General features: G+C 34.5%; 4 protein-coding genes across 4 annotated transcripts; 2 read left to right on the top strand and 2 right to left on the bottom strand.

Moving 5' to 3' along the window:
- Positions 1-16549: 16549 nt before the first annotated feature.
- Positions 16550-20314, bottom strand: LOC123270082. The gene is made up of 2 exons (XM_044736017.1): positions 20093-20314; positions 16550-19879 (listed from the first exon to the last, which is right to left on the bottom strand). Exons 1-2 carry the CDS (start codon positions 20312-20314, stop codon positions 16550-16552), a joined length of 3552 nt encoding a protein of 1183 aa, XP_044591952.1.
- An 11189-nt stretch (positions 20315-31503) lies between these two features.
- On the top strand, positions 31504-35909 carry LOC123270083. The gene is made up of 3 exons (XM_044736018.1): positions 31504-32795; positions 32870-34540; positions 35899-35909. Exons 1-3 carry the CDS (start codon positions 32126-32128, stop codon positions 35907-35909), a joined length of 2352 nt encoding a protein of 783 aa, XP_044591953.1. The 5' UTR covers positions 31504-32125.
- Positions 35910-36635: 726 nt separating this feature from the next.
- Positions 36636-37814, bottom strand: LOC123270084 (ABC transporter G family member 7-like). The gene is made up of 2 exons (XM_044736019.1): positions 37732-37814; positions 36636-37357 (listed from the first exon to the last, which is right to left on the bottom strand). Exon 2 carries the CDS (start codon positions 37341-37343, stop codon positions 36636-36638), a length of 708 nt encoding a protein of 235 aa, XP_044591954.1. The 5' UTR covers positions 37344-37357; positions 37732-37814.
- A 28428-nt stretch (positions 37815-66242) lies between these two features.
- On the top strand, positions 66243-67046 carry LOC123270086. The gene has a single exon (XM_044736020.1). It carries the CDS (start codon positions 66243-66245, stop codon positions 67044-67046), a length of 804 nt encoding a protein of 267 aa, XP_044591955.1.
- The last annotated feature ends 5043 nt before the right edge of the window (positions 67047-72089 follow it).

Consider the following 72089-nt stretch of genomic DNA (forward strand, 5'->3'; position numbering starts at 1 on the left):
ATTTGGTTTTAGTGTTTCCTTTAATGTTTTTAAAAACTTAGCTTGTTCTTTTGCAATGAATGAGTGAGGTAGAAGAACTTTCAATTCACTACAAAGGTTTTCAATAAATTCTTCTGTAGGCTGTATAAAAGTTTCTAAACTGCACCTTGGTTTTGATACCCAACGCTTGTACGTGACATTCTCGATTTCCTGATTCTCAAAACATGTCAGTAAAATGTTACTCAACTCATCTACCCCTGGACACTTGTTACATCCACCCAAATAACATTTTTCTGTTGCAGTCTCACATATTATCATGTCCAAGCAATCATTATAGTGTTTCAACGACTTTTCTGTATTCTTCGTTAGAGAATGAACATTTGCACCTGAAATAAAAGTGATTGAGTAAACTGAAAATCTAGGCACGTATGATTATTAATAAATTGGATAATTACCAAACATCATCAACTTAAAGTTTTGATGGATAGTATATACACAGATAGTATGCGTTCCACTTGCTCCTGCTAACACACAATGTTTCGGCCGTAACGAAGCAAATTTCGAAAATCCAACTTTCTCTGCAGAGTTTATTTCACGGAAACATTGGTAAAGTTCTTTTAAATTAGACAGAACAAGCCGTTTTTGGACGTGTACCCGATTACCATCATCATTTCGAACTGAAACAAAGTCTTTCATGCCGGGCATCAAAGCACTATACTCATCATCGTTGTAAAAATTCGCAATTTTCAATAATATTTGATCAGTAATTGTCATCCCTATAAAAAAAATGTTAAGTGAATCAATCTTCAGATGTATTAGAGCCATTGATTTTACGCTATACCTACCTAATTTTGTTTCAGGTGTTGAAAGTATACCTTTTCCTTCAACCAACTTTTTTGCTACTCTTGATAAATGTCTTGATGTATTCATAGTTTTACAAATACGTCTTTCACCCCATTTTTTAGGTAACAAGGTTAAGATTTGTATCTTTAAAGACTTTTCTGTTTCTTTATCATTGAATTTATCGTGCAGCTTTTCAATTAATGAATGAAAATTTTCACCATCGTCATCAATTGATCCTTCGTCAGCAGTTGAGAGCAAAATTTTTTTCAAGCTGTCAGACGTCTGATTTATTTTATTACTCAAAAATTGATAATCATTCAATTTTTTTGAAGGAATTGGCGATTGATTTAATAGTCGCAATGCATCGTTTATACTGGGTAATTGAGTTGCAGCACTAACTTGGGATGCCGAGCTTGATTGTGAATCTTTGGGTTCACTATTAAACGACAAGGAACCTTAAAAAAAAACAATGAATCGTATAGCTGCTAAAAATGCATTCAAGTAATGTATAAATAATTTTAAAAAAAACTTACGGAATGATGAGGACAACGGGAGATCTGTGGCAGTTGTGTTACTATCACTGTCAGCACCATCACTGTTCTCATTGTTATCACTAGAATCATCTTCATGATCACTTGCATCAACGGTAGTATCATTACTAGTATTTGTTTGTTCCTTTACCAATTTTAAAGCTTTGTTTCGACACGAACTGCATAATTAATAATTATCACTTAATCCCAACGTGACTGTCATGATGTCAGTCGCTGGACGTAAACTTTTTTTTTTAAAATGTGATTCTAAATCAAATGGATTACAACAACGATCGAAAAATATTTTTGATGCCATTCTGTCTCGATGAAATTATTCCAATCACTGTAGATGAGTAGAAGTAAGATAATTATCTTTTCAAACAAGGTCAAATCAACTATAACAATAATTCTCTTATTTAAAAAATAGAATGACAAAAATCTCTCACTACATCACACAAAAGGTTAACAGGTTATATTTGGATATGAGCGTGACAGCCTTACTTATGAATCGAAACATACTAGCGTATAGTTTTTTAGTATACTGACTATAGATAAGTCCATAATTGTCATACCCTAGATTATCGATATTACTGATATGTTCAAATTTGAATCTTAGTATTTACTATCGTTTTATAAGCTTATAAATTAAGGATATTATACCACAAAACATTTTAATTACATTTATTTTATTATAGAAATAACTTAGAAAAAAAAAATTTTTTTCCATTTTTCAAAATTTGACAATTTTTTTTCAATTGAATAAAAAAAATTAAAAAAAAATCCGAGCCACTCCGAGATGGACGGGAAAAGTTGTCATATTAATTGAAGTTTTTTTTGAGAAAAAAAAAAAAAAAAAAAACTGTCGAAATTCCAAAAAATAACGGTTTTGGTCAAAAAAAGTCGATTATTTTGAAGAATTGATGATATTTAATTTTCTGATATATTTTTTCAAAAAGTTCATTTAAAAACAAAAATTTTAAAAAAAAAAAAGGTCCCCAAAAGTAGATGCCTAAAAAAGTTATGGCTATTTGAAAATAAAAAAGCCGTTTTTTTGAAAAATTCATAACTTTTTTTGGGTTGGCCAAAAAAATTTGAAAAAATTCTCAAAAGTGTTTTTCGAAGGGTAGAAAAGAATGGAAATGTTTCAGCAAAATTTAAAGGGGTCGAGTTCATAAGTGGTCGATTTGGCATGGAATACCCCATTATATATATTAATGGGGTATTCCATGCCAAATCGACAGCTCGACTGGCTTGACTTCAGCACAAGCCAACAAAAGTTATGAATTTTCAACTGGCTTTCAAATAACCAGGCATCACCTTTTTTAAAAATTTTGTTTTTAATATCAAAGTATCATCAATTCTTCAAATAATCGGCGACCACACGGAAGTTCGGCTGGTTTTTTTTCTCAAGCTCCGTCCAGATATTCAGTGGCAGAAAAATGGAAAAAAGTATAATAAAAAAATGTTTTGTGCTATAAAGCATATTAAATAAGCAATCAATTAATATTGTTAATTTTTAATGATTTTTACAAAAACATTATAATAATTTAATCATTAACGTTACATACCCCATATATATATATATATATATATATATACATATATATATATATATATATATATATATATATATATATATATATATATATATATATATATATATATATATATATATTTAGGGTGTCCCAAAAGTAACGGACGCCATTGTAGCATCTGATGAAAAAAATTATTCTGAGACGAAAAGTCCTTAGTTATTTTTTAATTAACCGCATAGATAATTAATTATTAACTAAAAATAACGTCTCCTTATTTGTTAGAGAGAGAGCACCAGTATCCAGTAAAGTATGTGCCAAACAAAGACACATCGAATTGTATGGCTAACTAGCTTCTATAGCGAACGTAGTCACATACATTTACTTACACATTCACACGTGCAAGCTTCTTCGTTTGGAACGCACTTGACTGGAATTTTCATCTCAGAATTGTTTCGTTTATCAGATGCTACAATGGCGTCCGTTACTTCTGGGACACTCTGTATATATATTAGAGTGTGCCAAAAAAATCGCATATTTTTAACTTCCCGCTAAGAAAATCGAAGATTTTCAAAAATCGGGAAGTTATTGTTTCACCCCGTTTTGCAAAAATCGAGTTTTCATCAGATCTCGACGTTTGAAGGTCACAGGAAGCTTTCCTGACTATCCCCGTGAGGTTGTCACGGTGTCTGTATGTGTGTGTGTGTGTGTGTGTGTGTGTGTGTGTGTGTGTGTGTTTTTTTATCTTAGGGGGGGGAATCCTTCTTACGGATTCCAGGCATAGCTGTTCGGCCTGGATATGTGGCGACTCGACGCAGCGTCATACTAAAACTCGACGCTAACGCCCCTACCCACTAAACCCTAAACCCCTTTTCTTCTTTCCTCTAATCCCTCATGGAAACCGCCGTCAGGCATTACTTCGTGAGGGGAGGATCTAGCTACTGCTATTCCTTCTGGTGGCTAAGGTGTTATTTTTCCTTCCTTCTAGTTTCTGTCATTTGCCCTTTTTCTTTCAATGGAACGCAGCTCTGTAAGCACTTCGGTGGTAAACGTGCTTGTGGCGTTCCAGGCAGCTTCGGATGACAGCATTTCTTCTACTATTGACTCTGGTGTCAAATTTTCTTGTTCAGGATCTTCTCTAACTCATCACGCTGTGGGTTAAAACGAGGGCACTCAAAGAAAACGTGCTCCGCATTTTCAGCAACTCTTGGGCAAGACGGACACTCTGGGCAATCATCGTGCTTAAAGCGATAAAGGTACTCCCGGAAACAGCCGTGTCCTGACAACATCTGGGTCAGATAGTAGTTGGCCTCGCCGTGATTCCGGTTAAGCCAAACGTCAATCCTTGGTATGAGACGGTGTGTCCATCTCCCTGTTGTCGCGGCGTCCCACTGCGATTGCCATCGCGCGATGCTGTTCTGCCGTTCTTTAGCTCTGAGTTCCTCGGCACTTTGTGCGGTTGTCCTCTTTCGTTGGTAAAGGTTACGTCTTTCCTCAGCTAGGACTCTGAGCGGCAAAGTTCCGGAAATGACACACACTGCTTCCTCTGATATTGTTCGAAAGGCGCTGGCTACTCTTAGCGCGCTCAGTCGGTAAACTGGACATGCTTTCCTCCATGATTCTTGGATCTCAAGTGCGTCGGCCCAAATGGATATACCATATGTGAGGACCGATGTAACTACTGATGATAGCAATGACCTCCTTGTCTGCTTCGGACCACCGATGTTGGGCATCAATCGTACTAGGTTGGCTACTACTGCTGATGCTTTGGTGGTCACGTGTTCAACTTGTTGTTTAAAGTTAAGTCGGGCATCGAGCATCACTCCCAGATATCGAATGAATGGTTGGGATGTGATTTCTTGGTCTCCGACGTTTAGATTGATCGTTTCCACCACTTTTCTGCTAGTGATAAGTACAGCCTCGGTCTTCTGTTTAGCCAGTTGTAAATTTACTGTGTCCATCCACTGGTTAATTCGCTCAAAGGTGATAGCGAACATATGTTTTATCTCATCAAGATGCTTGGCGACTATTACTACGGCTACGTCGTCCGCGTACGCTACCAGTTTGACGTTTCTTGGTAGTTTCAGTCTCAGCAATCCGTTGTACATGACATTCCAGAGAAGTGGACCGAGAACAGAACCCTGCGGTACACCTCCAGTAACATCATACTCCTTTGGACCATTCTTCGTGTCATATCTCAGGACTCTATCTGTGAAGTAGCTAGCGACTATCCTTCGTAGGTATCCTGATACGTTCATCTCTTGAAGGGCTTGCATGATGCAATCCCAGTTGGCGGAGTTAAAGGCATTTTTTATGTCTAAAGTTGCCACCAGGCAATATTTCTTCGTTCCCCTCTTCCATCTGGTACCGGCGATTGCGTCTTTAGCTATACCGACAACCAGGTTGATCGCGTCCAGGGTTGATCGTCCTTTCCGAAATCCGTACTGATTGTCTGCCAAGAGTGGATCGACAACTGCTTCTATCCTTTGGTGGATTATACGTTCTAGTATCTTACCGGCTGTATCCAGCATGCAGAGTGGACGATAAGATGACGGTTCTTCTGGTGGCTTTTTCCCTTTAGGAAGTAGTACCAGCCGTTGTTGTTTCCACTTCCGAGGAAAAATCCCTTCCTTCAAGCAGATGTTGTAGACGTCGAGGAATAATGCTGGCGCTGCTTTAATAGATGTTTTCAAGGCAATATTAGGGATTCCGTCCAATCCCGGTGCTTTATTATTCCCGACGCGGTTACAAGCTTCCATCAGTTCTTCTTTCGTGACAGGTGGAATATCATTCAGTTCGTCCTGTGTCAACAGATAGTTGAAAACGCGCTGTCGTGGAAACAGCGCAGTCACGATCTTCTGTAAGAGTTGAGGACACGTAGGAGACGGCATTGGCTGATATTTCAGGTGTGCCATGACTACCTTGTAAGGTCTACCCCACAAGTCTTTGTCCACCTCGTTGATTAGCTCGTTCCAGCAGTTCTTCTTGCTATCCTTGATGGCTTTGTTTAAATGTCGACGAGCTTTCTTGTATTCTGCGACTAGTTCCGCTGAGTCAGGCCGCCGATAACCACGCTGAGATATTCTTCTTTTCTTGAGACACTCTTTCCGTAGGAAGCTGATGTGTTCGTTCCACCAGTGCACCGAAGGTCTTTGGTTCATGCCCCGTTTACGGGGCATGCAGGTGTCGCAAGCCTGGGTCACTCTCTTCATCAAGTCCTTGGTCATTTCTTCTGCAGATCCAGTAGTAAGCGGTTCACTATTTAGGGCAGCTACTAGAGCACCTGTGTCAAAGGATTTCACCTTCCACCCATCGATGTCAAGTTCTTAGCCGGTCTTCTAGGATTCTGGTCCTTTGATACTTCCCAGAGATCGCATTGTGATCGCTGGCCGTGTAGATCTCCATCACCTTCCAGTCGTAGTTTCCTCTGATGAGGCTGCTGCTGACAAAAGTAAGATCCACAATAGAACTTGCGTCTCCTTTAGTGTACGTCGGCGCATCGCCGCTGTTTAACAATACTACATCTAACGTAGAAAAAGCTTCCAGTAGTTCTTTACCTCGAGCGTTGGTGTGTTTGCTGCCCCATTCCACTGCCCAGGCGTTGAAGTCTCCAGCTATTGCCACTGGGTAGTACTGCTTCGCGTCCTCCGTCAGTCGATCCAGAAAGTCCATGAATTCAACAATAGTGAGGCTAGGTGGTGTGTAGCAGCTGTAAAAGCGGATGCCATCTACCGATGCTGCTACAAAGCCGGCGCTGCCATTGTTAACGACACTCTGGAAGGGGAGCTTGCGACAGGACCATATGACAGCTTTTTTGGTGCAGTCAGTTTCCCACGGTTGGCCGCCGAGGTGTTTATACGGTTCCGATATAAGCACAAGGTCAAGCTTCTGTTCACGTACTGTCTGCATGAGCAAATCATGTGCCGCTTCACAGTGATTGATGTTTAGCTGCAGTATTCTCATTTTCGTTTATCAGTTATCTTCTTGAGTGCCTCTTGGTATACTGGGCATCTGCTTGTGCCGGCATGATGGGCGTTATTCTCTGTACCGGATTGATCCGCACACAGTGCGCATTTAGCAGGCTTATTACATTCGGCGATTTTGTGTCCCTCTTCTCCACATTTATTGCAAAGTTTGGAGCGGTCGACTTTACTTGTGCACTGAACCGCACGGTGTCCAAAATGCCAGCATTTATAACATCGGACTGGTCTTAGTACTGTTCTAATACGACAATTGGTCCAGCCGATCCTAATCTTACCGTGTTCTCCTACCACTTTCTGCGCTACTGTTATACCACAATCGTTTCCAGCTGCCTCTTGTAAAGCTGTTAGAATGTCATCTTTAGTTGTAGTATCGTCAATATCGCGAATTTCCAGGTCTTCTTCAGGTCCTGTACTAATATTTGCGTCCTCCTTAAGAATTCCCGCGATAGTCTTCTGCAGGTCTTTACCTCTATCACTACTGCCTTTCGACAGCGTGATGAGAATGTTCCCTGTCGCGGTCCTGCGTATCTTCTCGACTGTGTTGCGGACCTGATCTGGGCGAACGTCCGCCTTGATCCGTGTAAGTATTTCAGAATACTTATCTTTGTTTGCTGGACGGATAATAAGTGCCTCCGGTCTCGTTGCTGTTCTTCTTGGCTTCTGGTTCGGCTTCGGTGGAGGCACCAGAGGTTTTTCTGGGGGCAGTTTCTTGCGCTCCTTCTTCTTGTCCTTTCTGGACTGCACCTTTTCCCAGCCTGGCTTCTTGTTCTGTTCACAAGAGTTTTGTGGAAGATCCTTAACCACTTCCTGCTTCTTGATGGGATGACCAGGTCCAACGTCTTTCAGCTTCTTGGGAGTATGAAAAGCTCCGCCTTCGGGAGAACGGATTTTTCTTTTCAACTTCCTCAGGATGCGGCCGTCTTGGTCAAAGGATTCAGTCTCTGCCGTTGTGATAGTTTCACTTTCTTCTTCAGCGACTGATTCTCCGTCACCTTCGGCTCCAGTGTCGATCGCTTCAACAACCACTTGACTGTTTCTCTCCGATGTAGCACAAGGGGTGCGGTGTAATGATGAGCACCATTCTTCGTCCAGTTTCTTGAATCTTCCAAGAGCATTGACTACACCGGTTGTCTTGGTCTTTATCTCCTTGTGGATATTGACCTTAGTTTGGACAAACTCTTGCAGCTCAATGGTCAGCTTCTCAAGGCGCTCCAACGCTTGAGTTCTCTTCATGTCAGCGCTTGCTTCAATCGCTGCTTGTTGAGCATGAAGCCCGTTTCTATTCATGTTTGTTTCCTGTAACGTACTCATACTTTTTTGATTTACCAGCGCATCGTACGGAGTGGAGCGGGTTGCCATAACTAGGAACGGGTGTACCCTCGGAGATAAAACTCCTACCCCAGTTCCCTGAGGCCTAGCCGACACTTAGCCAGTCCCGGAATACACGGACGGACTAGACTCGCTCGGAGCGGTGAAGATTCCGATCTCTAACACTCACTGCGTACTTCCTGATCAAGGCCCGAAGTGGCTGGCTCCTGATCCACTGCTGCAACTTTCACCTCGGCAGAGCAAGCTCACATCAGCCGTGGCCTGCATCGTCGGAAACTACGATACAGGTTCCGGACACTCCCAGTGAGTTACAGCAGGAACCAATCGTCTTGCTAGGTCAGTTTGTGTGACCAACCCATTAAAGGGGAGTTTTGTCCACGGGAGCTTATTTTGTTTGGTTATTTTGCTTGGCTCCTACCCGCTGTACCTCATCAACTAAGAGATTAAGTGTCATCCAAGGACAGCGAGCGTTCTCCCATCCGCTCGGGGAGACGCGCCCGGTAGCAGTATCTCTTCTGCCCCGAGTGTGTGTGTGTGTGTGAAAGTATGTGTGTGTGTGTGTGTGAAAGTATGTGTGTGTGTGTGTGTGTGTGTGTGTGTGTGTGTGTGTGTGTGTGTGTGTGTGTGTGTGTGTGTGTGTGTGTGTGTGTGTGTGTGTGTGTGTGAAAGTATGTGAACCGCTTATAACTTTTGAACGGCTTGACCGATTTCATCGCGGTTGATGCTATTCGAAAGGGCTTGACTGAACTGAGATTTTGAAAACATATTATTTGGACCGATTCAGATCAATAGCTTTTGAGAAATCTTAAAAAAACTGAAAAAAAAATTTTTTTCAAATGTGGTTTTTTTGGAATAACTTTTAAACGGCTCAAAGGTTCAATTCCAAAAATTAATCAGCTCTTAATCTCAAAAAACCACGTCGATCGCCACCAGTCTGGTCAAAATCGGTTGATTTGTTCGAGAGATATCGTGAACGAAAGAAAACCGAAAAAAGTGTTTTTTCGGAATAACTCCAAAATTCCTAGCGCGATCAATTCAAAATTTGAGATTCTTTGTGAGGCTTAAAAAACTGCGTCAAATGCTTTTAACCGCGTAATCGGTTTATTCATTCAAAAGTTATTGCGGTTTAAAAATTCGAAAAATAGTGTCATCAAATTTCTATCAGACTTTTGAGCTCGAAGAGCTTTAAAGCCTAAGAAAGCAATCTCTTTGAGCTCGGAGAGCTCAAAATAACCCGTAAATTGTATTTTTGAGCTCGAAGAGCTCAAAAACGTCATTGGTGCAATTTTAAGCGCCTAAGTATGGAATTAGCGGGAAGTTGCAGGGATGGCCTTCAGGGTCAACCGTTTTCCTATTTTTTTTTTTCCACTTTCCGCTCAAAATATCGTAGAAGATGTCGAAACAAAAGGCTTGTCTAAAGGAGAGTTCTTAATTTTAATTTTAAGAGGTTTTCCATCGATTCCGAAGTTTTTCCCATTTAAATAACACGGGAAAAATTTTTGTTTTTATTTTTACTGCCGCAACGTCTGAAGATTTCATTTTTTTTTTAAATAAACTATTAGACCACATTTGGGATTAAATTTTGAACAAAAAATTTCCTTGGGTCATATTGCTACCATCGAAGCCTGACCTTTTATATAGCTTTACAGTATCAATTTTCCCCAAATTTCGTGTTTTTCGTAATTTTTAGCTAAACTATCCAAGATAGAACAAAAAGTCGAATGACAATTTTGTAGTCCATTTGACGCACTACAAAAAACCATTTTTTGTATCATCAATATTTTCAAAGTTACAGACCAACAAAATCCTATTTTTCTAATTTTTAGCTTTGTTCAAGGGAACTATCGATAAAAATACAAAAAATTTATTTTTTATTTTTTAGTACATCAAATTTGCTACAAAATTGTATAAGAAAGATTCGTTGTCTCCGCAATAACTCAGAGTAACAAGCCTGATAAGTCATATTTTCATAATTTTTCAACTATATTTTCTAAATTGTTGACGATAAATGACAAATTTCAATTAAAAATTTAAAGTATATTTAATTCTCTAAAAAGTTAGTCTAGATTAATTTTTTCCATTATATCAGATGTCTAATATGTGCTGGTAGCCATCTTACTAAAATGTGTATAAGCCAATCTAAAAAGTGCATAAACTGTGTTTTCTACAATGATAAATTCAAGAAAGATAGAGCTACTGATCACTGCGCTACTGATACGTGCTGCGAATATCTCAAATACAAATTGAACAAGATTATCAATAAAACTGATTATCCCATCAAATCTTTTTTACCAAATTCAATTGGTAATATAGGAAATGGATTGATAAATCAAAATCAATAGTTTCTTATCAATGGAGAATAATAATACTTCTATTGAAGAAAACTTTAGTGATCTTTGCAGCTTAAATAAATTTCTATGTCATGATAACTTACTGGTATTGCATCTTAATGTCAGAAGTCTAAATTCTAACTTTGAAAATCTTGAAATATTTATTCGTAACTTAAGTGTCAAACCTGAACTCATAATATGTTCGGAGACTTGACAACTACCCTGTTTTACTTTTTTTCACCTTGATGAATACAGTTGTTATTATAATTATAGTAATGTCAATAGAGCCGATGGAGTTGTTATGTATATTAAGAAAACTCTACAATCTAACACATCAATTGAAGAGTCGGGACAAATAAAGTTTGTGTCTACTAAAATTAAACTGAATGATGGTAGTGTTTTTAAATTATCTGGTATGTACCGATGTCATGATGTGAGCAAGGAAGACTTTGTTAAAGCAACTTACGAATACATTAATTTAAATAGTCATGACAAAAATCATGCTATAGTTGGTGATTTTAACATAAATTTGTTGTCAACAGATCATTTAGCAAACGACTTTTTATCAAATTATCTAGACAGAGGTTATCTATCGTATTTCAATGGTGTTACCAGACCTAATGACTCTCGTGGAACTTGTATTGATAACTTATTTATCAAATCTAACTTATGTAATTTAAAGTCCTTTACTTATACTAATACTTTTACTGATCACTTTCCGATCTTTGTCAGTTTTGATCATCTTAAAAGCAATAATAGTAATATTAGTAATAATTGTAACAATGGTATCACTCCTATAAATTACAATCATCTTGCTATTCTTAGTAGTGAATTCAAATGGTCGACATTACTTGAAATACAAGACCCTGAAAAATTTTTCAATGTACTCACTGATAGTATTAAGTCTTTAGTTAATGATGCTAAGTTTAAAATCAGAAATAAAAAAAAATAAAAATAGGCCACGTAGTCAATGGATAACTCAGGGCATTATGGTTTCATGTAAGATTAAAGAGCAACTATATAATATTTGGAATTTAGACAGGAATAATGAGGAACTTGAATGTCATTATAGTACATACTGTAAAATTCTTAACAAAACAATTAAATTAGCCAAAAGTAATTTTGAATCTAAAAAAGTCAGAAATTATTGTAATGATAGTAAAAAACTGTGGAACTATGTAAATAGCAAGCTTGGAAAAAATAATCAAGCTAAAGACATTGATTATATTATTAGTGATGATGAAATTGTTTCCGATAAAAAATTAATTGCTGATAATTTTGTTGACTTTTTTACTAATGTTGGTGAAAATCTTGCGAGTAAGCTAGGTAACAATGAAGAAATTAATTTTGAAAAAACTGTTGAATATAATTGTAATAGTATATTTTTATTACCTACTAGTAAATTTGAAAAAGACAAAGTTATCCATGAAATGAAAGACAAAGCTGGTGGCGTTGACAATATTCATAGCAAGATACTAAAATGTATAGCCAAAGATATTAGCCTGCCTTTAGAATATATCTTTAATAACTACATAAGCAGAGCCATCTGGCCCACTGCTTTGAAGAAAGCTGATATTATTCCAGTTTACAAATCTGGTAATGCCCATCTGGCTTCCAACTACAGACCTATCTCTTTGATATATAACTTGGCTAAAATCTTTGAAAAAATCATTTATATAAGATTATATAATTTTTGTATTTGTAATAATTTGATCGCAAACAATTAATATGGTTTCATGAAGAATAGAGGTACTGATGATGCCTTAGCTTTTACCTCTAACTTTATTTACAATAATTTGGATAAAAACCTAGCTACCGTGTTAGTTTTCTTGGATCTTGCCAAAGCTTTTGACACAGTGAACCATAAAATTCTTCTAAATAAACTGTGGCGTAAAGGAATAAGAGGTCTTCCTCATAAATTGATTGAAAATTATTTATCGAATAGAGAGCAGTGTGTCAAAATAAATAATTGTACTAGTGATTTTAGATCTGTGAAAATTGGGGTTCCTCAAGGGACTATTTTGGGACCACTTCTTTTCATTTTGTATATTGATGATATATTTAATATTGTACCAATGAATACACTAGTTTCTTATGCAGATGATACTGCAGTCCTGTGCAGTGGAAGTAGTTGGCAAGAAGTTCTTAAATGTCTGACTGAATGGTTAAAAAAATTAGATATGTGGTTAAAAGGCAATCAGCTTACGCTTAATGTTGATAAGTCTACATACATTACTTTCAGAAGTTACATTGATAGTGTTCCCACTAATTTTCATGTTTATTAAAGATAGAAAACTGAAGAGAGTAGAAAGCTGTAAATATTTAGGGGTAATGTATGACTATGAAATGGAACAAGCATGTAACAGAGCTGATTAAAAAAGTAAAGTATTTCACTTTTTTATTCTATAAATTAAGTAATTGGCTACAGCCATCTATACTGAAAACAATATATCATGGTCTTTTCGAAAGTGTTATAAACTATGGAATCATTGCTTGGGGTGGTGCATATGATAATACGTTGAAACCTATTGTAAATTTACAGAATAAATTGATAAATAAAATGAAAATAGAAAATGAAATGTTAGTACCGTTAAAAATCAACCAGTTTTTTGTTGTGAATGCGCTTACATTATTTTACAGATTGTAAATTAATACACTTTGGGAAGTTTATGAATACACGTAAGAGACAGATAACTTTACCAAAAATTAATAAAACTTTAAGTACCGAAAATGCGTTTTTTGTGGTAATAAAATATTTCAATCTACTCCCCAATAATCTAAAAGCTCTTGAATGCAAAAAGAACTTATTAAGCAAAAATTTTGGGAGGTGGATTAGATATATTGAATTATAAATTAAGATAGTATATTAGTTAGCAAAATATTGTATAATTAGTTGTGAGAAAACTTATACTTTGTACATTGCATTAGCTAATGAATTTCTTAATTCGATTTATATATAATTAAATATTATTGTATTTTTCTGGTGTCTATGCACAGGTGTCATGCACCTCTATAGAATGTATATCAGAAGTAAAAATAAAATATTAGAAAAGTAATTAAAATTACTAAAAAAACTTGCTTAATAAGTCAACAAATATTACTGTTATTTATTTCGTTTTTGGTCTATTGAGGTTATTTAACCAATTCTCAAGACAACCCTGATTAAGTAAACATATTGAAAATGATTTGACACATTCCACTCCCACAAGATATATTATTAAAAATAAGAAAATTGAATGATTAACAAGTATTCGATATAATCAAATATCAAATTCTTTCTTGTACTTTGTAATCCTTTTCTGTTTCAAACGATCTTCTATTTTTCGAAATGAAAAACATGGTAAATTCTATATTGAGTTAGAAAAGCGTTTTAATGTTCCAATAATAAAATTTTTGAAGGGTTTTAATCATAATCTACAGCAGAAAGTTTTAAGGATAGTCTGCAGGATCAACTGAATTTTCGGATAAATGGTTAAGGATTAAATACACAGTATAATAAATAATAGTTTAAAAAAACTAAAAACACGCTTTTTATAGAAAACCAAACTAAAAAATAGGAAGTAAATTTAAATTAAGAATAGTGTTAAAAATTTCAATAAATATAAATTAATAATAGTGTAAATAAAAAAAATGTATTTTATTTTAAAAAAAGCGTGAGGTGCATGGTGTCAATAGTTATAAATATTTTATTGACAGATATGAGTAGAGTGATTATCATTTTGATAATATCTTAAAAAGCACCCCACGCTTTTTTTAAAATAAAATACATTTTTTTTATTGACACTATTATTAATTTATATTTATTGAAATTTTTAACACTATTCTTAATTTAAATTTATTTTCTATTTTTTAGTTTGGTTTTCTATAAAAAGCGTGTTTTTAGTTTTTTTAAACTATTATTTATTTTTTACTTTTTAGTTTGGTTTATTTATAAAAGCGTGATTTTTTAGTTTTTTTAAACTATTATTTGTTGATTATCAAAAATATTCAGGCGCGCAAATTACCCACGGAGAGTTACATACTGACATACTGACATACAAGTGAAGCTAATAAAAAATAATTATTTATAAATATTATAAATACGGGGAATCAGAGTTCGATTTCGGAGAGCGAGCCTGAGAAACGGCTACCAGAACCAAGGAAGGCCGCAGGCGCGCAGATTACCCACGGAGAGTTACTGACATACTGACAAACTGACAAACAAACAAACTGACATACAAGTGAAGCTAATATAAAGCGTGTAAAAAACCTACGGAGGAAAACACCTGGTTTTGAAATATAACTTCGGGATGGTCATCAGAGGATTCCGGGTTGATGTACGGGTTTATCTGTGCCATTCCCGATGAAAACCTACGGAGGAAAACACCTGGTTTCGAGATATAACTTCGGGATAGTCATCAGAGGATTCCGGGTTGATGTACGGGTTTATCTGTGCCATTCCTGATGAAAACCTACGGAGGAAAACACCTGGTTTTGAAATATAACTTCGGGATAGTCATCAGAGGATTCCGGGTTGATGTACGGGTTTATCTGTGCCATTCCCGATGAAAACCTACGGAGGAAAACACCTGGTTTCGAAATATAACTTCGGGATGGTCATCAGAGGATTCCGGGTTGATGTACGGGTTTATCTGTGCCATTCCCGATGAAAACCTACGGAGGAAAACACCTGGTTTCGAGATATAACTTCGGGATGGTCATCAGAGGATTCCGGGTTGATGTACGGGTTTATCTGTGCCATTCCCGATGAAAACCTACGGAAGAAAACACCTGGTTTCGAGATGTAACTTCGGGATGGTCATCAGAGGATTCCGGGTTGATGTACGGGTTTATCTGTGCCATTCCCGATGAAAACCTACAGAGGAGAACACCTGGTTTCGAGATATAACTTCGGGATGGTCATCGGAGGATTCCGGGTTAATGTACGGGTTTATCTGTGCCATTCCCGATGAAAACCTACGGAGGAAAACACCTGGTTTCGAGATATAACTTCGGGATGGTCATCAGAGGATGACTAGGAAGGTCATCACCTGGGTTCTAGGTTGATAATAATCAAAATTTAAATAATATCATTATGGTAGTCTCTTTATGCGAAGGAGAGTTACATACTGACAAACTGACAAACTGACATACAAGTGAAGCTAATAAAAAGCGTGTAAAAAACAAATTCGAGGGACAACTAGTTTCAACAGAATGCATAAGAATAAGAAAAGGTATTTTTGAAAAATTGAGCCATTGTTGAAGTAATTTACTACAAGTAAATAATTGTTAATTATAAAACTATATTTAGATTCACACTAATAAATCAGATAATGCCAGCATAAATTACAAGTTTTCTATATAAAAACCAGATCTATTATATTTACAGACATTTAAACGTATTTGGTTTGTGAATAATTACTGAAAAAGCGGAAAAGCGGGGATCAGGTTTAGGTCTGGATATCTCAATTAAAACGCGTAAATTATTATCAAAAATAACACTAGGAATTTATTTACATTAAATACACTCAATATTTAATATATTTAATAGCGGATTGTTAAGATAAAAGCGGATTTATAAATTACAGCGTGGTTTGCAAAAGCGAAGCCGGTTGACACGTGGTTGAACACTCTGCCGGCACTGTAAAAGCGGTGAAATAAATGCACAAATAACACAAATTATCTATAACAAACTAAAGCGAATTATTAACAATTAATTTAAGCAAATTAAATTATTAAATAAGCGAAATGCGGTTTATTAACGAAAAGCGAAAGTAAAGAAATACTAATGGCGACTTGATGCAGCGAAAGCGTAGAAGCGAAAGATAATAATAATAATGCGTCTTCTTCCTCGTCGACTTGGGGAAGAAGGCTGATTGCGCATGTCAGCGGAGCGATCAGCCAATCACACCACCGAGACATGGCGTGATCAGTCAAGCTAAGCATTCATAGGCGGTTAGTTTTTGCGAGAACTAGCGGTCGACAGGTGCGGCTCGTGAAATTGGGAGTCCCCCAGGGGTGAGTTAATCGCTACTGGGCCTTGTTCACCGAACATTCTCCCCCGGGTTGGCGGCTGCGTCGACAAGATCATCTTCTTCATGCGTTAGCGGCAGGACACAGAGCTTTGTAATTGGACGTACCAGCTCTGTGTTAACTGTCTTAACAGTTACCACGCGGATTTGTCCATCTTCACCTGGATGGACAGCAATTACTTTGGCTAATGGCCACTTGGTTGGCGGGAGATCCTCAGTGGTGATCAGTACAACTGAACCCACCTTGATCTGGTTGCGTCGATGATGCCACTTTGAAATAGCCTGGTAGCGGTGGATGCAGTCCTGGTAGTAGCGTCTCCAGAAATGTTGAACCATTTGCTTGACTTGTTCCCAGTGCGAGAGCCGAGCAGGTTGTGAATCTGTCAGCGATGGCTCTGGGATAGCGGTCAGTGACTGTCCGATTAAGAGGTGACCTGGCGTCAGTACAGCCAGGTCAGCAGGATCTTCATTCAGTGGTGTGAGCGGTCTGGAATTCAATATGGCTTCAATTTGAGCCAGTAGCGTTGAATATTGTTCAAGCGTCAACAGCGAGTCTCCGATTGTTCTTCGAAGGTGAAATTTGATAGATTTCACAGCGACTTCCCATTTTCCTCCAAAATGTGGAGCTCCAGGCGGATTGAATTTCCAGTTCGTGCCATCTTGAGCGATCAAGGTTGATAATTCTCGTAATGTGCGAGATCCTGCAGCGAATAGTCGTTTCAGCTCTTTATCTGCTCCTACAAAATTGGTTCCACAGTCTGAATATAGCGTGTGGCAGATACCTCGGCGACTAGTGAAGCGGCGATAAGCGGCGATGAAAACGGCAGCGGTGTAGTCAGTTACTAGCTCTAAATGTACAGCTGAACTGAATATGCATACAAAGACTGCAATCCAGCCTTTGTATGTTCTTGCTCCACATCCTTGAAACGTTTTCAGCGTGATAGGTCGAGCGTAGTCGAGTCCTGTATGCAAGAAGGCTCGAGTTGACTGTACTCGTGCGGCGGGTAGTTGACCCATCAACTGTTGAGCGCGTTCTCCACGGTGTCTCGTGCAGATAACGCAGCGCAAAATAAATGATCTGACTGGAACACGGCCTCCAATGATCCAGACACTCTTGCGTAAATCAGCGAGCGTAAGCTGAGTACCTCTGTGAAGCGTTTTGCGGTGCGAATCATCAATCAAAATTGATGTAAGCGGTGATTGTCGCGGTAGAATCGCTGGATGCCTCTCTTCTGGGTCCAGCAATACGTTTTTCAAGCGGCCACCGACTCTCAGGACCCCCTGATGGTCGATGAACGGAGTCAGCTTAGTGATGCTGTTATTTTTAGGCAGACCATCACCATCTTGTAGCGTGTGAATCTCTCTAGCGAAGTATTGTCCTTGAGTGAACTTTATCAAGGTCAATTTAGCGCACTTCAGGTCTGATGGAGTAAGCGGGTAGGCCAGCGAAGATTGTGGAACTCTTTTAAAGCGGTTGATGGCACGATGCCAGATGCTAAGCTTCCGTAGCCGTGGAAACAGCTGCGTGTAATGCGACAATAATTGTTGGAGCAGACAATTTTCTGCTTTCCAAGTTACTAGTGTCAGACCTTGGCGTTCTTCTTGATGCGTTGCGTTGTCGGTTGGAGGCTCCAGAGTGGGCCAAGAGGATTCTGGTTCATGAAGCCAAGTTGGTCCATGCCACCAGAGAGCGTGTTGTTTCAGTTTTAGCGTAGGTATACCTCTTGAAGCGCAGTCAGCGGGGTTTTGTTTTCCTGGAATAAATTTCCAGGAGACATCTCGAAGCGTTTTTTGGATTTTTCCCACTCTATTGCGGACGAATGTCTTCCAGCGGATTGCTGGACTTTTAATCCATGCGAGAGTCACGGCGGAGTCAGTCCAGAGATTGATCCTGACATTTTCAAGCGACTGAACTTCTTTAACATGAAGTATCAGTTGTGTTAGCAACCATGCGGCAGATAATTCCAAGAGTGGGACTGTCATGGTCTTCAGCGGTGCTACTTGCGTTTTTGAACACAGAAGTGAGACCTTTGTGTTCCCATCAGCGTCAGTGACTCTCAAATAAACAGCGGCAGCCATAGCGTTTTGCGAAGCGTCTGAGAACCCGTGCAATTCCATAGTTGCTCCAGGTGCTATATTATTCCAGCGTGGAATGCGGATGGATTCGATGTTTCGAAGATCCTCGCGGTATCCAGTCCATTTGTGAATGAGTGATGGTGACAATTGTTCATCCCATGACACTCTATCTAGCCACAGATTTTGCATAAAGATCTTGGCTTTGACGACTATTGGTGCGAGAAGTCCTAGCGGATCATACAGCTTAGCGATTTCAGACAAAATAGCTCTTTTTGTCTTGGGCGTCTCTGGCGGTAGCGTGTACTTGAACTGGAGAGCGTCAGTGCGTGAATTCCAGTACATGCCCAGGACTTTGACTGGTGCATCACTGATTTCTTTAAGCGGTGTATCCAGCTGCTTTTCTGGAGTGACTTCAGCGAGTAACCGTGGGCTATTGCTAGCCCATTTGGCAAGCGGGAAGCAGCCTGCTGCACACAGAGCTTTTGTTTGTACTGCAGCCTTGATAGCGTCTTCTTCGTTGTCTGCTCCACCGTAGATGTCATCTACGTAGCGTGTTTTCAACATTGGAGCAACAGCTAGCGGAAAGCGGTGTCCTTTATCCTTTAAAAGTTGGATAAGCACACGTACTGCGTCAAAAGGTGCACTAGCGGTTCCGTATGTGACTGTCTTGAGACAGTAAGCGTCTATGAAGTCATTCTCATCTATCCAGAGAATGCACTGAAGCGGCCAATCAAGCGAGTCGACCTCAATCTGTCTGAACATCTTGGTGATGTCAGTAGCGAATAGAATCCTGCTGCAACGGATTCTCAACATCACATCAAAAATGTCAATATGCGTTTTGGGTCCTGCGTGGAGAATGTCGTTCAATGAAATTCCTGTAGATGTTGCACAGAAACCATTGAACACTGTGCGGAGCTTCGTAGTGGCACTATCAAGCTTCAATACCCCATGGTGAGGCAAGAAGTAAGCGTTTGCGGGCAATTCGTTGACTGGTACTCGTACCATGTGTCCTAGTTGAATGTATTCTGCCATGAATGCACGATACATGTCAGAATATTCTCTTTCTCGCGACAAGCGAGTTATTAATCTGCGGAGTGACCCCATAGCTGCGTTGATAGAGTCGCCAAGTTGACTCTCAAGGGCCTTAAGCGGTAATCTCACTACGTAGCGTCCATCAGGCTGTCGATAATGCGTTTGACGAAAGTGAATTTCACATTCGTCTTCTTCAGCGGTGTTGAGCAGTAAATTTCTTGATGGAACTTCTTCCTGTTCTTAAAACTTAGCGATAGCGTCTTGTAATTCAGTATCTACTGACGCATGTAGTGCTGCGTGTGATGTTGAAGCGTGTTTAGCGGTGACAGCTCCATAGACAATCCAACCAAGCGTGGTGGATTGTGCAATAGGAGCATTGCGAGGTCCTCGTTAAATCTCTGCGTTCATGATCTGTGCGGCTGGTCATGCATCTAGAATAATATCTACAGGGCGTGGCTGTAGATACTGCGGGTCAGCGAGCTTGAGATTCTCAAGATGCGGCCATTTCGGATCAGTGATCACGAACGATGGAAGATCTACCGTCAGTGTTGGTAGAATATGCATGCTGACATGCATTGATGCGGTCGTACACAGCGAACGAAGCTCAATTGTGCTCACTTCTAGTGAGCTTCCTGCGGAGACATTGCCAATGCCCTTGAGCATGACCATGTTTCGCTGTAGCGGTTGTCCAAGCTTCTTGAAGAGCGACTGTCTCATAAATGAGAGCTCTGAACCTTGATCAATCAACACTCTGGCGGTGATTGGATTACCATGATGCGGGCGTACCTGGACTAAGGCGGTAGCTAGCAATACTTAAGCGGAAAGCGGATCTGAAATAATTAACAGTTAATTTCAAGTTGTAAACGGTCTAAAGGGAACGATTAGTTGCCTGTGCGGAAGATGTAGACTGCGGTGAAGCTGGTTTCGTTGGTGCATCCAAAATGGATGGACATGTGGTGACGTTGACCACATTTTTGGCAATCTTGAGCGGTCTTGCAATCTGCGGCGCGGTGCGGAACACGAAAGTTGAAGCACAAATTGCATTTTTCAACTATCTTGTGTAATTCTCCATAACGAGGTTATTTAAGGCCCGAAGTCGAGTTTTCAGTCTTAATAAACGGAAAGTTCAGCGTACCGGTGTACGAATGACTATCAGGAGCAGCACCCGAAGTGCTCTGCGATGCTCCTGACACTCGACCTTTCCTAGCGGTATTACACTTCACTTAACACAGCACAATTTTCAAGCGGAATAATAAATTAATTTAATTGAGATAGAGCCAGCCTGATCTGGCTCGAGGGACCAATGAATAATTACTGAAAGAGCGGAAAAGCGGGGATCAGGTTTAGGTCTGGATATCTCAATTAAAACGCGTAAATTATTATCAAAAATAACACTAGGAATTTATTTACATTAAATACACTCAATATTTAATATATTTAATAGCGGATTGTTAAGATAAAAGCGGATTTATAAATTACAGCGTGGTTTGCAAAAGCGAAGCCGGTTGACACGTGGTTGAACACTCTGCCGGCACTGTAAAAGCGGTGAAATGAATGCACAATTAACACAAATTATCTATAACAAACTAAAGCGAATTATTAACAATTAATTTAAGCAAATTAAATTATTAAATAAGCGAAATGCGGTTTATTAACGAAAAGCGAAACTAAAGAAATACTAATGGCGACTTGATGCAGCGAAAGCGTAGAAGCGAAAGATAATAATAATAATGCGTCTTCTTCTTCGTCGACTTGGGGAAGAAGGCTGATTGCGCATGTCAGCGGAGCGATCAGCCAATCACACCACCGAGACATGGCGTGATCAGTCAAGCTAAGCATTCATAGGCGGTTAGTTTTTGCGAGAACTAGCGGTCGACAGGTGCGGCTCGTGAAATTGGGAGTCCCCCAGGGGCGAGTTAATCGCTACTGGGCCTTGTTCACCGAACAGTTTGTAACTTAGTAATGTAGCAACTCTCAGTAACGTTAGGAAATTTTTTCCTATGCTCTTCAACAACTTGCAATAAATATTGCCTTTGTTCTTCACTCCTGGTCAAACAGTTGTTGTACTCCTGAATTAATGCTACGCCTCGTTCAGCGAGATCATTAATCACTTGTAAGTCAAACAGCACTGATTTACAGCGTAAATAACTTTGATCAGATGCCCAGAAATCTGGATCCTTGTCCATGAATTGATGCGGTAATTCAAACTGTTGAAATAAAAGCAATGATTGCTTGCTAGTAAAATCACAGAGATTTTTCGATAATAACAAGCTAATATCTTTGGCAATAAACTTTTTCGAGTTTGCAGCATTACTGTTTCGCACTTTCATTGCAGCTACGGTTTGCTTTTTAATTTGTAAGGGTACACTGTTATCAAATAACGCTAAACCGACTAACTCTTCGGATAAGTACCACAAATTTCTTAATAATGTCGAGCTTGCTGCGTCAGCAATTTTTTTATGAACAGAACAGTATTGATATAAATTTTTAACCATATTCAAATCTTGATTAGGTGACTTTATCGCAGAAGGTGCTTGAAATCATGAAATGACATAAAATTCGACGAGGAATAAGCAGACATATCTTAGTCCATTTATCTCAGTGGAATTCATTTGAAACTGTTTTCGAAACATAAACAGTTTCAAAGCGTATAGAGCTTTTGACATCCATCTGGCATGGTGGTTGGGTCCTGGAGCTTTAAAGCTTATTCCATTTTTTTGAGAACTGCCTAAAAATATCAACACCAATTCTTAAAACTCTTTATAAATAATGACATCGTTTGGTGGAATGATCCACATATTTTTTCGGGAACAGGTGAATATTGTTTACTAAATCATTTACCTGTATTTGTCGCACATGTGTCAAAGCACATAGCTTTAATCCGATCTGAAATATTCCACTCATTTATGGTTTCCTTGATGGCGATTGCTTGATTTAAACCAGTTCCACGGTCAAGTTTTGGTACTCCCAATAACTGCTGAGTATTGACACCCGATAAGATTATTGGAAGTCTTTCGACTTTATCCCGACCAGTAATATCAGGCAGCAACTTTTCATTCCAGTGGATGACAACGTATTGAGCAACTCGTAGATCAGTTTTCAAATCTTCGGCAATTTTTTTTCTTATCTCGATCCGATTTCGATGGATCGTACGGTGGCTTACAGAAACATCATTTAAATTGATTCCTAAAACTGATGCAAATGCGCAAAAAGATGCGTGGCTTGTCTACTACTCACATTCGCTCTATCCATTGCCAAAACAACTTCTGGTGTCATAAGTTTTAATTTTTTTAGTTTTGCTTCAACAGCTAGCTCATCGAAAAAATCAGAAGTAGTAGAATGATTTGATTGAATTGATATAGTAGAAGTGGTAGAATGTTGTGAAAGAGGTAACAAAGAGACTATAAATAGAAATTATAGAAAAATAATCATTAAAAAAAAAGAAGAAAAAAATTGAATGTTATTAGCTCATAAAAAAGATCTTTTGAATTGCGAGAACTTCATAAACATTAAGCTCACACTCATTTGAAAATGTAAACAACTTTCAGGTCTATTGTAAATGATGATAGAATATTACTTTTATCTTAAATAGCCGAAAACTCATATATTTGGTTTCTAGTGAAATTGCTCGTATATTTTCAGTAATGTACAGTATTACATAAAGCATTAGTAAAGTGTGAGCAAATTGCCTATCAAGTAAGTGAAGAATATAAAAATTATGACGTTAGTATAGACTATTCACAGTACATTTACTCAGTAAAAAATTTTTTGTCATTGCGTAAAGTATAAAAATTTTTGTGTAGAATATTACACTCTAGTGTGTAGAATTTCACATTCTCATGTGTTGATTTAACACACAAGAATGTTGAATTAACATTAGTTTGTGTAAAAACAGTCAGTAAAACAAATATTTGTCTTAAATTAGACGGAAATTTTTTTACTGTGTAAAAATCATTCACAGAATAATAAACTAAAAATGAATCGTAAAGTTATTGCTGTGAGAAGAATTCTTTAAAGTGGATTATTAAAAATGAAAGATATGAGTAACCATTCGATTTTACCTGCTTCATCAACTTTATTAGTATTTACATTTGTCCCAGCACTTTCCATCGAAATAAAATTTGAATTATCTTCCACACAAAAGGTCGATGTATTTTGTACATCTTCAATATTGGCTGAAATCTTTATCAACTGACTACGTTTGCAAATTTCCCGACTAGCAATCAAAACTTTCTTTTGTGGTGAGCTTAATGTTGTCAAAACATTCTGCGGTGCAATATCGAACAGTTTGTCGAGAGAATTGATAAAAGTTTTTTCGGCCAATTGTTGTGCGGGAGATTTTTTGCGAGCTTTATGTACTTGACCTTTTTGCCAGTTTTTATGTAATTTTTCAATTTTTCCAATTGAACGATGTGAATTGTTTCCTGGTAATGTGAACTTATTCCTCACTTTGAAAACCTCACACAGAACAAATCTAGCACTTTCGCGAATGAATAGTTTATCTGTTCGATGTTTATAGAAAAATAAACATAAAACATCACGATTCGTGGGTAATTTCAAATCACTTATTGACTCGAATCCAACCAAGTTAATGTAATTTTTACTTGTTTTACAAGACATTGTTCATCAATAAACTGGTATAATTGTTGATACGATAATGATTCTTAAAAAAACCAACCTCAATTAAGGACCAATTATTATGAAAGACAATAGAGTCAAAAAGTGAATATTAACATGAACACGTCAATATAGAATATAAAAAATTTTTTTATAATTTAATATGTCGTAAATCCACACTGAAAAAATATATATGCGCATATATGCTGACAAAAATACATATACGTCGCACATATAAAATATATACGCCACGTACTTTTTTTTTACCCCCGTATATGTGGCATATATTTTTTTTTCAGTACGGGAAAGATTAGGAAAAATGTAATAAGTTTTACAATGTAAAATTGTGAAAGGTTAGATATGAAAGGTTTTATCCTGGATTACTATGTGACTAAAGTAATTTGTTGAACAATTATGTTTATTTTGTAGCAATGGTAATAAATAAATAAATAAATAGATACGAAAAAAAAATAATAACTTAAAAAACATATAACGGGTAATTCCGTCCCCGTGCGTTAGCGAGGACGAAGTCCGAAATAAATAATCTGGCCTACCTGCTTTACCTGTTGTTGGGCGCCAGGAGCTTTGCTCCGATCACGTCGATTTCCGGCTACTCCGGTCCGGGACTCTCTTCGTCGGGTAGCGGGCCTTAAGGGTACGACTTAATTATAGAAGAACGAGGAAAGTATTCGGGATTGCTCGCATTAATTCGCAACTAATTAAAAAAATTAATAAAGAAAATTAAATTATGAATTTATTAACAATAAATGGAAACGATTGGTTAATATTGACAAATCACGAAAGTAAACACAAAGAAAATTAATAACAATAATCGTCGACGCTCTCGTCGATTCGCAGTTCGCAACCCGAATAAGGAAAAAGTTCAAAGTCGCAGCAATAATAACAGTGATTTAATCATAATAATCCATTTAATAATAACTCGCTAAATACCAAAAAAAATAATGAACCTTCGCTCAGCTAAATTAATAACCATCGAATCAGAAAAATCAATCTTCGCTCAAATTAATTAACGGCAATTAATTAAATAAATAAAACAATAATCTTCGCTGAACTCAAGTAAATACAATTAAGCAAGATAATAAAACATAAATCGTTGCATCAATTCAGTTAATTTCAGTAAATTAACAAAAAAAATTAATCTTCGCTAAATTCAGTTAATAACTATTTATTAACTGAAAGAAATAAATCGAATCGCCGGCTTTAATTAATGATGATTAATTAATATTAATAACAACACAAAAAAAAATAAATCTCCGCTTGCTTTAATTAATAACGATTAAATAAATAAGTAAACTCGATAATCGATGCGCCAAAATTCAATTAAGAATAGCTAAATTAAATTTCAAGATTTAAATAATCTATTCGCCGAATTTAATTAAACTTTAATAATAAAATTCAATCGTCGAATTCACTCAATAATTAAATTAAATACTTAAGTAAAAGAAAATTAAATAATCACTCAGTTCTCTGTCACTGAGTCTCACACAGTTCAAATTCTATTCTAAGTCCCAAACGCTCCGCTGAGAGTGGACAACTTACGTCCGATTGCCTGTCTCGGACGCGGCAGCCGTTTCTCGGGTTCCCTCTCCGTAGGCGAACCTCTTACTCAACGTCGGTAAATCGCACGAACCCGAAGCTCGATCAATGGGTAATCGAACTCATCGATTACCCCGGGAGTACAAAATCAACCAACGTAATTCTTATAACGAACAATAATAATTAAACAACCGTAAACACACACAAAAAAAATATATGGTGGTACCTAAATACCTCGTGGGATTATCTCTGCTGACTGACTCAACTTAGCCTTGACGTTTTTACCCTATGACTCAACTAGTGTCGAGTACAATTAGTAATAAATAAATTAATTGTTTAATGAACCCAATCCAACTGTTTAATTAACAAAATTGAATCCCACGAGCTACTTCAATTGAGACAAAGCCACTCACCCTGGTCACAGCGTCGATCTGAAGTTATTCCTGGGCTGTTTCTGCCACCAAGTCGCTCTCGGCTTCCACGTTGGACTCTTGGATAATGGATTCCTCGGCGAGGATACTTGCTGATTCTTTTCGGAACACGGACACGTCGACTAACAATCACACCAAAACACGCGTCGTACTTTATGACGCTTTCGTCGAGTATCTAATTAGCAACAGTTACTTATCGTCACACTGCCTTTATTTTTCGGTAACCCAAAATCAGCACACTACGTCGTGGCTAATTAAAATATACGTTAGATTTCAAACGCAAGAAATACTCAAGGATTTTCCCCAAAAATAACAAAAAAAACTAAGTATCGTAAAAACGTGTCCGCACACGGCAAGTCGAAAACGTGGAAGAAAGAAAAAACAGCACATCTCGCATTCTTCGTCTCTCCCCTCTCTCCTCGGTCCGTCGTTAGCTGTGAACTCCAGAGATGGCACCGTAAGTCCAATTTTCCAATATCGACGTTTTGAATGATGTATTGGCTGGAGCATTGGCGCACTCGACAGCTAGCTTTAGACCTTCACGCATGCGTCGATTGCTCACTTCAAGTTCCGATCAGTCCGTCGTTTCGCTCGCTCTCGAGATAGCCATCCTCCCGTCGTTGATGATCTTGCAGGTTACCCACGTCGATGATCCTCGTTGTTTCTCTTCGCGGGTTCGTGGCCGACGTCGTTAGTACCGCCACAATTATTAAGTACTTAAATCTAACTTAAAGCTACTTACTTACTAAATTAAATTACGTATTATCGCATTAGATTTTGGTTTCGTGCGCAATCGAGCTTCGTTCGAGTTTCTACACGCGAGGGCGACTCGGTCGCGGCAAATCCAACCAATGGGCATAAAATAAAATAAGAACTCAATTAAAATTTCCTTTAAAATTCAATTCAAAAATGTAAAATTAGAGAAACTACGCCTTAACAGGTGTCGCTAAAAGTGGCCTATTACAAACAATAGAAACGCACAGTAAAAATAAAAAAACTATCATGAAAATGTTGAGGTATGTAAAAAAAAACATAATTTTTCGGTAATACTCTCTTCTGCGAAAAAAGAAATAAAAAGCATCAGAAAGGATTAGATTTTTTACTATATTAAATACTTGTTAATCATTCAATTTTCTTATTTTTAATAATATATCTTGTGGAAGTGGAACGTGTCAAATCATTTTTAATATGTTAACTTAATCAGGGTTGTCTTGAGAATTGTTTAAATAACCTCAACAGACCAAAAACGAAATAAATAACAATAATATTTGTTAACTTATTAAGCAAGTTATAATGTAAAAAATTAATCTAGACTAACTTTTTAGAGAATTGAATATACTTTAAATTTTCAATTGAAATTTGTCATTTATCGTCAATAATTTAGAAAATATAGTTGAAAAATTATGAAAATATGACTTATCAGGCTTGTTACTCTGAGCTATTGCGGAGACAACGAATCTTTCTTATACAATTTTGTAGCAAATTTGATGTACTAAAAAATAAGAACCAAATTTTTTGTATTTTTATCGATGGTTCCCTTGAACAAAGCTAAAAATTAGAAAAATAGGATTTTGTTGGTCTGTAACTTTGAAAATATTGATGATACAAAAAATTGTTTTTTGTAGTGCGTCAAATGGACTACAAAATTGTCATTCGACTTTTTGTTCTATCTTGGATAGTTTAGCTAAAAATTACGAAAAACACGAAATTTGGGGAAAATTGATACTGTAAAGCATTATAAAAGGTCAGGCTTCGATGGTAGCAATATGACCCAAGGAAATTTTTTGTTCAAAATTCAATCCCAAATGAGGTCTAATAGTTTATTTTATGAAAAAATGAAATCTTCAGACGTTGCGGCAGTAAAAATAAAAAAAAAAATTTTTCCCGTGTTATTTAAATGGGAAAAAATTCCGAATCAATAGAGGACCTCTTAAAATTAAAATTAAGAACTCTCCATTGGACATGCCTTTTGTTTCGACATCTTTTACGATATTTTGAGCGGAAAGTGAAAAAAAAAATATCCGATTTTTTTGGCACACCCTAATATATATACAGGGTGTCCCAAAAGTCACGGACGCCATTGTAACATCTGATGAAAAAAATAATTCTGAGACGAAAAGTCCTTAGCCATTTTTCAATTAACCGCATAGATAATTAATTATTAATTAAAAATAAAGTCTCTTTATTTGTTAGAGAGAGAGCGCCAGTGTCCAGTAAAGTATGTGCCAAACAAAGACACAACTAACTGTATGACTAACTAGTTTCTATAGCTAACGTAGTCACACATATTTACTTACACATTAACACGTGCAAGCGTCTTAATCGGTCAAATAATTTAGAAATGCCAGGATTTCGAAATTTTGAAAATCATAAAAATTCATATTTTTTCACTTTCTTACTCGAATAACTTTTGAATGGGATAACTTATTAAAACTCTGTAAATTCCATCTGAAAGCTCTTTAAATAAACTTTAATTTGAGTACCATATCATATGTGTAGTCTCAAAATTATGTCCTATTCCGCTATGCCAATTATGAAATTTGCTATTGGACTGGTTCTAGTATTTTTCCGCCGATATATATTTTTGTCGATTGCATAAAAAGCCCTACACGGAAAGAAAATTGAAGGAGTTTTTACTATTTTACTATTGTAATTTTTACTAAATAAAATAGTATCGGTGGACTATACTTCTCATTTAGTAATTTTTACGATCTACTATTGTAAATTTTATCCAACAAATAAGACTAGCAAGAGTCTTAAAAAGTCGGATACTATAGAGCAAATTATACAATATGTGTTTGTGAACTTTACAATTCAACTATTGTAAAAATTCACAGTTGGTTTTTTTAAAAGAAATATTAGGGAGGGAGGGAGATAGAAGGTTGGACTAATTGGTACCTGTATAGTAATCGAAAAAAGAAACCAAAATTTTCGTGTTATCTGGGAATCGAACCCAGAACACTGTGGTGGCAGCCAGAGACTCTCCCTCTACGCTATCCGAGGTAAACTAAGACCCATAAGATTTAACATTTACATAAACTCGGAGTCTAGCGCTGTCACGGCCATCACTCACACTAATTGAGAAACATTCCAATTCAACTATTGTAAAATTTGCTATAGTTCTATTGGAAAGATACAGAGGCAGCACTGGAAATTTTCATCTCTTACTTTTTACAATAGTAATATTGTAATTTTTCATGAATAAATAGTATTTTTTCTTCTAAAATATTTGACAATTAATAGTAATAAAAGTATAGTCCAGCTTTACAATAGTTGTATCGTAAATTTTCCCAGAAATTTTTTCCCGTGTAGTTTTGTATACAATCCTTGTTATATTTTTTTTGAAAGCGACGATACCCCTTCCCTATAACGCGACTATACCACGTGATATTAACGTGATATTAACTACTCTACTGTATCCCTACTTATAGCCTTACTTGATAGCCGAAATACCTGCGTTATCCACCGCTGTATTATCATAATTTAATCAATTAAAAACTCGAACTAAATAGTATGATTTTGAGTTATCACTAGAGGCAAGAAAAGATAGCTTTATAGGACTGTGCTTTGTGACGTTCACTTAACATAGACCCCTATCACAAAAATAACGTCACAATATATATATATATATATATATATATATATATATATATATATATATATATATATATATATATATATATATATATATTAGGGTGTTTAAAAAAAAAAAAATTTTTTTTTTTTAATGGTGTTGAAAAGTTGAAAGTACATTTAAATACAAAAATTTTGGCGTTTATTAGAGCCCTTAGTATTGATATTAAGGTTTGCCTCAATTCATTTGTAATTTTTCTATTTAAATAACACGAGAAAACTTTTTTTTTATTCATGAATTTTAATTACTTCAGAATGGCTTGTTTACGCGATATCCCAGATAAAAGTCTTATAGAAAATTTCACGCTCTACAAAAAAACGTTTGAAGGTCAAAGTTTCTCAGATCAACCGTTTCAAAGATATTTGCAATCAAAAATAACACCAATCAAAAATTTCAAATATTTTCCAATAAAATTGCAAAAAAAAATCATACTTTATATTGATATTGTTTTTTTTTTTTGTAAAATCAATTGAATTCTGTTAATTTGAGATTTTAATTTTTTTTTTGCTTATTTACTCCATACGTAACTCACAAAAAGTACAAATACATAAATATAAAGGTTAAAATTATCAAACAAATGATTTTTGGGTCTCTTTTATAACAAATTTATTTTATTTTCTACCAAATACTAATAAATTCTATTAAACAATCAATTCTTTATAACAAAAAACAATATTTAACAACAATTCATAAAATTTTTTCTAACTTGAAAATATTACAGTTTTATAAAATTATTTTTATTGCAATTAGGATATCGTTTTCTGTTTTCTGTCACTACTTGCAATAAATACTGAAGCTGTTCTTCATTTTACGTTAAGCATCGATTATACTGCTCTATCAATGCCACGCCGCGTTCTGCTACATCATTTACAACTTGAAGTTTCTCAAAATACTCCAAGTTTCTTTTGTAATTCAGATTCTGAGGCCACAAAGTTACATCCTCATCAATGAAATCATACGACAAATCAAACGATTTAAACAGATTTATCGATCTCATAGATACAAATTGACTAATATCTTTATTTAATAATGACTCTAAATTTTTCTCATCGATTATAAAACGACTCGTTGTAGTTTCATTGGTTTCACAGTTTTTTAAAGCATGAACTATTCTTCTTTTTTTTTCAACTGAAACAGTTTCATCAAAGAGAGATAAAACAGACAACTCGTTATTTAAATACCAAAAGTGATCGGCTAATTATTCTGAACATGCCCGTGAAATAGTATTATTAAATCTTTTATATGAAATTAATTCTTTAATTAAAGTTAAATCATTATTAGGTGCTGCTATGGCACACGGCGCAGTATACCAAGCTTTTAAATAGAATATTATGATAAATAAACTAAGTTCTCGTAATCCAGCTATTTCTGATTTAGTAAGATGAAATTTATTTCTAAATAAAAGAATTTTTAAACTATATATTGCTTTAGCCATCCACCTTGCATGATGGACGGCTCCAGGACGCTTAAATGTAATATTTATGGTAGTAGCACTCAAAAATATCGATGATAATTACAGGAGTTCACGGTAATCGTCACGACAATGATCCATCTACAAAAAAAGTTCAAAGTCAAAATAAAATTAATTACATTGCAACCTCAAATCTGCGCTTGCGCTAACTACGTACACACGTACTCATAGAGCTCCGTATTTATTAGTGAATAACAGTTACTATTTTGCATTAACTAATTATAAATTGCATATTATAGTGTGACTAAATCATTTTTTAATATATTAATTAATTCACTACTGTAATCTGTGTTTTAATATCAACAATAATTAGCTTTTCTATAAACCGCACATAGGCAGTTACTTTAGCCACCTTACACGTGGCGTCATTATATAAAAAATTAAACACTGAAATTAAAAGAACATTTATTGCTCCAAATTGGCATAATTATATGAACATATTCTCAGGGAAAGTGTTATTCAATATCATCATATTATATTAACCAATATATTTTTGGATTATGATATATTTCTGAGAATATTTATTAGTAACGTGGTATTAGCCAATTTTATTAAGCTCAGTGCCGTGTTCATGTAATGTAATACTCCAGGGCGCATATATACGTGACTTTAGACAACTTTATCAGCCCAGTGCCGTATTCACCTGCCATAAACTATAAAGATAAAATAAGTAACCTTAACAAGTGACATTCCAATATAAACAATAGTGTAAATCATTGTGTTCATAATCTATATATTTTTTTACGGTGTAGTAGATTCTTATTAACATAATGAGTGAAGCTAAAGACAATAAACAAGCCAATACTCCGGTCGGCGCTAAATGTCGTGGGTGTTCATCAAGTATCGCAAAAGAACATGCACAATGTACTAACTGTCAATCATACTATCATCCCAGTTGTGCAAAACAAGCCGTGCCTCTATCTGGTGGTATCTTCCAAAGATGTTGCGGAAGAAGAGGATCTGCATCCACTTCTGATGAAATCCGCGACATGCTCAAACTAGAAATGCTCGCACTAAGAAAAGACTTCAAAAATGACATCAAAATTGAATTAGCTCCTGTCATTACCAGTGTAAACGGACTAAAGTCTCAAGTGCAAACCTTCACAGAGCAATTTCAAAAGAGAATTAGCTCAATAAAAAATACAGTCACTGAACTTGACACTAGAATTGAGTTGAATGCAAACACAATCAACACTAATAATGAAAAAATTACAGAGCTCACTAACAGAATCTCTGAGACTCAATGTTTAAATGACAACATAGTATTACTGAGGGAGGTTGATGATCGAATGGCTAGAAGAAACAATGCATTATTTCTTGGAATTAACGAACCTAATTCAGTATCATCTTCAGAACGTCTATCAAATGATTTAAGTCAAGTACAAGGAATATGCGACACTCTTGTAAACAAGGTTGAAATAGTTTCGTGTTCTAGAATTGGTAAATTTTCCTCAGAATCGCTTCACCCAAGACCAATCAAGGTTACTTTTGCTAATTACATTTCTGTTGATCAGATAATATCGGGTTTGATAAAGGCAAAGAGGACGAAAAACTTTCTACTACCAGTAAAGAACCTCTCAATCGTTCACGATCGCACAGTACTCCAAAGGAAGGAGCAGAAGCTAGTCCAACAACAACTTCAGGAGAGGATAGCAGCTGGAGAGAAGAATTTGAAGATTGTCAGTCGAAACGGTCAACCGATCATAGTTCAGGGTCGTCAAAATACTTCAGTTTCGACTCCAAGAGCGTCAACAACTTAAACTTAAGTTCTTTTGAACTTACATTATATTATCAGAATGTTAGAGGATTAAATACTAAGCTGGATGACATCTTTAGTAAAACATATATGGTTGAGTATGACATTTTTGCTTTTTCCGAAACATGGCTTAAGTCAGGAGTTCATAATAGCGAAATATTTAATAATAATTATTCTGTTTTTAGATGTGATCGACGAGAGGAGTTCAGAAGATCGGGTGGAGGTGTACTGATTGCATGCAGGAATACTCTGAATGTAGTGCCTTTAAAATTTGATAACATTCATCAACTCTTCCCCCAGGTTGAGATCGTGGGAATTTTAATTACTAATCTTAATATTAAAACTCATATAGTAAATATTTATATTCCACCTGACCTGCCTACACATATCTACTCCGATCTCCTTGAATTGCTCTCGTCACACTCTGCAATGGAAGCTGAAGCTTTGGTACTACTGGGTGACTTTAACTCTCCACAATTTTTAAACTCTTTGGCTGGTGGATTGGATAGGAAGGCTGATCTACTAATTAATTTCTCATTATTTAACAACTTAAGACAATTCAATGAAGTATTGAACAGTCATGATAGAATTCTTGACTTAGTATTATCATCGATTGAATGTATGGTTAATGAGGATCAATCTCCTCTGGTAAAATCTGACTCTTACCACCCGGCGTTAAGGATCCTTGTTTCCACTAATCTGGTAAGACCTAAATTTGTTACAAAGAAACCTCTGGGAATTTACAACTTCCATAAAATTGATATATCGCGACTCTTATCTGAGCTAGAACTTATAAGTTGGGAACCTTTATCTGAATATCCTTCACCTGATGAAAAGTGTAAATATCTTTACAACCAACTGGACTTAGCAATTTCTAAATCAGTACCTAGGATCAAAACTCACAATTACAAACCCTCCAAATATCCTCCGTGGTTTACAGCTGATATCATATATGACTGTAAGATGAAAGAAACACTTCACCATAAATATAAAGAAAGTATAGATACATCATCTTATCTTCATGAACAATACAGGTACATCAGGAAAGTTCTTAAAGCAAAAATCAAGTTAGCATATAAGAATTATATCAAAAAAACTGAGGAAAAACTCCTCTCGGATCCCAGATCCTTCTGGAGTCACATCAAATCAAAAAAAACCAACAAACAATTTCCTAGTAGCTTTGTCATAGATAATAACTATGTTGATGACTCTCAGCAGATTGTAAATTCTTTTGCATTATTTTTTAGTAGCGTATACGAACGACTTGATGATGAAGTGTTCTCCCGCCTTAAAGTCTGTAATCTTAATCACATAGGTGGTGTTGAATTACCAATTGAACTGGATATAATGCGCTGCATAAAAAAACTCCCTAACAAAATGTCAGCTGGCCTCAATGGTATCCCTTGTAAAATTGTCAAGGAATGCTCAGGTGCATTAATTTTTCCGCTAAAAATAATTTTCCAGGACTGTCTAGTTAAAGGTGTCTTTCCTACCGTTTGGAAGACAGCAAAAGTCTGTCCAATTCATAAGTCTGGTGATAAAACAATTATAGAAAACTACAGACCTATCTCTATTATACCGGCATTCGCTAGGATTTTTGAAATGATTTTATATGATATTTGTCTAGTGTACTTTACACCTTATATTGCACCTTCTCAGCATGGATTTCTGAAGAAGAGATCTGTAATAACAAACCTACTTCCATACACTCAATATATTACGGACAATATATCCTGTGGGAATCAGGTAGATGTTATTCACACTGACTTCTCTAAGGCTTTCGATAAGGTAGACATTAATATACTAATAGACAAAATAATAAAACTTGGCTTACCGGAGCAAATAAACAATCTCATGATATCCTATCTTACAAACAGAAAAAACCAAGTACTTTACAATGGTTTTCTTTCTCAAGTATACTATTCAACATCAGGAATTCCGCAAGGATCAAACCTTGGTCCATTACTCTTTCTTATATTTATTAATGATGTTGGATTTATGCTATCAGTATTCGTTGATCTATTTGCTGACGATACAAAAATATATCTTGCCATAAATAGTATAAATGATTGTACCTTCTTACAGGACAACCTGAATATTTTTGTCAACTGGTGCAAATGTAATAAACTCTTTTTAAATCAAACTAAATGCAAAATAATTTCATTTCACAAATTCAAAAGCTCAATCTTGTATAATTACAATATCGACGGGGCAATATTAGATAGCGTCTGTACAGTTAATGATTTGGGTATAACTTATGACACCCAATTGACTTTCAATGATCACTACACAAATATAGTACGAGCAGCAACAAAAACACTAGGATTTGTAATTAGATCCACTAAAAAGTTTAAGAATCTAAGTGTAATTAAAGCCCTTTACGTAGCACTTGTCAGACCGAAGCTAGAATATGCTGCAGTAGTCTGGTCACAAACTTATAAGAATCAAATAAGCAATATTGAAAGAGTACAGCAGAAATTTGTAAAATATTTCTCATTTAAAAAATTTGGAATCTACCCAGCTAGGGGATTTGATTATCTAAATATGTGTGTTGATGCAAATCTCTTAACTCTAGAGAAAAGAAGGACCTGCGCATCGATACTTTTGGTAGCTGGTATAATTTCTAATAATATAGATTGTCCCAGGATCCTTGAAAGGTTACCTATATTAGTACCTCAACGAATGCTACGATCAGATCAGCCTTTCTACCCACCCCGGTTGAAGAATAACTTCACGCTTTCTTCACCTTTATATAGATTAATTAACATTTGTAACTTCATTGTACAGCAGGACAGTAATATTGATCTATTCGATTGTATGTCAAGCATCAGTGTCAGTGCCATAGCTTCAATCATAGTTAACTCCAGATGAGTAGACCACCAATCTTTTTTTTTAAAAATATATCCTAATATCATCCAGCTACAGTACAGTACATTGAATATAGTACATTAAATATAGTATATTAAATATAGTGTATACTCTGTATAAAGTTAAGTTAAAGTATAATTATAATTATAATTTTTGTTATACTGAAAAATAATAATAAACTTTGTATTATTAAAGAACGTTAGCTGTCATGCGCCACTCAGAATAACATTTGTATCTTTTTGTATCTCTGTTATTGGCCATTAGGCTGTTGAGATGTATATAAAGGAAATAAAATAAAAATAAATAAATAAATAAAGTAAAAAACATTAATTATTCTCAACTGATGTGAAGTAAAAGTTACAAAATATTTTACAAATGCAATTGTAATCGTTAATGATGATTAAGAGTGTAATAATCATGTGAAATTGATTTCCAATATTTTTATTTACAATGGGGTTAATTATTAAGTATAAAATGGATGATTATACGGAACTTTATAAATTTTCATGTTTCACTTTAACATCAGTTGATAATTCTTTAGTGCTGCATTAAAAAATTTTACTTCTATTTGATTATTAACGATTTTCAAAATTTCATCTTTAATTGGTGTTATAACTTCCAAAATACTACAGCGTATTTGACGCTGTAGTATCAGATCACAATGCTTTGATGTTATCAGTATTAATATTCCATTTTTTTACTGTTGTAATAATAGCTGAAGCTTGATTTTGTCCAGTTCCAGATTCTAGTTTGAGGACTCCTAACAGTTGAAATTTACCTGATGATGATAAAATAATAGGAAGCCGGTCAACTTGTTCTATACCTGTAATATCTGACAACAGTTTTCCATCAAAATGTAGCACATAATTATCAGTTTCCAAATTAGTTTTCAGATTTAACGTCGCTTCTTTGCGAAATTTTTCCCGTGCTCGGTGAATAGTCAAATGACTGAAGTTTACGCTTGCACAATCAATATTTAGGCTAGATAATGAAGTAGCAAAAATGTAAGTTGCCAACCTACTACTCACATTAGCTCTATCCAAATTCGCAGCAAGTTCTGGTGTCATTAGATCAATTTTAGGAACTTGTTGTTTTGGAATTTCATCTTCATAATCAGAGATTATACGAGAAGTATTACTTTCCAAATATTTCTGGGATAACTTAGATGTTTGAATTGATATTTCATGATTAACAACATTATCAGTCTCAACTGTACAAGAATAGTCAACATTGTCATTACCGAACTCTCCGACATCAAATGTACCACTATCATTATTGTTATTATAATTGATATCAATGTTCTCTTCATTATTGTTATCACTATTACTGTAGTTATTATTTTCATCGCTTACATCAACATCCATATCTTCAACATCTTCTGGAATTGGTTGAGAATTATATGAAATAAAACCACGTCGACTGGAAGATTTTTGTCTCAAATAAAATAATCTTTTTTCTTTATCCAGTAAATTTAGCACATCAGCATGAGCTATATCAAATAGTTTATATAATTCGTCCCGAAAAAGGGATTCATTTTTTTTTTTGAGATTTTGACTTTTTCCTCTAACAGTTTTTTTGTAAATTCCTCCATCGATTGTGATTTGAGGTTAGTTTTAAAAAAGCAGATCTTTTCTCTCTTGTCGGGATTTGTGCCACACACCAAATTTCGAAAACTTTGTCGACAGTGGTTGATATGATTTCTTTCACTGAAAAATTTTTCGTTTTGAGATAATAAATTAAAAGTGACATAACCTCTTTCAATGAAGGTAATTTTTTTCCACCAAATTCACTTAATACATCACCAATCAAGTACACTGTTTTCACCATTGTGATCATAAAATTTATAACTTTTATATTTTAATTATAAGCAAATTAAATTGGTAATATAACGAATTTAAATAACAATCAGTATCAATAAAGAAAGACAATGACGAGAAGATAGAAAAAGCATTGAAAGCAGAGCAACAAAGAGAAATTGGTACTGAACGACCTAGCTTACCAACACAGAGCTTACTAACTACATTACTCAAATCAAACGAATATACTACTTTTATCGACGGAGCTGAATAAAGCTCATTCAATATTTTTTAAGTGAAAAAAATTAATCAAATTTTATAGTTGATTGAATTGATTTAATATATTTATAATTTTTTTAACATTTTTAATGAAATACAATGATGAGTGTTTGTTTAGTTAGTGTGATCAGGAACTTTACATTTTCATCTTACAAAAATTTATAAACTTTATGAAATATAAAATTAATTTGTTATAAAAGAGACCCAAAAATCATTTGTTTGATAATTTTAACCTTTATATTTATGTATTTGTACTTTTTGTGAGTTACGTATGGAGTAAATAAGCAAAAAAAAATTAAAATCTCAAATTAACAGAATTCAATTGATTTTACAAAAAAAAAAAACAATATCAATATAAAGTATGATTTTTTTTGCAATTTTATTGGAAAATATTTGAAATTTTGGATTGGTATTATTTTTGATTGCAAATATCTTTGAAACAGTTGATCTGAGGAACTTTGACCTTCAAACGTTTTTTGTAGAGCGTGAAATTTTCTATAAGACCTTTCTTTGGGATATTGCGTAAACAAGCCATTCTGAAGTAATTAATATTCAAAAATAAAAAAAAAGTTTTTTCGTGTTATTTAAATAGAAAAATTACAAATGAATTGAGGCAAACCTTAATATTAATATTAAGGGCTCTAATAGGCGCCAAAATTTTCGTTTTTTAATTGTACTTTCAACTTTTCAACACTATTAAAAAAAAAAAATTTTTTTTTTTTGAAACACCCTAATATATATATATATATATATATATATATATATATATATAACTCAAAATTCCAATTTTAAAAGATTCCCCACGGGAGTTACATTTTGGCACACCCTAATATATATCCGAACAAAAACAGTTTCACTGTAAAAAAATCGCGCCAAGTCCACGTTCATAAGACTATTAAGAAAAAAAAATTTGTTTTTTTCTTTACAGAAATATATAAAATAATAAAATTAAAAAATCCAAGTAACCGATATGATTGCTTATGATTTTGTTATAAATTTAAAAATTAAGAAAAAAAGTTTGGAACGTATTTAGTGTGCGCGGTTGCAAAATTTAAAAAAATTGAAATACACAATGACGCACACCAAGTACGTTCCAAAATTTTTTTCTTAAATTTTAAATTTATAACAAAATTTTTTTTAATTTCCGAAAATCATAAACAATCATATCGGTGACTTGCATTTTTTAATTTTATTATTTTATATATTTTTGTAAAGAAAAAAACAAATTTTTTTTTCTTAATAGTCTTATGAACGTGGACTTGGCGCGATTTTTTTACAGTGAAACTGTTTTTGTTCGGATTTTAGTATTTTTTGTAATTATAATAAAAATTTACAATTGGTACCAACTTAATTAAATCTCGCGTTGGTTGCATTTTTTATAGCAAACTATCCCCTTGAAACTACAGTTTATGTAAAAATAATTCCAGCGCACCCTGGCGGGCGTAGATGCAAGCTGTGAAATATTTATTTTAATTGTAGTTTCCCATCTAATGAAGGATTACTATGCATTCTCGAATTATTTAGTCTGTGGCAGATCACTTTGCCCATCGAAAAAAAAGTCAGGATCGAAATTTTTGCGTTGCTATAGTTTGTGCTGATTAAATTTAATAATTTCAAGTAGATTAATTGTTATAAGTGAATATAATTAATTAATAACAGTCAAATAAAGTATGAATTACTGTTATAATATACAATTTAGGAAAAAAAAGTACCGTAGAATTAAATAAAATTTTGCAACCCCAAAATACCGTTCTGATTACAATAAACACAGTCGGTAGTCTGGCGCTCCGTTTACAGCAGATTTGAACGGAACTTGGCGCCAGATTCTACCGAATCTGTGGATATATATAGGTTACTATTTTTTTCCGAAGATCGGTGTTTTTACTAATAAAAGAAATCTATATTTCAAAGCCATTATCCCCGATCCAAATTGATGTTAGACTAATTTTAAATTTTACATTAAATTTTTATTTATTAAATTTATTTTCACCACTTTTATTGTTGGTATGAGCACTCAATACCATCTTCAGGTGAATATATCTAATAATTAAAAATTTTTTTATTTTTAATTAAGATTAAGCAAAGAAGTTAATTTTTTTTATTTATTTTTAGAAGTTAATTATATATATATATATATATATATATATATATATATATATATATATATATATATATATATATATATATATATATATATATATATATATATATATATATATATATATATATTTATGTATATATAATATATATTTATTTTAAAGTATATTTAAGTTGAAATTCACAGTACTCTGTTAGTATTTGATCGTACGTTGACACGTAAGCATCTAAGATGGGTAGGAAAGGAAAAAAACGTGGTAAGAAAAGTCCTGGAGATCCAGGCATTAAGCGAAAATTTTTCGGTAATAGATACACTGCTCAAAAAGATGTAACATTTGTGAGTTTACTAGAAGCAAATATTTACAATAATGATCCTAAAGTTGAAAAAAATAAGTGCGTTTAACATATGAAAAAGCGTATGTACAGACGAGTCAAAGAAGCTAAAAAAACTTTAACACAGCTCCAAAAAGCTAAAAAAAAATAGAAGCTGCTGAAAAATCTAAAAAACGAAGAAAAATTATAAAGAAGAAAAAGAAGTTACAGTGAAAAAAGGAGTAACTCCGAAGAAAGGGACGACACCAAAAAAAACAAAAACACCAAAGAAGGATACCATTGATACCTAGTGCACCAAAGCTACCAAAAGTCTGACACTAACTAATAAGCTAATGATCAAGCTTAGTACTTATTATGGTTTAGCTATTACACAGGTCAGCAAAAAAAATATTTTTTTTGGGTTTCTGTTCTCTTGCTTAAATTCTGATTCTAGACACTGAAAAACACTTAAATATTCATATTTAGTTCATAAAGTTTGCTTTGATCTGATTTATGACGATAAGTATGATTTAATTCATTTCATGAACAAAAGATGGCAGCACTTTGATTAACCCGAAAGTAAACTGTATTATTATTTGTAAGAGGCACAGTAGTGAATGTTAACTTGTTTATTACAGCTGTAACAACTATATTTGTGTATGACTCAGTTGGAAAATGGCATCAAAACAGTGTAAAAATGATGTTGATTCATTTTGTTTTATTTGCGGTGAATTTATTAAATTTAGAAGTAAAAAATTCGCTTTATTAACAAATTTAAAACTTTGCGAAGCCTATGAAGCCTATTTTAACCTGAAAATCAGTAATCAAAATGAAAATTGGGTGCCTCACTTCGCCTGCGTTAGTTGTAAAAATACTTTAGAAGGTAAAAAATCAAAATTTAAGATTTTTAAAATTGTCGAGCAAATTTTAATTACACCCGTTGTAATTTTGTTATTTCTAGCTTGGTATCGAGGAGAAAATCGACACATGAAGTTTGCGATGCCAAGGATTTGGCGGGAACCTAGTGATCACGTCCATGACTGTTATTTTTGTATGGTTAATCCAAGTAAGCGTCGATCTGGTAAAAATGCAGAAAAGATTTTTTATCCTGATCTTCCTTCAACATCATCTCTGATACCTCACGACGAAAATTTGCCTGTGCCGGCACGTTCAGGATTAGATAGCTTTGAAGTTCAAGCGTCACAAAGTTCAACAGGATCCAGTGCACCACTAACCAACACTGATGGTAGTGATTTCATGACAAAATCGCAAAGTTTTGGGCCACATTTTATTAGCTCAAGTGAATTTAATGATTTAGTACAAGACCTGAACTTATCCAAGAATAAAGCAGAGATTCTAGGTTCACGACTAAAGCAATGGAACTTGCTTGAAGATGGTGTAAAAATAACTGATCAAAGAGAGCGCCATAAAACTTTTTCATGTTTTTTTACAAAAGAAGCCGGTATTTGTTACTGCAACAACGTGACTGATTTGTTTAATGAAATCGGAATACCATTTGTAGCATCTGACTGGCGGCTTTTTATCGATAGCTCTTCAAAAAGCTTAAAAGCAGTTCTGCTCCACAATGGAAACGAATTGCCTAGTCTTCCTCTAGCACACTCTGTATTGTTAAAAGAAAGCTATGATAGTGTGAAAATCATACTAGAAAAATTAAAATACACAGAATACCAATGGCCAGTGATCGGTGATTTTAAAATGGTTGGTTTCTTGATGAGAATGCAAGGTGGATATACTAAATACCCATGTCACCTTTGTTTATGGGACAGCAGAGCTGACTCAGTTCATTATCAACAGCGTAAATGGCCTGATCGCGTCGAATTTCAGATTGGGAAACATAACGTAAAGTCGGAACCAATCGTAAAGCCTCAAAGCATATTAATGCCACAGTTACATATAAAATTAGGGCTAATGAAGCAATTCGTAAAAGCTCTGGATCCAAGCTCTAAAGCTTTCGAATATTTAAGGGGATTTTTTCCCAAATTATCTGAAGCTAAAGTTAAAGGAGGTATTTTCGTTGGACCGCAAATAAAACAAATAATGAAGAGTGATGACTTTACGAAGCTTCTCAATGCTCGTGAAAAACCAGCCTGGGAAAGTTTTAAAGCAGTAGTTGATGGATTTCTTGGAAATCATAGAGCTATTAACTATGCAGAATTGATTGAAAAAATGCTTGAAAGCTTTAAAGTTATGGGCTGCAGAATGTCTCATAAACTTCATATGCTACATTCTCATCTGGACGAATTTAAAGACAACATGGGGCCTACTCCGAGGAACAAGGAGAACGTTTTCACCAAGATGTGATGGACTTTGAACGGCGATATCAAGGGCAGTACAACGAGAATATGATGGGAGATTACATTTGGGGCTTAGTACGAGAGAGCTCATACGAGCATAAAAGAAATACGAAAAATATTCACTTTTAGACATTAATTTCTTGTTATTTTACATCTATATATCATTGTTTATCACAAATCTTGAATAAAAAAGACTCTTCTATCTAAAAAAATGTTTTCTAATTATAATTTACAGTGGAAGTGTAGAAAAAACATAAAAATCAATCATTTTCGCCGAAAAATTGAAAAATTGTCCTAGTTTCTACAAAAGCAAACTTTAATCGGAAAAAAAATTTTTTTCCTTATTTTTGTGGTAGGAGAAACCAAAATTTAACATGTAGAAGTTAGACCCAAAAATTGTGTTGACCGGTCTTATGAGAAATGACAACTCTGTTGAAAATATGAGAAAAGCTATATGGGCAACTTATTATCATTTGATATCAACTAATGAAGAGTCCCAGAATTCTTATTGCCCAGAGGGTCGCGATTCATGGTGCAAGTATCAAAAATTGAAATCTGAAGGTCATGAAGATACGTTTGTTCATCCACTTACTGTCGATAAAGACACTGCAAATCTATGACCCAGATTTTACTTTTTGTATTTGAGTATTCTAGTTTATTTTTTGTTAATTACTTAAACAATTATTGTTATTAGTGCGGCGATTATTATTTAATTATTGTATTTATTTAGTTAATAATTTTATATTATTGTTACCGAAGGTATGATTAAATTAAGAAATTAAGCGTGTGAAAAATTATTACGAAGCCGAGCGAATTAATTGTAAAAGAAATTAAAAGACTGGGCAATTTATTCTAAGTTCCGAACAAGATTTAGTATGGGAAAGTGATGAATGGATATAGAATGAAAGAAATGACGATTATTATTTTGTAAGAAATAATTTAGGTAAGCGAAGATTTTATAAGTCCCGAGGACAATTTAGTATGGAAAATCAACGAATGGATATATAATGAAAGAAATTGCGATTAAAATAATAAAGAATTGTGAATTTGACGAAACGAATGGATAGAGAATGAAGGAAATTACGATAAAAATAATAAAGAATTGAGTTTCGAAAATAAAAACTTAGAATTTGGCGAGACGAATGGATAGAAAATGAAGAAAATTACGATTAAAATAATAAATAATTATTTTTGAATGCTAGTTCGAGAGCACCGGACAGGTGTCTAAAACGACTCTTCCAATTCGTTACAAGAGAGTTGGGGGAAAAATGATAAACGCCAAAATTTGGCTCGATAAAGCAAGCAATTCTTTCTCGGGAGAATTACTCGGGCGAATACTCTTCACCAAGTAATTCCAAGAGGATGATACTCTACCTGGAGTCTGACCAAGGCCCAGGTAAGTATTATGAACCGACCGGATGAAAGTGCTTCTCCCCGTGCCGAAGCCTTCAGCTGAGGTACGGTAGGTCATCATAAGCCGTGTAGGTAGGGGCGAAGAGGACACTCTTCATTCGCTCTCGGGGTAGAGGTTTAGGCCCAGGGGTGACGGCTAGTCTTCTGGGGAAGCGGGGAACCAGCTCTTGACAGTTAGTTTGCGATTTTGAACCGCGTATATGTGTGAAAAGAGTGTTCTAATATATTGTTTATATTGTTTAATTTGTTTATATTGTTTATATCGTTTATTAACATGATCAGGCCAATAAAGAGGTTTTCCTTTTTCTTTGATTTACTTAAAATGGAGTGTTTCGTTTATATTTTGTTATTGATAATGTAATCCCCGTTTATGACCCTGGACTCCGGTGAGCAAATTTCGAGCCGGGGACAAATTAGTTTAATTAAATAATTTATATTTTTGAAAACGTGGACGTTACAAATCTTTTGGAACCAATTTACGAAGATCAGTCATCAGATGATCTTTTGGAAAGATGTTTAGGAAGAAACACACAGAATAATAACGAGGCTTTTAATCATTGTGTTTGGAGTTTTGCACCAAAACATATTTTTATAGGCTAAAAAACGTTAGAAATTGCTGCATTCACTACAGCATGTATATTTAATAAAGGATTTTTCCTAGTACTAAAAATATTGGAAGTCATGGACGTTACGCTCGGCCCGTGCGCTGTCACGTTTGCGAAATCTTACAATAAATCTCGGATTGCAAAAGCGGAAAATGCCACAGCAATGTCATCGAAAGAAGCCCGAAAGAGTCGAAGAGCGGACAAAGTTGCGGAGAATGATGCCTATAAAGAGGATGAAGGCATATCATGCGCTCCAGGCATAGACGATTGACGTAAGTATAAGTTTACTTATGAAAATGTGTTGTTGAACTTTAAACGCGTTTTTCTCAAAACATTATTTTTCTGTTCGGCCCGGGTTCTAACTTTTTTTCTACTGAACCGATTGCTTTTAAATTCCAACAGGCTGTTCTACACACTTATAGATCTCGTCGGTACTAACGAGAATTTTTTTCACCTCTCACCTTCTATTTTACAACCCTTTCTTTGCTAAAATAGAAGGACTTTTTTTTTAAAGTCCGCCATTTTGTTATTTACCCTTGAAATTTAACTTCAGTAGTTCCGACCAGAATGAAATGTCTATAGATTAAGAATAATCAAGAATATTTGATTTCAGATAACATCAAGAGCCAAAATCACCCGGGCCACCCACGTGCATTTTTTCTGAGGTTCCAACTTCGAGTGACAATAATAATAGTAATAAACTATTAAATTTTTTCAAATAAATTTTTTTTTATATTTTCAATATGTAAATAAAAACACTCTAAATATTCAAGATAGTTCATTTTTATTTTCCTATAAAAAACCACCCTATAAAGAAGTCATGAAAATAGGCATAAGTTACCAGACCACTACCTTAAATTGATCGAACAAGGAATTTCAAAGTTATTCCCGAAAAAACGATTTTTTCGATTTTTTTCGTTAACGATAACTCACGAACGAATTAACCGATTTCGACCGGGCTGGCGGCAATTGACGTGTTTTTTTTAAGTTAAGAGCTGATTAGTTTTTGGAATCGATCGGTAGAGCCATTTGAAAGTTATTCCAAAAAAACCACATTTCAAAAAATTTTTTTTTGCAGTTTTTTTGAGATTTCTCAAAATCTACTGGTTCGAATCGGTCAAAAATATATATTCAAAATCTAAGTTGGCTAAAGCCCTTTCGAATGGCGCCAACCGCGCAGAAATCAGTCAAGCCGTTTAGAAGTTATAAGAGGGTCACACACATACAGGGTCACTAACTTTGATGTGATGTCTCAAGCACACGCACTGCAGCATAATTATCAGTTTATCCGAGTACTATTCTGCATACTTTCATATTTATACAAATATATGTATTCCTTTTAATTTATTAATTCGTTTTTAATAATAATTTTTTAATATTTTAATATTTTAATATTTTAATAATCTTTTTTTTGTTAATGACTGTATTGGGATCCGTGGGAGGGGCGTGGCTTAAAATTTGACCGTCTGGTGGTAGAAAACCTAACTAGCGATTGTAGGATTATAGTATCAGCTGATCCGTTAAAGTACACGTTGATGTGAATAAAAAGTAATTAATTGAGAAATAAAAATGCGTGTGTCTATCCAAGAAATATGTAAATTTGGTTCTTCTACCCCCAATAGTAGAAACTTTATTGGTGGCGAAAATATAATTGATCGTGGTCATATATTAAATTGTGGTATCGTAAATAATAATAGTGAGAGTGATGTTTACCACCTTCTCGCATATTTATAATTTTCACAAAACTGTCATTTTTTTTAGGAAATACATGAAACCGAACTGTTTCATGCTTAGAAGCATGACTTTTACACCCATAAACACAACAGTATACATTACTTTTATTTTTATGAGGAGAAAATTCCATACTTAAGAAAATAATAATATACGTATATAATTTTTTTTTTAAATCAAGTTCAATATTTATTTATTTAAAATTTAATTTAAAGCTTATGTCCCTTGAAAATATAAAATTTTAAATAAAAAAAAGATTGTTGTCATAGAAATGACAGTTATCATTTGGTTAAGTATCCTACAATCGTTAGTACAAAATTTGACCACCAGATAGCGTATTTAAATGCTCAGTTTCCCAATACAATCACACCTCGTTTATATTCTACTCTTATTATTTTTGCTTTATTATTACATTCCACCAGTGAATAAAGTATTGCATGGTGTTATTAAAAGTGAAATTTTTTCTACTACATTTTGAAATATAAATCTTCATTGTACAATTTAGTGATCTAATAAAATTGTGCTAATTAAACTCTAAAAGTTTTTCATCAATATATATTAAGGTTAACCATTAGTGCTTGTTTTGGTTCTTTGCGCACCTCCTTTGGCTATGAGCTAAGAGGTGTCTGTGTATGTGCCTATGATGTAAACATAATAGTGTATGAATGGTATACACAATAGTGTTTCTATACTATGTACACACTGAGCTAGTAGATTAGTACTGTATCTGCAATTCCAGTGGCCCTCGTCATCGATTATTAACTCTATACTCATTATAGTGCAGTGTATTATATCTCTGATTTGTTCGTACTGCTAACATTTTTTATAATGATGGAAACTTCTCTTCATAATTGATAAATAAGTTGATATAATATAGACTACTGTAAAACTGTTATGTCACCGACATCAGGCACATGCATTGTCTGTCAAAAGCAACTTAGGTCACCTTTGACTTGTTTATCTTGTCAGTTGAATTACCATCGAAACTGTTTGATCACCAAACTAAATAATAAGACTCTAAAAAACTGTTGTGTTAAACAATTTGGATATCTAGCCCCAAGTGATATAGAAACAAGAAGTAAATCTGCCACTGAAAGTCGTTCGCCACTGACTTTAAATTCAGTTCCTGCTTTTCCGCCCATAGGAAAGAATCTCAAATCCACTCTAAAAAATTCCAAAAATGCATCTGCTTCTAGCTATAAATCAGCAACTTTGTCACCCTCTACACCAGTTAGTCCGCTGTTGACTAACTTTCCTATTTCCGATTCTGTTTTCTCACCACTTTCAAATAATAAAATGTCGCAGTTTACAAAATTACCTGATAATTGGAGCACTATGAATACAGATGAAAAATTGACATCAATGATGACAGTATTTTTGACATCTACCAAGATGATGTCAGACAAAATCGATGAATTTGGGGAAACAATTAAGTCTTTACAAGAAAAAGTTACTACAAATACTTCCAGCATTAAAAAATTAGAGACTGATTTTGTCACCCTGAAACATGATTCTATTGCAAATTCGACATCAATATCTAATGAGATGTGCAAATTAAGAGAGGAAGTTGTGGGATTAAAGGATGCCGCAGGGTCTTCCCAACAGAGGATTCCATCCATAAATGCGTCAGATTTGCTGATATCGGGTATACCTGAGTCAATAGCATCCAAATTAACACCTCTTCAGGTCTCATCTTCAATTTTTAATAAACTAGGAGTATCTCACTTAACAAATGATATTCTGAGTTCTTGGAAGGTTGGAAATCGGCGAGTGTCTAGCAATGCTAATACTAATAATGATCAGCGTTCTTTTAATTGTTCATATTTTTTGAGAATGAAATCAGCTGAGCTACGAAATCATATTCTTAGTGTCAAGAAAAAATTAAAAATTTTACAAGTTGCTGATGCCTTTCCGGATCATATTGATGCTGCTTTTCGAGGTCAAGTGTACATTAATGAATACTTAGCATCGGATTGTTATAAACTATGGATGAAGACAAAAGAAGGAGCTAAAGCTTCCAAATTTAAATATGCTTGGGTTCGAAATGGTGTGATATTTGTTAAGAAAAATGATGATTCGAACCGTATTGTTATTAATTCTGAATTAGATCTGGAAAAACTGATTTAATATAAAATAGATTTAAGTAAAACAACCACAAATAATTTTACATCTTTGAGGGTCTTAAGTTTTAATATTAATAGTCTTGTAGGTCATATCGCGCATTTGGATGGATTAGTAGCTGAATTGAATCCTCATATTATTGTACTTGTTGAAACTTGGTTAAAACCGAATATAGATAATAGCATTTTTCCATTATCAGAGTACGTTGTTTTTAGAAGAGATCGTAATTTGGTGCATTCAGATACTGGACGATTTGTTCAGGGTGGAGGAGTAGCTTGTCTTTTGCATAAAGCTAGTGTTTTGTATTCGTCTACCTCTCATGATTTAAATGCGCCTGAGTTCCTAATGTTAGATGTTAAGCTTATGAATGATTCACATCTTCTATTATCTGTTATTTATCGACGCCCAAATGGTCATACATTATTTGAATTTTTTAGTATTTACTCAAAATATTCGCCTAATTACAATAATTCAATTATTGCCGGAGATCTAAATTGCAATCTATTAGAGACTACTTGGGCTTCAAATCATTTGAATTCCTTTATTCTTGAATCCGCACTGTATTGCGTGCCGTTTAACGCTACTCATCATAGTGCTTTGAGGGATTCTTGGTGAGATGTGATTCTATTAGACTCTGAATCTAAATTAGGTTCCTTCTTTAAGTCTGAAGCACCTTTTATAGCGGGTCATGATTACTTATTTTGTGAATATCTATTAAACTTACCAAAACCTTTAGCTAAATTAATTAGTTATAGAAATTTCAAACAATGTGATCATGATGCGCTCTCGAGTTCTTTGATGAGTACATTAAATATTGATGTCAGTATTGTTAAAAATCTTGATCCTAATGACCTATTAAAATATTTCTTAGATAATGTTCTGAAACTATTAGATATACATGCTCCTATTATCACGCATAAGATTACTGGAAATTCAAATTGTTGGATTACAAAAGAGCTAAAACTAAAATGTAAAGAACGTGATATATTATACAAAAGAGCCAAACGAACAAAAAATTCTGACTTACTTAGATTATATAAAATCAAAAGAAAGGAATTAAAACTAGAATTAAACCAAGCTCGGAATACTTATCTACAAAATGAGCTCTCTAATTTATCAATTGGTCAAACTATGTGGAGCAAGCTTAAGTGTTTAGGACTAATAAAAGGTAAAGCTATCTCGCCATTAAACTATTTTACGGCTGAAACTTTGAATTATCATTTTGCTACTATAGTTAGAAAGCATCCATCGTGTGATGCTTTGTTTTTAGATTCATTACAAATGCATCATACTAGTAAAGTAAATTGTTCTTTTGATTGGAAATATCTCGATATCATTGATGTAACTAAAGCTCTAAAGTTGACCGTGTTAAAATCTAAGGGTAAGAGTCCGGATGGTTTGAATTTGGGATGGTTAAGAGATCATATATCTCAGATTAGTATTTTTCTCATATTACTGTTTAATCGATCGCTTGAATCAGGTATTTTTCCAGAAGATTGGAAAAGGGTCTTCATCATTCCGCTAAATAAAGTGGTACCTCCAAAATCAGTATCAGATACACGTCCGATAGCAAACTTGTCTCATCTGAGCAAGGTATTTGAAAGGCTGGTTGCCGATCAAGTAGTAAATTATTTAGAAGGAAATGAATTACTTGACAAATTTCAATCGGGATTTAGAAAACATCATAGTACACAATCAGCTTTACTAAGGTTAACTGATGATGTTCGAGGTGCCATGGACAGAGGTGAATTAACTTTATTAGTTCTATTTGATTTAAGTAAGGCTTTTGACTATGTTGATCCTAAAGTAATTTTGATAGCTATGTTTGAGCTTGGTTTTTCGATTAATACTTTAGCTTGGTTCTTTTCTTATTTATCAAATCGATCACAATCTGTAATAGATGAAAATAAATTACCATCTAAGTTCTTAGAAACAACATCTGGAGTTCCTCAGGGCTCAGTTCTTGATCCAATTTTATTCTTAATGGTAATAAATCTGGTAGTAAAAAGAATAACTTATTGTAAATACGGTCTGTTTGCAGATGACATATATATATATGTCATCATTTCTTGCCAATTGATTTAATTGATGAAATAAGCCGAGTCACTATTGATGCACAGGCTATCTCTGATTGGGCTCGTGAACATGGTCTAATAGTAAATCATAGTAAAACAAAAGCGATGATTCTTGGAACTAACGGTAAACTTAAATTAATCGACTGGGCTACTCTTCCATCCATAACTATTGATAATGTAAAATTACCTTATATTAATTCAACTAAATGCCTCGGTTTATACATAAATAATGATCTATCTTGGAAAAATCATATCTCTCAAACTATAAAAAAGATAAATTCTGCATTATATTGCTTAAAAGTGAGAAAAAATATTTTCAATTCTGATATCAGAAAATTATTGGTTTCGGCTACTATTCTTCCGCTGATAGATTATTGTTCGGTTGTACTAATCGATTCAAATGCTGATAATGATATAAAACTGCAGCGTGCAGTAAACTGTACAATAAAGTTTATTTTTAATATTAAACGAGATGAACACATAACTCCTTATCGATCCAAATTGAAATGGTTATCGGTTAAATCGAGAAGAACATATTTTCTGGCTACATATTTCTATAAGTTGCTACATACTGGAAAACCTATTTATTTAAGGGAATCATTTGTAGAAGACAATGCTAGGCGCTCAGAAAGATTAGCGAGTAAAAACAACAATGTAAATTACTTTATTCCTAGTTTTTCTACTTTACATCTTGAGCATTCATTTTCAATTTCGGCAGTACGTTTATGGCAAAAGTTACCAGCAGATATAGTAGCTGCAACCACCTTAGAAATATTTAAAAAGAAAATGTATGATTATCTAATCTCTACTGACTTCTAAAAATTGTAAAAATTGTAAAATTAACAATTGTTTAGTAATTGTATTACTTAAATCTTAAGTTAATATTAAACAAATTGCAAATCTTAAATCTAAACCATTATATGATGTTATAACTTAAAAATTTATATATAATCTATGCATTATTGTTACTATACTATACTATCTATATTTTATACTATTTATTGATATTTATATTTATATCTTACAATACAGTCATCACAAATTACATTGTATTAAATACCTTGCCATTCGGCCTGTGCCTTGGCATATATTATTAATAAATAAATACATACACACATACACACACACACACACATTAGGTGCGGACAAGAGGGACACAAGATTGCTGAATGCAAAAACCCAGCGAAATGGGTATTATACGTGGACCAAAGTACGGAGAACGCGGCTCATCATGCCGGCACATCCAGGTGCCCAGTATTTAAAGAGGCACTCCAGAAGATAAAAAACAGACATGAAGATATTGCAGCTAAATTTAAACCATTGCGAAGCTGCACATGATCTGCTTATGCAAACAGCAAGAGAACTAGAGTTAGACTTAGTAATGATAGCAGAGCCATACAGACACCTGGATACTCAGCCTTGGGAATCTGAAAGCACCACCAAGGCTGTCATCTAGTCCTGTGGTAAGCATCCCTTCCAGAGTGTAGTTAACAATGATAATGCCGGCTTTGTAGCAGCAACAGTTAACGGCAACCGTTTCTACAGCTGTTATGCACCACCTAGCCTATCCATTGTTGAATTCACTGAATTCTTGGACAAACTGACCGAGGACGCCAAGCAGCATTATACAGTCGCGATTGCCGGTGACTTCAACTCCTGGGCAGTAGACTGGGGCAGCAAGCAGACCAATGCGCAAGGAAAAGTACTACTAGAAGCTTTTACTACACTAGATGTAGTCCAGCTCAACAGTGGTGATACGCCAACCTATACTAAAGGAGAAACAAGCTCTATTGTAGATCTCACTTTCGTCAGCAGCAGCCTCATCAGTGGGAAATACGACTGGAAAGTGATGGATGTTTACACAGCCAGCGACCACAAGGTAATTCTCTGGGAAATATAACATGACCGGAATACAAGAAGACCAATCAAGTCACTCAATACCATTGGATGGAAAGTGAAGTCTTTTGAAACAAGCACATAAGCCAACGCCCGGCAGTACACTGGTGGAACGACCACATCAGCGTTCTTCGGAAAGAGTGTCTAAAGAAAAGAAGACTATCCCAGCGTGGCTATCGACGACCTAATTCTGCGGAGCTGGTCGCAGAGTACAAAAAAGCCCGTCGATCATTGAACAAAGCTATCAAGGATAGTAAGAGGCAATGCTGGAAAGAGCTCATCAACGAGGTGGACAAAGACCTGTGGGGTAGACCGTACAAGGTGGTCATGACTCACCTAAAAGTCAAACAAATGCCGGCACCCACATGCCCACAACTTCTGCAGAGAATCGTTACCGCGCTGTTTCCGCAGCAAAGCGAGCTTCATTACCAGTTAGCTCAAGGCGAACTGGAGGACATTCCACCTGTCACGGAAGAAGAACTGACGGAGACTTGCAACCGCGTAGGGAATAATAAAGCACCAGGATTAGATGGAATCCCTAATATTGCCTTAAAAACAGCTATAAAGGCAGCACCGGCATTATTCCTGGATGTTTACATCACCTGCCTCAAAGAAGGGATTTTTCCTCGAAAGTGGAAACAGCAACGGTTAGTGCTGCTTCCTAAAGGGAAAAAGCCACCGGATGAACCGTCATCTTACCGCCCACTTTGCATGCTAGATACAGCGGGTAAGATATTTGAACGCATAATTAACCAGAGAATTGAAGCAGTAGTCGACCCACTCCTGGCAGACAATCAGTATGGATTTCGGAAAGAACGATCAACCCTGGACGCAATCAAACTGGTTGTTGATACGGCCAAAGAAGCAATCGCAGGAACCAGATGGAAGGATGGAACGAAGAAGTATTGCCTGGTAGCGACTCTAGACATTAGAAACGCCTTCAACTCCGCCAATTGGGAATGCATCATGCAGACCCTCCAAGAGAAGAATGTACCAGAATACCTTCTTAAGATCGTAGCAAGCTACTTTGAAAACAGGGTCCTGAAGTATGACACGAAGAACGGTCCGAGGGAGTATGATATTACTGGAGGTGTACCACAAGGTTCAGTTCTAGGCCCGCTCCTGTGGAATATTATGTATGACGGTCTATTAAGACTAACTTTGCCAAGAAACGTCAAACTCGTAGCATATGCAGATGACGTAGCCGTAGTGATCGTTGCCAAACACCTTGACGAGATAAACCATATGTTCGATCTCACTTTTGAGCGCGTTAACCGGTGGATGGACGCAGTGAACCTGCAACTGGCGCAACACAAGACTGAGGCAGTGCTTATTACCAGCAGAAAAGTGGTAGAGACCATTAAGCTGAAAGTCGGCGAACAAGAAATCACATCACAATCTTATATCTGATATTTGGGAGTGATGCTTGATGCTCGACTTAACTTCAAGCAGCAAGTGGAACATGTCAGTGCCAAAGCGTCAGTAGTGAGGGCTAGGCTCGCACGACTAATGCCAAACGTCGGAGGCCTAAAGCAGAGCAGGAGGCTATTATTGTCATCAGAAGTCACATCGGTGCTCACTTACGGAATATCCATTTGGGCCGACGCACTAAAGACGCAAGAATCATGGAGAAAGGCTGGACCAGTATATCGAATGAGTGCCCTACGAGTAGCTAGCGCCTTCCGCACAATATCAGAGAAAGCAGTGTGTTATTTCCGGTACTCTGCCTCTCAAAGTCCTAGCTGAGGAAAGACGGAACCTATATCGACGAAAAAGGTCAACCACACTGAGCCCTGAAGAACTTAGAAGGGAAGAACGGCAACACAGCATCGCAAGATGGCAACAGGAGTGGAATGCTGCAGAGAAAGGTCGGTGGACGTACCGTCTCATACCTCGGATTGATGTGTGGTTCAACCGGAGTCACGGTGAGATCAACTATTATTTAACGCAGATGTTATCAGGACATGGATGTTACCGGAAGTATCTTCACCGCTTTAAGAACGATGATACCCCAGAGTACCCGTCCTGTCCAGGGGTCAATGAAGATGCGGAGCATGTTTTCTCTGTGTGTCCACGTTTTAACCAACAGCACGATGAGTTAGAAAAGATTCTGAAAAAGAGAACCGAACCTGAGTCAATAGTAGAAGCAATGTTGTCGTCAGAAGCTGCCTGGAACGCCACAAGCACTTTTGCTACAAAAGTGCTTACAAAGTTGCGATCCATTGAGAGGAAAGACAGAATCTAGAAGGAAGAAATAACATCTTAGCCACTAGAAGGAAGAGCGGCAGCTAATTCCTCCCCCCGCGAAGAAATGCCTTACGGCGGTACCATGGGGGATCAGAGGATAGAAGAGAAAGGGGTTTAGGGTTTAGTGGGTAGGGGCGTCAGTGTCGAGTTTTATTATGACGCTGCGTCGAGTCACCACATATCCAGGCCAAACAGCTATGCCTAGAATCCGTAAAAAAGGATTCCCCCCCCCTAAGGAAAAAAAAAATAAAAAATACACACACACACACATGCATACATACAGACATCCAGACATCATCGCGGAAACATTTGGGGAAGCTTCCTAGGACCTCAAAACGTCGAGATATGATGAGAACTCGATTTTCGAAAAATGGTGTAAAACCAATAACTTGCCGATTTTTGAAAATTTCCAATTTTCTTAGCGCGAAGTTAAAAAAAGAAAAAAAATTACACACACACTCGATTTTGTAAAAAAGGGTGAAAACAATAGCTTCCCGATTTTTGAAATTCTTCGATTTTCTTAGCGGGAAGTTAAAAATTAGTAAAACGGTTCACCCTCAAGGTCAACCCTGCAACTTCTCGTTCCATACCTGGGCTCTTAAAATCGTACTTAAGACGTTTTTGAGATTTTTGAACTGAAAATATGATTTATGTGATATTTTGAGCTCGCTGAGCGCAAAGATATAGTACTTCTATGCATTTGAGCTTTTCGAGGTCAAAAGTCTGATAGAAGATTCATAGAACACTATTTTTGGAATTTTCAAAACGCAATAACTTTTGAATAGCTCAACCGATTTCTACGTGGTTGGCAGCATACGACGCAGTTTTATTAGCCTCATGAAAAATTTTCAGGTTCTAATAGATCAAACTAAAAATTTCGGAGTTATTTCTCTTATCTCTTGTAACGACCACGTTTTAAAAAATGATAAATATTAATAACTAATTTGTCCCCGGCTCGAAATTTGCTCGCCGGAGTCCAGAGTCATAAACGGGGATTACATTATCAATAACAAAATATAAACAAAACACTTCATTTTAAATAAATCAAAGAAAAAGGAAAACCTCTTTATTGGCCTGATCATGTTAATAAACGATATAAACAATATAAACAAATTAAACAATATAAACAATATATTAGAACACTCTTTTCACACATATACGCGGTTCAAAATCGCAAACTAACTGTCAAGAGCTGGTTCCCCGCTTCCCCAGGAGACTAGCTGTTACCCCCGGGCCTAAACCTCTACCCCGAGAGCGAATGGAGAGTGTCCTCTTCGCCCCCACCTACACGGCTTATGATCACCTACCGTACCTCAGCTGAAGGCTTCGGCACGGGGAGTAGCACTTTCATCCGGTCGGTTCAGGATACTTACCTGGGCCTTGGTCAGACTCCAGGTAGAGTCATCCTCTGGAATCACTTGGTGAAGAGTATTCGCCCGAGTAATTCTCCCGAGAAAGAACTGCTTGCTTTATCGAGCCAAATTTTGGCGTTTATCATTTTTTCCCCAACTCTCTTGTAACGAACCGGAAGGGTCGTTTTAGACACCTGTCCGGTGCTCTTGAACTAGCATTCAAAAATAATTATTTATTATTTTAATCGTAATTTTCTTTATTTTCTATCCATTCGTCTCGCCAAATTCTAAGTTTTTGTTTTCGAAACTCAATTCTTTATTATTTTAATCGTAATTTCCTTCATTCTCTATCCATTCGTTTCGTCAAATTCACAATTCTTTATTATTTTAATCGCAATTTCTTTCATTATATATCCATTCGTTGATTTTCCATACTAAATTGTCCTCGGGACTTATAAAATCTTCGCTTACCTAAATTATTTCTTACAAAATAATAATCGTCATTTCTTTCATTTTATATCCATTCATCACTTTCCCATACTAAATCTTGTTCGGAACTTAGAATAAATTGCCCAGTCTTTTAATTTCTTTTACAATTAATTCGCTCGGCTTCGTAATAATTTTTCACACGCTTAATTTCTTAATTTAATCATACCTTCGGTAACAATAATATAAAATTATTAACTAAATAAATACAATAATTAAATAATAATCGCCACACTAATAACAATAATTGTTTAAGTAATTAATAAAAAATAAACTAAAATACTCAAATACAAAAAGTAAAATTTGGGTCATACTCTGAACGGCTTGACCGATTTGATCGCAGTTGATGTCATTCGAAAGGGCTCCGCCAAACTTAAATTTCCTGTAAGTTGGAACCAATTTGGACCGGTAGATTTCAAGAAATTGCAAAAAAGTGAAACAAAAGTTTTTTTTTTTTTTTCATTTTTTCAAATTATCTCCGAATTGGCTGAACCGATCGAGCTCAAAAACTAATCAGCTCTTAACCTTGAATATTTTGAAAGGGTAAACTCGCATTGATTGCCACCAAATGCGTTAGAATCGGTTGATGCGTTCGTGAGATATCGTTGTCGAAAAAAATCGAAAAATGTGTTTTTTTTTTTGTAATATATCCGAAATGTTTTATCAGATCAATTTTTCTGTCCCAAATATTTATAGAGCTCGAGAAGCTACATCGATCGCTGCTAACCGCGTGAAAATCGGTTCATTCATTCAACAGTTATTGTAGTTTGAAAATTCAAAAAATAGTGTTTTATTCAACTTCTACCAGACTTTTGAGTTCGGAGAGCTCAGAGAGCTCAGAGAGCTCAAAAACGTAATTAGTGCAATTTTGAATTTTTTTCCTAAAAATTTTTTTTTTTTAATTTCAAAATAAAAAAACAGGATATTTTGTTAATTATTATTTTATTCCTAACCTTCTTTACTTGTAATAACAACAAAAAATAAGAATAATAAATTAAGTAAAAATTAATTATTTTCATAACTCAAAAATAAAATACGTGATGTCGAGTGTAATTAAATATCAAAAGTGGATTTATGAGTGTCAACAACTTATTTACAAAGCTGAAATTCGAAAAATTCGGCGAAAAAGAATATTAGCAGCTCGTGTTCTGATGTTACGTCCTGGGACGACACAAATGTAATCGACTGCTTGTTTTTACGGTCAGACAACTAAATGCCTTTACCCTGGGAGTGGCAGTCACACTTATTGACTTAGAAACTCTCTTTGATTTAGAAACTTATTGAATAATTAACGCTAAAGGGATGACCATCAGAACCGGTTGGAAAAAGGAAAGGAGAAAGTGAAATATTAAAGAAAGAAATTAAATATTTTACTTACGATTTAAGTAATATTAAATAGGTGTTTCATTTATAACTGGTACACTCAGGATGTTGTTACGGAACACTTCTCTACTGGGTTGTTACGATTGGAATTGGTCAGTGAGCAATTGCGTCAAGTTGGATTTTAGGTCGTCTTCGTTGTTGAAGGTGATGTCGCAGCGAAATTGGCGTTGATTAGTCTAGAGGGTGGAGATGTTGAAACTGGAGGGTGGAGATGTTGAAACTGGAGAGTGGAGATGTTGAAACTGGAGAGTGAAGATGTTGAAACTGGAGAGTGGAGATGTTGAAACTGGAGAGTCCTCCGAAGAAACACTAAGTTGATTGTAAACTTTGATGCTCGGGTTGGTGAGTGATGAAGTCTGATTCGATATTAACTCTGTTGTTTTTAATTTTGATTTTCGAAATCGATGCTTGATTTCAGTGGAAATAAGGAGATGTTGATTAGAAATTGAAGTTTGGTTGATTGGAATTTTATTCAAGACAAAAGAGTTCCCAAAATTGAATTTTTACTGTGTATTGTACTAGACTCGCTGAGAGCTTCCTCGCAGCTTAAAAGTTTTCTCCGCACTGACTGTGGCAGTCCGATGCTTGCCTTTTTATAATACTGCTAAGGGATGGGCTTGATGGTGGAATGTTCCTCAGGTGACACACTTTAGACTGGTGTAGGGGTACCGCTTCTGCGAATTCTATGAATTCTGTAGTTGTATTCGTCTTGTTCGTGGAAGACCTTTAACGCAATAGGTCTGTTGGACATTCGCATAATGTTTGCACTCTTCTTTTTCATAGAGTCCTGATCCCACGCATGCGAGTACGTGGTGGCATGTCGCACCCTTAACCTTAGCGTGAAGCTCCCTCTTTTGTTTTCTGTTCTCCTGTTCTCGTTAGTCACTCAAACGTCGTTTTGACCTGTGTCCATTTCTTTTTCGGCACTCCCTTAATCGATATCCTCTTCTTCTTTTACTTTTTTAAACCCTGATCCTTCTATTCCAATTGTCTTGCAGTAGGAATATTTTTAATTACACACTCGGTGGCCCGAAGCAGACAAGGAGGTTATTGCTATCATCAGTAGTTACATCGGTCCTCACGTATGGGATATCCATTTGGTCCGACGCACTTGAGACCCAAGAATCATGGAGGAAAGCATGTCCGGTTTACCGACTGAGCGCGCTAAGAGTAGCCAGCGCCTTCCGAACAATATCAGAGGAAGCAGTGTGCGTCATTTCTGGAACTCTGCCGCTTAGAGTCTTAGCTAAAGAAAGACGGGCCCTTTACCATCGAAAGAGGTCAACTACACTGAGCGCTGAAGAACTAAGAACAGAAGAACGGCAGCACAGCATCTCGCGATGGCAACTTGAGTGGGACGCCGCAGCAAAAGGAAGATGGACACACCGCCTCATACCAAAGATCGACGTTTGGCTGAGCCGAAACCATGGTGAAGTCAACTATTACCTAACGCAGATGTTGTCAGGACATGGGTGCTTTCGAGAGTATCTGCACCGCTTTAAGCACGACGATTCTCCGGAGTGCCCGTCTTGTCCAGGGGTTATTGAGGACGCAAGGCACGTTTTCTTTGTGTGTCCACGTTTCGATCCTCAGCGTGAGGAGTTAGAGAGGATCCTGAACTGGAGAATCCAACCAGAGACAATAGTAGATGCAATGTTGTCGAATCAAACTGCTTGGAACGCTACAAGCACTTTTGCCACAGAAGTGCTTACAGAGCTGCGTTCCATTGAAAGAAAAAGAGCAAATGACAGAAACTAGAAGGAAGGAAAAATAACACCTTAGCCACCAGAAGGAATAGCGGTAGCTGGATCCTCCCCTCACGAAGTAATGCCTGACGGCGGTTTCCATGAGGGATTAGAGGAAAGAAGAAAAGGGGTTTAGGGTTTAGTGGGTAGGGGCGTTAGGGTCGAGTTTTAGTATGACACTGCGTCGAGTCGCCACATATCCAGGCCAAACAACTATGCCTGGAATCCGTAAGAAGGATTCCCCCCCCTAAGATAAAAAAAAAAAAAAACACACACACACACACACACACACACACACAATATTTGTACATTTAAATGAAAATATTCTTGGATGATTCATAAAATTGCATATAATTTTTTTAAATAATGTCATTTGTAAACATTGATTTTATAACACCAATATGATTTGTACAGTTGAATAAAAAGTTACAAAACTGAAGTATACTTATTTTTCATTTAGTTTGTAACAGGAAAAATCGAACTTTCCGGGGTCATTATCGACCACTTAATTGTCGCACAGTAAGTAAGGGCTTTTCTTTACCTTTCGATTTTTGACAAGTAGTTTCGACTTGTCACCCGGCGTGCTAATCGAAAATCCCCACTACTGTCCCCGAAGAATGAAACGGAGCAGAACAATAGGAAAGTTCGAGAACACGGCGAGGGGGTTATAAAAACGCCGGTCGTCGTGACAAGTGGATCTTTTGAGTTGTCAATTTTGGGAGTACGAGTGCGAACTTTTGTCCAGCGTGGGATATTATCTGTTATAAGTAAGTAGTTGATTTTATAAGGCTTCACGAAAGGAACGGAGCGATTAAATTTTAGTGTCTTGAATTTCTTGTATAAAATTACTTCGTCGTTAGGCCATTTGTTTTATTCTAAATATTCATTTTCTCGAATTTACAGGATAAGATTGAAAGCTAGGAGTAAATTTTGTGATACGAATTTCTGGGACCTTGGAAGTCAGCAAACGCAGAGGAGCTGATCCCGCCATTTCTCTTGCTGGGACAGAGGTTCATCCCTGGAGCACCGAGTTTAAGCCCTTAGGTATTTTGATTATTTTAGGCCAATTTAATTATTCAATTAATTGAGAGGCCGAAATAATTTAAATTAAATTTTCTCGAGTAGCCATTTTATATTAGCGAGTTTCGTACTTTAGAATTTTATTTGCCAAGGTCATTTAGCTAGTTTTGATCACTGGATAATTATTTTAAAAGAATAAAATTAATAGATTATTTATAAATATACCGTAAATAAATTAATCAGCAATATATTATAGGCCTGTTGGCTATAATAAATAAATTTTAGTTAATAATTTTCAAGACATAAAGAAAAGAATATTGAATAACGAATGAACTGCGCAGTTAAGTTAGTGTAGCTCATTCCAGAAGGTTCCATGATCGAAAATTAATATTAAGACGCGTCGGATTATAACAGTTGATATTTAGTAATTCTTTTAGAAAAATAAAATTTAGGCCGGTGGCTAAATTTAATTGAATTATTTAATTTAGAAAAGTGCTAAATGAATTTATTAAGAAATTGATCGAAATAAAGGATAATTTATTAGAGAAATTCGATAAGAAGGTTCGGTGAATTAGTAAATTTAGTCAATCTGGAAATTGAGTTTAATTAAGAATAATCGTGTAAGAATTTATTTCAGAAGATTTGAGAAATGAAGTTAGTTTGTAAGAAAATTATGAGTGATTAAATTTAGTAGAACCGAATGACATGTGAAGAGCTTTGTTGAAAATTTTGTGAATTATGATAAGATTAAAAGTCAGAATTGTAGTTGAGTAGTAATTAAGATTTATGAATAATTAGAAAATATCAGGGAATTAAGTTAACGTCCAGTGGATGAGTTATGGAATTTAGGAAATTTATGCTGTTAGTCCGTAGTCCGTCAGGTTGACGAAAGTTTAGAAAATTGAAGAATTGAGAGGATAGATGATGCGTAATGGTATAAGATAAATTAAGAGGATAGATGCGTAATGGTCTATGATAAATTAAGAGTTTAGATGCGTAATGGTCTATGTTTAAAAAGAGTAAGATGCGTAGTGGTCTATGATTAAAAGAGTTAGATGCGTAATGGTCTAGGCTTAAAAGGAGTTAGATAATATTTAGTTTGTAAGATTTTGGCAAGTGCCGGGTTAAGTGAGCGTTTTCTCAAAATTTTGTATTCAGATTTAAGTCGTTGAAACAGTTCTGTTATTTTGTTAATTTATAGAATTTATTTTAATCCTATTCCTTAATTTAGATGAAAAATATGAAAATATATGTTGTCCGTAAACTATTCGTAACGTGATTGGTCGATTTTATATAAATATACATAATATATAGTGTATACTATACTATAGTGTACTTAAATAAACTATTCGTATCGTAACATGATTGGTCGAATTCACATGAATATATTATATTATATTATTATATTTAATTATTATTTATTATTTATTATTATATTTATATTTAATTTATTATAATAATAATATTATAATATAATATAATTATAATAATATAAAATAAAATATAAAATATAAATAATATAATTATAATATAATATTTATATTATAATATAATATAAGTATACAATTATAAAATATAATAAATAATAAATAGTAAATTAAATAAATAATAAATAATTATTTATAATTTATTATTATTAAATTATTAAAATTAAATGAAAAAATTGAAATATTATATCTACATTATATGTACATATAGGATAGGATCACTATATTAATTATAGGATCACTACACTATGTACTGTAATGCCTCTAGATTCATCCAGCAGATGACGCTATCAGCCAGTGAAGTGCAAATTTAAATGTAATTTAGATTATATTAAATTATTTTATTAATTCATAATTTAAATAGTGAACACTGTCCAAATTAGAAAGTTTAGGTTCTGTATCGTAGAATATTTATTTTATGGAGTATATTTTGTTTCAAATAAATGTAAGTTATTATCGAGTACAAAGGGACATTGTAGTTGAGTTCTGAGAAACCTTAGGTACTTGAGATTCTGAGAAAAGGTCATAAAAGACACGTGTGAGAAAAATTCTATGATCCCTTGTTTCAACGGCTAAATAATAGCGTAACAAAATATCTAACAAAGAATAAGATCGTTCAATAACATATTTTTGTTAAACTCGCTTTAATATAATGTTGCAACGAAATATATGAAAATTAAATTAACAATTTATATCCTGTATCCAACTTATGAATAATTATTAATTAATGTTAAAAGAATAAGATTTTATAAAATAATATCATTAAATGATATTTTTCCTTACATTAACAATTAAACTATTTCATAATTTTAATAGATTATAGATTAATAGAAATAGTAATAAACTAAATCTAATTTGCAAAATACGATTTGTGAATATAATAGAAAATATTATATATTAGTGTGTAAACTTAGGACCTCAACCAGATACTCCAAAATTATTAAAATCACTATTTTCAGGAACACATGTAAAATCTAAGAATTTTTTTGACTGTATTTGAAATTTTAATAGTTTGTTCTCTTTCGCGTCTTTTAATGCTAATTTAGCTAATTTGTCGTCTCAAAGACGTGGTCCTTATTGCTTTAAAATACTAGGGCAAATATATTATAAAATAAATACATCATTATATCCATCTCCAAATGAGACTCCGAGTTACGGACAATTATTCATTGTAGATTCTAATGAAGCTTTCGAATGCAGATCTGAGAGGAATGTTAATTGTGATGTTGATCTTTTGAAAGCAATTAATACTACATTACGACAACATAACATTTTTGCGCGATCGTATCAGATGATGAAAGATGTTTTAAAAGATAATTCTACGGTTGATTTAGATGGCAATGTTATTGAACCTGAATTACATTTAATGTTTACTGGCAGATGGTGGAATTCCCGAATCATATGTTACTGTTCGAAATAAAACAGATAAGTCATTTCAAACTTTAAGTAGTCTTGATCCTAATTCGGAGCCTTGGGTCTATCCTCTTTTTTATCCACATGGAAATCAAGGATGGCACATATCTATACCCTATAGATACAAAACCGGAAGATGTGTGACTCGCGCGGATTATTATAAGTATCAATTAGCGATTCGAGACGATTTCAATATCTTTCTTATGGGCCGTCGCTTAACACAACAATGGGTAGTCGATGGGTATGTTAAAGTTGAATCAGACAGATTAAAATATTTGAAAAAACAACAGCCGAAACTGCGAGCAGAGTCTTATCAAGGTTTAATAGATCATTTACAATCGCAAAATGCTGTTAATAACACAAATTCCAATATTAGAAAAGTTATTATTTTACCCTCAACTTTTCATGGCTTACCAAGAAATATGATGCAACATTATCAAGATGCGATGTCTATTGTTCGTAAATTTGGAAAACCTGATTTATTTCTTACTATGACGTGCAATCCAAAGTGGCGTGAAATTTCCAAAAACTTATTACTAGGACAAACTGCATCTGATAGGTCCGATTTAGTTGCACGTGTCTTTAATATTAAAAAAAAATGCTTTAATTAATACAATTGTAAAAAAGCAACTTTTTGGAGAAGTTGCAGCTTACATTTGGGTCATAGAATTTCAAAAACGTGGTTTACCTCATTTACACATGTTAATAACATTGAAAAGTAATTCTAAGATAACTAGACCTGAACAGGTTGATAGATTAATCTCTGCAAAAATTCCAGACCCTGTTATTGATCCAACTTTATTTGATATTGTTACACAAAATATGTTACTGTGTATTTGATAATCGTCATGTTGTACCATACAATCCTGAATTATTGAAAGCTTTCAATTGTCATATTAACGTAGAAGTTGTATGCTCAATTACAGCAGTTAAATATTTATTTAAATATGTTTATAAAGGCCATGATAAAGCAGCAATAATAGTAAACGGAAGCATACCAAATACTACAGAAGAAGCTCATGCGTCCCATGATTCTCGTGATGACCCTGATAATTTCAATACCGTTAACGATTATGATGAAATACGTAATTTTGTTGATGCTCGTTACGTTGGGCCTGTAGAAGCTGTTTGGCGTATTATATCAAAAGATCTTCAAGACAAAATTCATTCTATCATTCGGTTACCAGTACATTTACCAAATGAACAAAGTATTACTATTAATGATAATTGTACTAAAGAAGAACTTCAAGAGGCTTTAGAGAAAAAATCCATGTTAATTGATTTTTTTAAATTAAATGAACGTGATCCAAATGCGCGCCAATATGTTTATGGTGATATTCCAAATCATTATGTTTTAAAAAAAGACAATAAGACTAAAATTGCAAGTTGGCAACCACGAAAAAAACATCATAACGTTATTGGACGAATGTATTCAATTAGTCCTGCTCAAGTTGAATTATTTCATCTAAGATTATTATTGGTTCACATCAAAGGCGCAAAAAGTTTTGAAGAACTAAGAACAGTAAATGGAACTCTTTATGATTCTTTTACATCTACATGTTTAGCAGCTGGTCTGATAGAAGACGATCAAGAGTGGAGAAGAACATTAAATGAAGCAATAATATGGATGATGCCACGGCAATTACGCTGTTTATTTGTTCGCTGGTTATTAATTCATTGTCAGCCACTTCGACTAGAAGATTTATGGGAGGAATTTAAAGGATCTATGTCCGAAGATTATAAAAGACGTTTCAGAGCAGAAGAAGGAGAGAAAAAAGCTTACATTTACATCAATTCTATGCTGAATCGTGAAGGTCACAGTCTTTCGACGTTTCCCAATATGATTCAAATAAATGAAATTGATGATGGATTACCAGATGGTGAACTATTGCAAACTGTAAACGCGAACGACTCACATACGTATTACAATAAACTAATGTCCGTCAAAAACAGGTAGTCAATTTTACATTAAGCTCAATTAAGAGTGAAAGGCTTTCGACATCGAATTGTATTTACATAGATGGACCTGCTGGGTCTGGAAAAACGTTTATTTATACAACTCTCTGTCATATTCTAAAAAATTTAAACAAAAACGTCTGTACAATGGCATATACGGGTATTGCAGCAACCCTTTTACCTAACGGAAAAACCGTTCATAAAATGTTTGGGTTCCCTGTACCAATGTTCTCGGATTCATCCTCTTATATTAAACCTAATTCTAAGCAAGGTGAATGTTTGAAAAACATTGATGTTTTTATTTGGGATGAAGCTCCAATGTCGCCTAGATATGCACTAGAAATTATAGATCATACGTTGCGTCATATAATGGATAATGATATGCCTTTTGGCGGAAAAATGATGATTTTAGGAGGGGATTTTCGTCAATTACTTCCAGTTCAACCTCGGGTGACTCGAAGTGAAACTGTTAATATTTCTATTAAATTCAGTTTATTATGAAGAGGTTTTCATCAGTTTTCATTAACACAAAATATGCGAGCATTACCTGAAGAAATAGAATTTGTGAATTTTTTATTAAAAATTGGTAATGGAACCGTCAATAATATGAATGATGAAGTCAGTTTACCAGACTCATGTTTTACATCAAATAATAATGATATTGTAGAAAATGTATACGGTAGGATAATCAGAGAAAAATGTTATGATCAACTTACGTCTGCAGTCATTTTATCAGCAAGAAATATAGATGTGGATGAAATAAATAAACAAGTCATAGAACTCTTGGACTCTACAACTGAAAAAATTTTCACAGCTGTTGACAGTACTGAAAACTGTGATAACGGAAACATCGATGATATAATTTTACCCGAATACTTAAATACTTTGAATCCACCTAATTTCCCGCTATATGAACTGAAATTACGACAATTTTCTATAGCGATGTTGATTAGAAATTTAAACTTAAGCGAAGGACTCTGTAATGGAACAAGGCTAATAATACTAGAATTAGGAGTTAATGTTTTAAGGTGTAAAATATTATCAGGTGACAGAGCTGGAGAGATTGTCTTTATAAACAGGTTAACATTGTATTGTGAAAACGAATATCCCTTTACTTTTAAAAGACGACAATTTCCCATTAAAATAGCATTCTGCATGACGATTAACAAAGCACAAGGTCAAACTTTTGATAAAATTGAGGTAGATCTTACTAAATATGTTTTTAATCATTGTCAACTTTATGTTGCATTTTCACGAGTACGTTCTTGGGCAGGCTTACAGGTATATTTAGCTTCTGAGAATCATAATAAAGTAGTTAAGAACATAGTTTATAAATAAATTTTCACATAAATTTTGAAATCTGTATTCAACGATAGCCGAACAAAAATAATCTAACTAATAGATCTTTTAAATAACTTAATTGATCCAACATAAAGAACCTATAAATTTCAATACAGAAAGAATGAAAATATTTCAATATTTGGAAATAATCATTTTAGGAAATTAATACTGTAATTATATCAAATATTAAAAACAGTATAAACTGATTAATTTCCGTGAACACGTTATATGCTTTACAATAAGGTTTGTCAACAGTTTCCACTAATATTTTATGTGAAAGAAGTTCATTGTTCTACACATCAAATAATGGAAACTTTTAGTGAAACAAATTGCACGATTTCTCCGATACACAGCATTATATGCTAATCAAAATCAGAATAAGAAATTTTAATCAATTATCTGACACACACAAACACACACACACACACACACACACACCCACACACACACACACACACACACACACACACACACACACACACATATGTACACCCGTGTTTTCAACGGAAGCACTGTTTTTCCGCACCTGTTTTAGCTGTTTTATTATTTTTTTCCCGCCTATTTTCAAAAAATATATTATAAAACACTAGCAAATAGACTTAAAATTAAACAATATTATACACAGACATTCACATAAAAAAACATAAAGTGTCATGATAATATACTATTTGTTATCTATCCCTCTTTCTCTATCATAATATCACACAAACACAAACACACACACACACACACACACACACACACACACACACACACACACACACACACACACACATGTACACCCGTGTTTTCACCGGCAGGACTGTTTTTCCGCGTCTGTCTTCAGCTGTTTTTTTTTCCGCTTCTTTTCAAAAAATTTATTGAAAAAGATTATAACATAAACATAAAATTAAACAATATTATGTACAGACACTCAAAAAGAAAAACATCGAGTGTCATGGTAATATACTATTTGTCTTCTGTCCCTCTCTCTTCATCTTAAGATCACACTCAAACACACATACATACATACACACAAGCAGACAGAGACAGAATCACACACACATACAAACTCGTCATTTCGCGTTTACTCTTCCCAGTGAACACATGACCTCCATATGACGTCATAGGCAGGTCATATAGAGATCATTAAATTTTTACATAGATATGACATAAAAATGACTCTATTGATGACTTTGATATGATGTCATATAGTGTGACATAATTATGATATAGAACTGACCTAAAATTTGACTTTTATATGACATCATAATGATGACTCAAATATTGCGTAAATATTATGTCATATTCATATTATATTGTGACGTCATATTAAAGCCATGAATTTATGTATTATTTACGTAAGAAATAAATCATACGATTACATAAATTACAAGTCATATTCTGACGTCAAAGTGATATAATAATACCGTCATATGCTTACATAAGACACGGCTCATATTTTTACGTACAATTAATGTACGATGAACGTCATACTTAAGCATTAGCTTCAGGTCATCTTCTTACATACAACTGAGGTAATGTTAATGTCATGACTGCATAAAAATAAACGGTATTCTTGTGTTAATAAAAGGTATTTTATGCTATGTATTATACTATTTTATATTTTGTATCGATTTAATAATCGATAGTGTAATTTCATGTAAAATTTATTAATTTTTATTTTTATTTGTAATGTCCAAATTTTAGTAACCACAAATTATCTTTAAATGCAAACATTAAATATACTTTTAACGTTGAAAGGATTAGGATTATTATATAAATAAAATGTATAAACTAATTTCAAAATCAATTATTATATTGTAATAAAGGTACAGTAACAAAATAATCACTATTAACATATGAAAAATATAAACATTTCGATTTTACAACGTCCGTTGTAACAGTTATCAATTCTGGATTAATACGCTTTTTTACTAAATACATATTCAAATCTTTAGAGTCACAGGGTTTTACAAATAGCGAATGAAAGTTAGAAAAAAGTTCGCCTTCTATTGTTATTTCATCATTGATAATATCTATGTGATTAATCATTAAAATATGATTATTTGATAATAAACAACAATTTTCATTTTTTTTTTAATTCAAGGTGAAACCATTAAACTCTAAAGAATTAATTTTACCATAATCTAATTTTTTAATCAGTGGATATGATGGAACGAAATGATTTTTTACTGGCAAAGCATCTTCTTCATGAACACGATTAACTACTTGTTCTAAAGGTTTTGGTGCATCTTTGACTTTACTTTGGATGTTCGACATATAATTTTCAAATTTAAAAGCACTAAAATCGTCCAGTGGTCCAAATTTTTTGGCATCCTTGGCAAGATGAATCAAATTATGGACATTATATTATATTGAATCCGAGCCGAATAAATTTTTGTAGTCCTCAACGAACCACCTTAATAATTCATCAGCATAATTATTATAAACTAGGTATCTTCGAGGATCACATAAAATTCTTATCGCAACACTTAGAGCCATAAAGTGATTGTAATATCGTGGTCTCAAAATATTTTTTAATATTATTGGACCTGTATATAATAAAAATTGACGACACTCTGTGGCTTTCCACTTTGCGACACTATCTAACAGTCTTGGTTTTCGTGCAAATTCAAGCGGAATACAAGTTTTCATGGCTTGTAGCGCCTCATTGAAATCTTCTATTCGATCCTTTGTTAGTCGATGAGCCTTGGAACCATTAGCCAAGCGAAGTAAATGGCTACACATTTTGCTACACCCAAGCATACAAGATGTTGATAATCCAAAGGGATTTGGGATACCATTCCAAAATCCAAAACAAGAAGTAAGGATTCACCTAAGTGATGTTCTTCTTGCATTTGATTTTTAAATGATTCGTCTGTTCGAAGCGGATTATTAATTTCTGGAAAATTAACGCAGTTTCCCCATTTTCCTTGTTGGGTACATTTGGAACATCCAAAATACCCACTGTGAGACTTTGTTAAAGTCAAATATGCTCTAGCTGGGGCATCACAAATTATAGCATTGATTGTCTTACCATTGATTTTTATGCCGTTTTCATGTAAATCTTTCATGTCATCAACGAAAGGATTTATGTATACGTTAAAATTATTTGGTTTAGAGTGTCCGTAGAAGAGTCCAACTAAGAATGGTTTAGTGTAAAAATCGGCCTGAATTGCGGCCAGCAGAGGCCAAAATTGACTGCTAGACGATTTGCTGAAAGACATCCCATCACAATTTAGTTGAATCAAAATGTTCGCAGGGCAAATATTGTAATATTTATTTATTGAGCGAGTTAATCCATGGGTGATCCCAAAATGGAAGTAAGATCCTCCATTGCCATTAACAATCTTCCCTGTCACATCACGAGGAGTTTTCATCAAAGTACGAACGTCTTTCTTCAATTCGTCTTGGTGTCCATGGCTACGGAAAATACTTATTAATTTATTCGCAGCTTGTTGCGAGACGCTATTTTCAGATAGCCAAAATAGCAAATCTTCAGACAATGTAGTCAATGATGCAGACCCAGCTTCTTGATGAAACTGTATGTATTCGAAAGTTTTAGGCCGTTCAATTTTATTATTTTCTGTAGTTTGCACCATTTGATCATTACAGTCATGATTAGATTGATTACTATTTTGTACCAGAACTTTAAGGTTATTTTCAATATCACCTTGTGAATCAGTACTTGACACTGGGACATTAAGTAAGGTCTGTTGAATTCTATCTGTTGTAATATTTACAGCTTGAATATTTCTTGCGGTCTGAATTTCCTCTTGAATAATCTGATTGACTCTTCGTTTTGTCATAAATGAAATCGGTTTTTTAGGCATTTTGATTTATATTAAAAAAAAATGTGAGGTGAAAATCGTCTGAAATGAAAAAAATAAAATTTTTTTATGACATAGAAGGTAGTAGTAGATATTAGACAATAGAAACAAATTTTTTCAATTAAAAAATTATTTTGATAATTTTTAATTTATTTCCATATAAAATGAAAAAAGAAATTTTTTATTAATTACTTATGTACATGAGATTTAAATAACTAGTTTTCTCTTATCGTTTTTCAATATCGACCATCTTTCAAAAACAACAGACATGAAAAAATTTTAGAATTTTGCTAACAATTAGATAAGCTAATCCTAATAAAAAATGTAAATTCGAAATACATGTAAGTAAAAACTAAAAAACACAACATAGTAATGAGGTTAATTTTTAAATTAACCTTCATATTAATAAAAAAATTTAATGCTCACTCTGTTATATATAAAGGTCAGATATCCTTCTCGTTTTTTACAGAAACAAATAAACCCATTTCACAAGCACTTGAAATAGAATATTTATGGTAGTCAGACTGTAAATTATTATTTATAAACAGTAGATATTAAAAGCTTGATGTGTATTATAAATATAAACATAAACATTATGAAGGCTTGTATGTATATATTTGCGTGATTGGTTATTAAGTAGCCATCTTGCGCATTTTACCGCGTAATTCAACGGTAAAATAACTTTTTTCAATCTTTTATAAATATGACCAACTAATAACAACATCATAATTAATTATTATTATTATTATTATTATTATTTTATTTATTGCTTTTTACTTGTACACCTTTTTCGGTAAATTATTATTATTATTATTATAATAATACGCAAAGGGAAATTATTTTTGTAAAATTTGCAGATACGCAGTATGAAAGTAAATTTTTGGAGATATAAAAGCGCGGGCCGCGCACTGCGCAGTAGTCATTATCCCCTTCTACCCATTTTTACCCACGGCGTGGGTCCCATGCTCATAACTAAAGTGGCGGAATATTTCCCCGGTACCTCATAACTTAGAAATTTATATAACAGTGATAAAATTATTAATTTGTTATAAAAAAGTTAATTATTAAAAAAAAAAATTGCCGAATGATGAGCCCGATGTGAGTATATACTTATACATAACGTTTGTTAATAACAGTGATAAAAATACAAAACCTAACCTAAAATTATGAAATTCTTTTAGATACATTAATTTATTATTTTTTTTTAGTACCCAAATAAAGACGAAAA

This window comes from Cotesia glomerata, linkage group LG8, assembly GCF_020080835.1.
Source record: "Cotesia glomerata isolate CgM1 linkage group LG8, MPM_Cglom_v2.3, whole genome shotgun sequence".
NCBI classification, from domain to species: Eukaryota; Metazoa; Arthropoda; class Insecta; order Hymenoptera; family Braconidae; genus Cotesia; species Cotesia glomerata.

Coding starts and splice junctions, on each gene's coding strand:
- LOC123270082 (XM_044736017.1), bottom strand. CDS start 20,314: ATGGTCATGCTCAAGGGCATTGGCAATGTCTCCGCAGGAAGCTCACTA. Junction 19,880..20,092: donor AGTATCTACAGCCACGCCCT/GTAGATATTATT, acceptor TTTTAAGAACAG/GAAGAAGTTCCATCAAGAAA.
- LOC123270083 (XM_044736018.1), top strand. CDS start 32,126: ATGAGTGAAGCTAAAGACAATAAACAAGCCAATACTCCGGTCGGCGCT. Junction 32,796..32,869: donor AGTTTCGTGTTCTAGAATTG/GTAAATTTTCCT, acceptor TCTGTTGATCAG/ATAATATCGGGTTTGATAAA.
- LOC123270084 (XM_044736019.1), bottom strand. CDS start 37,343: ATGGATGTTGATGTAAGCGATGAAAATAATAACTACAGTAATAGTGAT.
- LOC123270086 (XM_044736020.1), top strand. CDS start 66,243: ATGCGAGCATTACCTGAAGAAATAGAATTTGTGAATTTTTTATTAAAA.